Here is a 72,089-nt window from a genome sequence, read left to right as displayed (position 1 = left end):
CAAATCCACAAATCAGGGCCTGCACGGCTTCCCAGGCAGCCAATCATATATGTGGCCTCAGGCATTCAAATTTGCATATTGGGGGAATTCGTGGCTTCTAAGTCAACAAGTCATCCATGTCGTATATCTCTAAAAATTCACATTTTAATGATAAATTGTTAACACTGGAAGATTCCCCCATCTCTTCTGAACAAAACGGTGTAAGAATGACCGCTCTAGCCCCTACGGTTAGGAAATTATGGTCATTTGTTTGAGGGGAGTCCTCACTATGAGAAATAGGCTGCAATAATCCTGTGCCTCTCTGTGCTGCGTGTGTAAAAAGATGCACCTGTTTTGGCGGGAAAAAGTACACAGGCTCTCTGATTGGTGGATTCAAATTCAGCAGCTCCCAGGCTGACCTAGAAACTTACTTCTCTCTCCCTGTGCATTTTTTTTGCTGATTTTTTCATTTAACAAGTATATTTGAGGGACCCTCAGCATGTTCAGCATTTTTTCAGCTGTCCATTTTGCTTTTCCAATTTTTCTGTTTAACTTATTACTATTGTGCTAAATCATACTGTTTCTGCTATTTCATAAGATTTGTGCTTAATATAGTATTTCTGCTTTTAATAGGATTTGTGCTTAATATAGTATTTCTGCTTTTTATAGAATTTGTGCTTAATATAGTATTTCTGCTTTTTATATGATTTGTGCTTAATATAGTATTTCTGCTTTTTATAGAATTTGTGCCTAATATAGTATTTCTGCTAAATTACAATATTTCTGCTTTTTATACTATTTGTGCTAAAACATAGTATTTCTACTAAATGTAGTATTTATGCTTAATCATACTATTTCTGCTTTTTATGGGATTTGTGCCTAATATAGTATTTCTGCTTTTTATAGGATTTTTGCTCAAACATAGTATTTCTACTAAATGTAGTGTTTATGCTTAATCATCCTATTTCTGCTTTTTATAGGATTTGTGCTTAATATAGTATTTCTGCTAAATTATAGTATTTCTGCTTTTTATAGTATTTGTGCTAAAACATAGTATTTCTACTAAATGTAGTATTTATGCTTAATCATAGTATTTCTATATATTTCTGCCAGGTCCCCAGGCAGCCAATCCTCTGTGAGGACTGAGAAATTCAAATTTTCAAATCAGGGCCTGCACGTCTTCCCAGCCAATCATATATGTGTCCTGAGGCATTCAAATTTGCATATTGGGGCCTTCATGGCTTCTAAGCCAGCCAATCATATCTGAGGGCTGAGGAATTCAAATCCACAAATCAGGGCCTGCACAGCTTCCCAGCCAGCCAATCATGTATGTGGGCTCCAGGTATTCAAATTTGCATATTGGGGAATTCGTGGCTTCTAAGTCAACAAGTCATCCATGTCATATATCTCTAAAAATTCATATTTTAATGATAAATTGTTAACACTTGAAGATTCCCCCATCTCTTCTGAACAAAACGGTGTAAGAATGACCGCTCTAGCCCCTATGGTTAGGAAATTATGGTCATTTGTTTGAGGGGAATCCTCACTATGTGAAATAAACTGAAAGAAGCAGGTCTATGTCTCTGTGCTGCGTGTGTAAAAAGATGCACATGTTTTGGCGGGAAAACGTAAACAGCCTCTCTGATTGGTGGATTCAAATTCAGAAGCTCCCAGGCTGACCTAGAAACTTAGTCCTCTCTCCCTGTGTGTGTGTGTGTGTGTGTGTGTGTGTGTGTGTGTGTGTGTGTGTGTGTGTGTGTGTGTTTAGTGGGAGAGAGAGGACCCTGCCCTTATTTGGCAGCATGTCATTGTAGGATTTAAATTGAACATAGTTAGACTGGTTGACTGGATTAGAGCCTGTGTTTGTGTGTCCCTCTGTGCATTTGTGTTTCAATAAGTTATTACTATTCTGCTAAATCATAGTATTTCTGGTACTTTTCGGTACTTGTGCTAAACACAGTATTTCTGCTAAATTATAGTATTTCTGCTTTTTATAGGATTTGTGCCTAACATAGTATTTCTGCTAAATTATAGTATTTCTGCTTTTTATAGGATTTGTGCCTAACATAGTATTTCTGCTAAATTATAGTATTTCTGCTTTTTATACTATTTGTTCTAAATTATAGTATTTCTGCTTTTTATAGGATTTGTGCTTAATATAGTATTTCTGCTAAATTATAGTTTTTCTTCTTTTTATAATATGTGCTAAAACATAGTATTTCTACTAAATGTAGTATTTATGCTTAATCATAGTATTTCTATATATTTCTGCCAGGTCCCCAGGCAGCCAATGCTCTGTGAGGACTGAGACATTCAAATTTTCAAATCAGGGCCTGCACAGTTTCCCAGCCAATCAAATAAGTGTCCTGAGGCATTCAAATTTGCATATTGGGGCCTTCGTGGCTTCTAAGCCAGCCAATCATATCTGAGGGCTGAGGAATTCAAATCCACAAATCAGGGCCTGCACGGCTTCCCAGCCAGCCAATCACATATGTGGTCTCAGGCATTCAAATTTGCATATTGGGGAATTCGTGGCTTCTAAGTCAACAAGTCATCCATGTCATATATCTCTAAAAATTCATATTTTAATATTAAATTGTCAACACTTGAAGATTCCCCCATCTCTTCTGAACAAAACGGTGTAAGAATGACCGTTCTAGCCCCTACGGTTAGGAAATTACGGTCATTTGTTTGAGGGGAGTCGTCACTATGAGAAATAGACTGCAAAAATCCTGTGTCTCTCTGTGCTGCTGCGTGTGTAAACAGATGCACCTGTTTTGGTGGGGAAAAGTGCACAGCCTCTCTGATTGGTGGATTCAAATTCACCAGCTCCCAGGCTGACCTAGAAACTTACTTCTCTCTCCCTGTGTGTGTGTGTGTGTGTGTGTGTGTGTGTGTGTGTGTGTGTGTGTGTGTGTGTGTGTGTGTGACAGAGAGAGAGAGAGAGAGAGGGAGAGAGAGAGAGAGAGAAAGGCTTTTAATGGGATGATCTCATTCTAAGATTTAAATTCAATATATTTAGACTGGTTGACTGAATTGGATCTTGTGTGTGGGTCTCTCTGTGCATGTGTGTTTCCTCATGTGTACATATTTGTGATTGTGTGGCTGTAATAAATTTTTTTGCAGATTTTTGTTATTTAACAAGTATATTTGAGGGACCCTCAGCATGTTCAGCATTTTTTCAGCTGTCCATTTTTCTTTTCCAATTTTTCTGTTTAACTTATTACTATTGTGCTAAATCATACTATTTCTGCTATTTTATAAGATTTGTGCTTAATATACTATTTCTGCTTTTATAGGATTTGTGCTTAATATAGTATTTCTGCTAAATTTAGTATTTCTGATTAATTATAGTTTTTCTACTAAATCATAGTACAGTATTTCTGCTTTTTATGGGATTTGTGCTAAAACAAAGTATTTCTACTAAATGTAGTATTTGTGCTTAATCATACCATTTCTGCTTTTTATAGGATTTGTGCTTAATATAGTATTTCTGCTAAATTATAGTATTTCTGCCAAATTATAATATTTGTGCTAAAACATAGTCTCAATTTAAAATTACAATATTCATAGTTCATCACAGTGTCTCTGGTAAATCACAATATTTCTGCTCTGTTGTACTATTTTTCTAAATCATAGTGTTTTTGTAATGTTTAAGTATTTTTGGCTAAATATATTCTTTCTGTTATCTTATACTATTTCTCCTAAATTCTTGTATTTTTGAGAAGTTATCATGTTTCTGGTAAGTTACAATATTTCTGCTAAATTCTGCTATGCTATTGTATTTCTGCCAAGTATTATGTTTCCTCTAAGATATTGCAGTTCTGCTAAGTTATTCCATTTTAGCAAAGTTCTTTTGCTTCTGCAAAGTTTTTACAATTTCTGCAACTTTTCAGCTTTTTCAGCTACTTTTTGCATACAGCTTCAGCTTTAAGCATCCACACTGCATTTTCGCAGGAAATGCAAATTTTTCTAGTTGTGTGGATGCTTTAAGCATCCACACTATTGAGTTCCTGTTTCTCTTTATTCTTTATTGTGTGGATGCTTTAAGCATCCACACTATTGAGTTCCTGTTTCTCTTTATTCTTTATTATTATTCTAGTTGCTTCCGTACACTTTTCGCCGTTTAACTACTTCCACAATTTTTGTGCTATTTTCACCGTTCAAACTTTAAACTATTCAGCTATTTTTGCTAATTCCTGCTACGATTTTTGCTATTTTTAACTATTATACTTTTTAAAATATTAAGCTTTTTTCCTTTAATTTGTCCCATTGAAATGAATGGGAAACTTCTGCAATTCTGCTAAATTTTGCCTGTTTTTGAAACTTAACTACTTCCTCATATTTTCACCTAGAACAACCATTCAAATTTTAAAATGTTCACAAATTATTTGGCTATTCAGGTATGATTCAGCTTTTTCAAATCTTTTACTGTTTTACTTTTATGCCTCTTAAAGTTTTGAGTTGCAAAATTGTGATTTTTCACAAAATACATGTGTTGTTATGGTTGCTATGCTCTTGGCTTCCAGTGTGCCACTGAAGGTTTTGCAATTTTCACTTCATGTCCGAACAACTTCCTGCTACTTGCTCAATTTTCACTCAACTTCCACAAATTATACATCAAAACGTAGGTATTTTTGCTGGCTTTCAGAAAATGTCACCATCATTGTTGTGGGATTTATAGAATTTTTGCAAATCTCCTCAGACTAACACAAGGTCAGAAAACTCTCCATATAAAGTGAATGGAGAGCTTGTTCAAAATCACCGCTGGATTTCTGTAATGAGAGGCATATTCGAATCGTCATATCTCCTTAACGAAGCAAAGTTAAGACATGAGGCTTGTCCCCGAATATCTTCAGACACCCCTGACGCTCACAATTCAAGAATTTCTTTCTCACCTATTACCGTTCTGAAATGAGTTGGACTTGTTTGAGGGTAGGAAATTCGTCCTTCGCTCAGATTTCTTCAGATTTCAAACTGTGGAAATGAACCACTTTTTTCTCTCGTCATAACTTTTTGTTGGATTTCCACAGAGACCTGAAAATTTCCATGATTGTTCACCAAAGCCTGCTGTCTCTTACGGTGAAAGAATGATATCGATACTCCAAATAGATTTCGAGTTAGAAAGCGTTGTTTGAGGGCAAGTCAAGGCAGTTTTTGCTTCGCTCTACTCAGTTATGGTGCATTACAAGTCAAATATCTTTAATAATTCATATTTTAATGATAAATTGTAAACACTGGAAGATTCCCCCATCTCTTCTGAACAAAACGGTGTAAGAATGACCGCTCTAGCCCCTACGGTTTGGAAATTATGGTCATTTGTTTGAGGGGAGTCCTCACTATGAGAAATAGGCTGCAATAATCCTGTGCCTCTCTGTGCTGCGTGTGTAAAAAGAGGCACATGTTTTGGCGGGAAAAAGTACACAGGCTCTCTGATTGGTGGATTCAAATTCAGCAGCTCCCAGGCTGACCTAGAAACTTACTTCTCTCTCCCTGTGCATTTTTTTGCTGATTTTTTCATTTAACAAGTATATTTGAGGGACCCTCAGCATGTTCAGCATTTTTTCAGCTGTCCATTTTGCTTTTCCAATTTTTCTGTTTAACTTATTACTATTGTGCTAAATCATACTGTTTCTGCTATTTCATAAGATTTGTGCTTAATATAGTATTTCTGCTTTTATAGGATTTGTGCTTAATATAGTATTTCTGCTTTTTATGGAATTTGTGCTTAATATACTATTTCTGCTTTTTATACTATTTGTGCTAAAACATAGTATTTCTACTAAATGTAGTATTTATGCTTAATCATATTATTTCTGCTTTTTATGGGATTTGTGCCTAATATAGTATTTCTGCTTTTTATAGGATTTTTGCTCAAACATAGTATTTCTACTAAATGTAGTGTTTATGCTTAATCATCCTATTTCTGCTTTTTATAGGATTTGTGCTTAATATAGCATTTCTGCTAAATTATAGTATTTCTGCTTTTTATAGTATTTGTGCTAAAACATAGTATTTCTACTAAATGTAGTATTTATGCTTAATCATAGTATTTCTATATATTTCTGCCAGGTCCCCAGGCAGCCAATCCTCTGTGAGGACTTAGACATTCAAATTTTCAAATCAGGGCCTGCACGGTTTCCCAGCCAATCATATATGTGTCCTGAGGCATTCAAATTTGCATATTGGGGCCTTCATGGCTTCTAAGCCAGCCAATCATATCTGAGGGCTGAGGAATTCAAATCCACAAATCAGGGCCTGCACGGCTTCCCAGCCAGCCAATCATATATGTGGTCTCAGGCATTCATATTTGCATATTGGGGAATTCGTGGCTTCTAAGTCAACAAGTCATCCATGTCATATATCTCTAAAAATTCACATTTTAATGATAAATTGTTAACACTGGAAGATTCCCCCATCTCTTCTGAACAAAACAGTGTAAGAATGACCGCTCTAGCCCCTACGGTTAGGAAATTATGGTCATTTGTTTGAGGGGAGTCCTCACTATGAGAAATAGGCTGCAATAATCCTGTGCCTCTCTGTGCTGCTGCGTGTGTAAAAAGATGCACCTGTTTTGGCGGGAAAACGTAAACAGCCACTCTGATTGGTGGATTTAAATTCGGCAGCTCTCTCCCTCTGTGTGTGTGTGTGTGTGTGTGTGTGTGTGTGTGTGTGTGTGTGTGTGTGTGTTTAGTGGGAGAGAGAGGACCCTGCCCTTATTTGGCAGCATGTCATTGTAGGATTTAAATTGAATATAGTTAGACTGGTTGACTGGATTAGAGCCTGTGTTTGTGTGTCCCTCTGTGCATTTGTGTTTCAATATGCCTCCATATTTGTAATTTTGTAAGTTATTACTATTCTGCTAAATCATAGTATTTCTGGTACTTTTCGGTACTTGTGCTAAATACAGTATTTCTGCTAAATCATACTATTTCTGCTTTTCATAAGATTTGTGCCTAATATAGTATTTCTGCTAAATTATAGTATTTCTGCTTTTTATAGGATTTGTGCCAAACATAGTATTTCTGCTAAATTATAGTATTTCTGCTTTTTATACTATTTGTGCCTAATATAGTATTTCTGCTTTTTATAGGATTTGTGCCTAATATAGTATTTCTGCTTTTTATAGGATTTGTACCTAATATAGTATTTCTGCTTTTTATAGGATTTGTGCTTAATATAGCATTTCTGCTAAATTATAGTATTTCTGCTTTTTATAGTATTTGTGCTAAAACATAGTATTTCTACTAAATGTAGTATTTATGCTTAATCATAGTATTTCTATATATTTCTGCCAGGTCCCCAGGCAGCCAATCCTCTGTGAGGACTGAGAAATTCAAATTTTCAAATCAGGGCCTGCACAGCTTCCCAGCCAATCATATATGTGTCCTGAGGCATTCAAATTTGCATATTGGGGCCTTCATGGCTTCTAAGCCAGCCAATCATATCTGAGGGCTGAGGAATTCAAATCCACAAATCAGGGCCTGCACAGCTTCCCAGCCAGCCAATCATGTATGTGGGCTCCAGGTATTCAAATTTGCATATTGGGGAATTCGTGGCTTCTAAGTCAACAAGTCATCCATGTCATATATCTCTAAAAATTCACATTTTAATGATAAATTGTTAACACTGGAAGATTCCCCCATCTCTTCTGAACAAAACGGTGTAAGAATGACCGTTCTAGCCCCTACGGTTAGGAAATTACGGTCATTTGTTTGAGGGGAGTCGTCACTATGAGAAATAGACTGCAATAATCCTGTGCCTCTCTGTGCTGCGTGTGTAAAAAGAGGCACATGTTTTGGCGGGAAAAAGTACACAGGCTCTCTGATTGGTGGATTCAAATTCAGCAGCTCCCAGGCTGACCTAGAAACTTACTTCTCTCTCCCTGTGCATTTTTTTGCTGATTTTTTCATTTAACAAGTATATTTGAGGGACCCTCAGCATGTTCAGCATTTTTTCAGCTGTCCATTTTGCTTTTCCAATTTTTCTGTTTAACTTATTACTATTGTGCTAAATAATACTATTTCTGCTATTTTATAAGATTTGTGCCTAATATAGTATTTCTGCTAAATTACAATATTTCTGCTTTTTATACTATTTGTGCTAAAACATAGTATTTCTACTAAATGTAGTATTTATGCTTAATCATACTATTTCTGCTTTTTATGGGATTTGTGCCTAATATAGAATTTCTGCTTTTTATAGGATTTTTGCTCAAACATAGTATTTCTACTAAATGTAGTGTTTATGCTTAATCATCCTATTTCTGCTTTTTATAGGATTTGTGCTTAATATAGTATTTCTGCTAAATTACAGTATTTCTGCTTTTTATAGTATTTGTGCTAAAACATAGTATTTCTACTAAATGTAGTATTTGTGCTAAAACATAGTATTTCTACTAAATGTAGTATTTATGCTTAATCATAGTATTTCTATATATTTCTGCCAGGTCCCCAGGCAGCCAATCCTTTGTGAGGACTGAGAAATTCAAATTTTCAAATCAGGGCCTGCACGGCTTCCCAGCCAATCATATATGTGTCCTGAGGCATTCAAATTTGCATATTGGGGCCTTCATGGCTTCTAAGCCAGCCAATCATATCTGAGGGCTGAGGAATTCAAATCCACAAATCAGGGCCTGCACAGCTTCCCAGCCAGCCAATCATGTATGTGGGCTCCAGGTATTCAAATTTGCATATTGGGGAATTCGTGGCTTCTAAGTCAACAAGTCATCCATGTCATATATCTCTAAAAATTCATATTTTAATGATAAATTGTCAACACTTGAAGATTCCCCCATCTCTTCTGAACAAAACGGTGTAAGAATGACCGCTCTAGCCCCTATGGTTAGGAAATTATGGTCATTTGTTTGAGGGGAATCCTCACTATGTGAAATAAACTGAAAGAAGCAGGTCTATGTCTCTGTGCTGCGTGTGTAAAAAGATGCACCTGTTTTGGTGGGGAAAACGTAAACAGCCTCTCTGATTGGTGGATTCAAATTCAGCAGCTCCCAGGCTGACCTAGAAACTTACTTCTCTCTCCCTGTGTGTGTGTGTGTGTGTGTGTGTGTGTGTGTGTGTGTGTGTTTAGTGGGAGCGAGAGGACCCTGCCCTTATTTGACAGCATGTCATTGTAGGATTTAAATTGAACATAGTTAGACTGGTTGACTGGATTAGAGCCTGTGTTTGTGTGTCCCTCTGTGCATTTGTGTTTCAATAAGTTATTACTATTCTGCTAAATCATAGTATTTCTGGTACTTTTCGGTACTTGTGCTAAATACAGTATTTCTGCTAAATCATACTATTTCTGCTTTTCATAGGATTTATGCCTAATATAGTATTTCTGCTAAATTATAGTATTTCTGCTTTTTATAGGATTTGTGCCTAACATAGTATTTCTGCTAAATTATAGTATTTCTGCTTTTTATAGGATTTGTGCTTAACATAGTATTTCTGCTAAATTATAGTATTTCTGCTTTTTATACTATTTGTTCTAAATTATAGTATTTCTGCTTTTTATAGGATTTGTGCTTAATATAGTATTTCTGCTAAATTATAGTTTTTCTTCTTTTTATAATATTTGTGCTAAAACATAGTATTTCTACTAAATGTAGTATTTATGCTTAATAATAGTATTTCTATATATTTCTGCCAGGTCCCCAGGCAGCCAATCCTCTGTGAGGACTGAGACATTCAAATTTTCAAATCAGGGCCTGCACAGTTTCCCAGCCAATCAAATAAGTGTCCTGAGGCATTCAAATTTGCATATTGGGGCCTTCGTGGCTTCTAAGCCAGCCAATCATATCTGAGGGCTGAGGAATTCAAATCCACAAATCAGGGCCTGCACGGCTTCCCAGCCAGCCAATCACATATGTGGTCTCAGGCATTCAAATTTGCATATTGGGGAATTCGTGGCTTCTAAGTCAACAAGTCATCCATGTCATATATCTCTAAAAATTCATATTTTAATATTAAATTGTCAACACTTGAAGATTCCCCCATCTCTTCTGAACAAAACGGTGTAAGAATGACCGTTCTAGCCCCTACGGTTAGGAAATTACGGTCATTTGTTTGAGGGGAGTCGTCACTATGAGAAATAGACTGCAAAAATCCTGTGTCTCTCTGTGCTGCTGCGTGTGTAAACAGATGCACCTGTTTTGGTGGGGAAAAGTGCACAGCCTCTCTGATTGGTGGATTCAAATTCACCAGCTCCCAGGCTGACCTAGAAACTTACTTCTCTCTCCCTGTGTGTGTGTGTGTGTGTGTGTGTGTGTGTGTGTGTGTGTGTGACAGAGAGAGAGAGAGAGAGAGGCTTTTAATGGGATGATCTCATTCTAAGATTTAAATTCAATATATTTAGACTGGTTGACTGAATTGGATCTTGTGTGTGGGTCTCTCTGTGCATGTGTGTTTCCTCATGTGTACATATTTGTGATTGTGTGGCTGTAATAAATTTTTTTGCAGATTTTTGTCATTTAACAAGTATATTTGAGGGACCCTCAGCATGTTCAGCATTTTTTCAGCTGTCCATTTTGCTTTTCCAATTTTTCTGTTTAACTTATTACTATTGTGCTAAATCATACTATTTCTGCTATTTTATAAGATTTGTGCTTAATATACTATTTCTGCTTTTATAGGATTTGTGCTTAATATAGTATTTCTGCTAAATGTAGTATTTATGCTTAATCATACTATTTCTGCTTTTCATAGTATTTGTGCTTAATATAGTATTTCTGCTAAATTTAGTATTTCTGATTAATTATAGTTTTTCTACTAAATCATAGTACAGTATTTCTGCTTTTTATGGGATTTGTGCTAAAACAAAGTATTTCTACTAAATGTAGTATTTGTGCTTAATCATACCATTTCTGCTTTTTATAGGATTTGTGCTTAATATAGTATTTCTGCTAAATTATAGTATTTCTGCCAAATTATAATATTTGTGCTAAAACATAGTCTTAATTTAAAATTACAATATTCATAGTTCATCACAGTGTCTCTGGTAAATCACAATATTTCTGCTCTGTTGTACTATTTTTCTAAATCATAGTGTTTCTGTAATGTTTAAGTATTTTTGGCTAAATATATTCTTTCTGTTATCTTATACTATTTCTCCTAAATTCTTGTATTTTTGAGAAGTTATCATGTTTCTGGTAAGTTACAATATTTCTGCTAAATTCTGCTATGCTATTGTATTTCTGCCAAGTATTATGTTTCCTCTAAGATATTGCAGTTCTGCTAAGTTATTCCATTTTAGCAAACTTCTTTTGCTTCTGCAAAGTTTTTACAATTTCTGCAACTTTTCAGCTTTTTCAGCTACTTTTTGCATACAGCTTCAGCTTTAAGCATCCACACTGCATTTTCGCAGGAAATGCAAATTTTTCTAGTTATTATTATTATTCTAGTTGCTTCCGTACACTTTTCGCCGTTAAACTACTTCCACAATTTTCAGCCGATTTTCACCGTTCAAATTTTAAACTATTCAGCTATTTTTGCTAATTCCTGCTACGATTTTTGCTATTTTTAACTATTATACTTTTTAAAATATTAAGCTTTTTTCCTTTAATTTGTCCCATTGAAATGAATGGGAAACTTCAGCAATTCTGCTAAAATTTGCTTGTTTTTGAAACTTAACTACTTCCTCATATTTTCACCTAGAACAACCATTCAAACTTTAAAATGTTCACAAATTATTGGGCTATTCAGGTATGATTCAGCTTTTTCAAATCTTTTACTGTTTTACTTTTATGCCTCTTAAAGTTTTGAGTTGCAAAATTGTGATTTTTCACAAAATACATGTGTTGTTATGGTTGCTATGCTCTTGGCTTCCAGTGTGCCACTGAAGGTTTTGCAATTTTCACTTCATGTCCGAACAACTTCCTGCTACTTGCTCAATTTTCACTCAACTTCCACAAATTATACATCAAAACGTAGGTATTTTTGCTGGCTTTCAGAAAATGTCACCATCATTGTTGTGGGATTTATAGAATTTTTGCAAATCTCCTCAGACTAACACAAGGTCAGAAAACTCTCCATATAAAGTGAATGGAGAGCTTGTTCAAAATCACCGCTGGATTTCTGTAATGAGAGGCATATTCGAATCGTCATATCTCCTTAACGAAGCAAAGTTAAGACATGAGGCTTGTCCCCGAATATCTTCAGACACCCCTGACGCTCACAATTCAAGAATTTCTTTCTCACCTATTACCGTTCTGAAATGAGTTGGACTTGTTTGAGGGTAGGAAATTCGTCCTTCGCTCAGATTTCTTCAGATTTCAAACTGTGGAAATGAACCACTTTTTTCTCTCGTCATAACTTTTTGTTGGATTTCCACAGAGACCTGAAAATTTCCATGATTGTTCACCAAAGCCTGCTGTCTCTTACGGTGAAAGAATGATATCGATACTCCAAATAGATTTCAAGTCACAAAGCGTTGTTTGAGGGCAAGTCAAGGCAGTTTTTGCTTCGCTCTACTCAGTTATGGTGCATTAGAAGTCAAATATCTTTAATAATTCATATTTTAATGATAAATTGTAAACACTGGAAGATTCCCCCATCTCTTCTGAACAAAACGGTGTAAGAATGACCGCTCTAGCCCCTACGGTTTGGAAATTATGGTCATTTGTTTGAGGGGAGTCCTCACTATGAGAAATAGGCTGCAATAATCCTGTGCCTCTCTGTGCTGCGTGTGTAAAAAGAGGCACATGTTTTGGCGGGAAAAAGTACACAGGCTCTCTGATTGGTGGATTCAAATTCAGCAGCTCCCAGGCTGACCTAGAAACTTACTTCTCTCTCCCTGTGCATTTTTTTGCTGATTTTTTCATTTAACAAGTATATTTGAGGGACCCTCAGCATGTTCAGCATTTTTTCAGCTGTCCATTTTGCTTTTCCAATTTTTCTGTTTAACTTATTACTATTGTGCTAAATAATACTATTTCTGCTATTTTATAAGATTTGTGCCTAATATAGTATTTCTGCTTTTTATAGGATTTGTGCTTAATATAGTATTTCTACTAAATTATAGTATTTCTGCTTTTTATAGTATTTGTGCTAAAACATAGTATTTCTACTAAATGTAGTATTTCTGCTTTTTATACTATTTGTGCTAAATTATAATATTTCTGCTTTTTATACTATTTGTGCTAAAACATAGTATTTCTACTAAATGTAGTATTAATGCTTAATCATACTATTTCTGCTTTTTATAGGATTTGTGCCTAATATAGTATTTCTGCTTTTTATAGGATTTGTGCTTAATATAGTATTTCTGCTAAATTATAGTATTTCTGCTAAATTATAATATTTCTGCTTTTTATAGTATTTGTGCTAAAACATAGTATTTCTACTAAATGTAGTATTTATGCTTAATCATAGTATTTCTATATATTTCTGCCAGGTCCCCAGGCAGCCAATCCTCTGTGAGGACTTAGACATTCAAATTTTCAAATCAGGGCCTGCACGGTTTCCCAGCCAATCATATATGTGTCCTGAGGCATTCAAATTTGCATATTGGGGCCTTCATGGCTTCTAAGCCAGCCAATCATATATGTGGCCTCAGGCATTCAAATTTGCATATTGGGGGAATTCGTGGCTTCTAAGTCAACAAGTCATCCGTGTCGTATATCTCTAAAAATTCACATTTTAATGATAAATTGTTAACACTGGAAGATTCCCCCATCTCTTCTGAACAAAACGGTGTAAGAATGACCGCTCTAGCCCCTACGGTTTGGAAATTATGGTCATTTGTTTGAGGGGAGTCCTCACTATGAGAAATAGGCTGCAATAATCCTGTGCCTCTCTCTGCTGCGTGTGTAAAAAGATGCACCTGTTTTGGCGGGAAAAAGTACACAGGCTCTCTGATTGGTGGATTCAAATTCAGCAGCTCCCAGGCTGACCTAGAAACTTACTTCTCTCTCCCTGTGCATTTTTTTGCTGATTTTTTCATTTAACAAGTATATTTGAGGGACCCTCAGCATGTTCAGCATTTTTTCAGCTGTCCATTTTGCTTTTCCAATTTTTCTGTTTAACTTATTACTATTGTGCTAAATCATACTGTTTCTGCTATTTCATAAGATTTGTGCTTAATATAGTATTTCTGCTTTTAATAGGATTTGTGCTTAATATAGTATTTCTGCTTTTTATAGAATTTGTGCTTAATATAGTATTTCTGCTTTTTATAGGATTTGTGCTTAATATAGTATTTCTGCCAAATTATAATATTTGTGCTAAAACATAGTCTTAATTTAAAATTACAATATTCATAGTTCATCACAGTGTCTCTGGTAAATCACAATATTTCTGCTCTGTTGTACTATTTTTCTAAATCATAGTGTTTCTGTAATGTTTAAGTATTTTTGGCTAAATATATTCTTTCTGTTATCTTATACTATTTCTCCTAAATTCTTGTATTTTTGAGAAGTTATCATGTTTCTGGTAAGTTACAATATTTCTGCTAAATTCTGCTATGCTATTGTATTTCTGCCAAGTATTATGTTTCCTCTAAGATATTGCAGTTCTGCTAAGTTATTCCATTTTAGCAAACTTCTTTTGCTTCTGCAAAGTTTTTACAATTTCTGCAACTTTTCAGCTTTTTCAGCTACTTTTTGCATACAGCTTCAGCTTTAAGCATCCACACTGCATTTTCGCAGGAAATGCAAATTTTTCTAGTTATATTTTATTTTTCCGTACGTTTTTTGAAAGCCTACTCCTTCAAAACCGTTCAACTTAGAAAAACCATTCAAACATCGTTAGATTCCTATTCTTTTGGACATGACTGCTTCTATTTTTCTCATTTTTAACATTTATATTTTTAATTTTATTCAACTTTATTCAACAAAAATTTCCCATGTATTTCAATGGGGAGACCCTTCAAATTCTCATTCAACTTACTCATTTTTAAACTCTTACTACTTCCACATACATTGACATAGAGCCACCATTCAAACTTTAAAACGAAGACAAGACATTCAACTATTCAACTTGTATTTATCTTTTCAATATCTATTATACTTTTTCTTCAGTTCCAGTTTAAGTTTCATGATGTTTTTTCACCCGTTTCAGAGTTTATAATGGGTGTGTATGGGACGGAATGTTGGGGCTAGAGTGAGACAGCTCAACTGCTAGAGTGAGAGGAGCAAAAAAATTAATCTTAAAATCTTTTTTAAAACTGCTGCTGTGTCTGCAGCGTTTGCTCTACAGGTATGATTTTACCCTCAAAACGTAGCCATCGCTGTCCTCTTTCATCCAATGTGTTTACTATTGTAATAGGTGTTATGGTTCTTTCATAAATGTCACCAATGCACAGCCTCCTCCCTCCAACTCTTCCATAGACTCTAATGTTAAAATGGCTCAGAAGGTTCGTTTGAAAATCAGAAGAGCATGGTGTCTTTACACTGTCACCACGTCCATATAATAAACTCCACAGGCATGAAAACTGAGAATTTGGTAGACTAGACATTGCTGTCGCTCACGGTGAAAGAATTTTGTCAATACGACTTTTACTTTTCATTTAGGAACGATTTGTTTCGGCCTGACTTTTCTGTTCATTTTAAGCAGCAAAAGTGAGGTGCATGTCTGTGTCGTGTGTATGGAGCCATTGGGTGCAGTCACTATAGCAACCAGGCTCACACCTGCCAAAATTCATCTGAAACACTTCTCTTTCAACTGCTGCTGTGTCCACAGTGTTACAGCCATCATTTTACCCTCAAAACGTCACCATCGTTGTTCTCTTTCCAACACTGTCTTTCAAAGCTCAGACTTTTAAATTTTTTTCAACTGTGTGGATCCAAGCAGAGGGATCAGATTTTAGTCATTCAGTGATTCAAAGAATATGACCTTTTAATATTCTTTCAGATGTTTTCTGACTCTAAATGTTCTTTTCTCATTTCTTAGGTTTTTCTAATTTACAATTAAAACATTTTCAGCTTTTTTCCAACTTCTTCTTCTGTGTAACCTTCAGCTTTTAGCAGTTCAGCACTTTTGTTTTCAGGTGAAAATTTCTGTATTTTTCATCTCATTCAAAATTTTTAACTTAAATTCAGCAATTAATTCATTTCAGTGCATACATTCAGATTCAAGCATTCACACTGCAGTTTCTTCAGAAAATGCACTTTCTAGTTTTTCATATTTTTCAAACGGAGCCTCCCCAGAGAATCAAGTACGCCAGTATCACTGTCTGAGCTCATGTGTCTATCTGTAAGATAGAGAAGGCTCTTAAAAGTGTAAAGCACAATTTAGAATTTGGGTTAATGTATTTTGTAATATGGAGTGGGAGTGTTGAATAAGAGTTAAAAACAAATCCAAACAAATGCTTCTGAGCTCATTAGTCTACATCCAAACTATTGTTTTATTTTACAGGCTAAACTGAACACCAATGTCTGGTTGTGCAGAGTAAACAGACCACTGTGAACAATGTGTGATTTTCCTGTGTGGAACAACATGCTGTGTGGCACAGTACAGTATAATACTGTTTTAAAAATAGACTGACTTTGTGTAAATAAAGTGTAAATGCAGGAGTCAAAGGATGGCCATTTACCAGCAACTGAAGTCCTGCCATTATTAAGTCCGAAAGCTATTTATTTGAGATAGATTATTGCTCTTTTTGATCACGTTTTCTTATCGTTGAACACTTGGAACTAGAAATGGACTGAACCCTCCGGTCTGAATTTTATTAGAAGAAACAGTTAGCATGCTTTCAATGAACACAAATATCTCTGCTTTGAAGATTGAATAGCTTTTTTGTACACGTATAAAATCATGCATGTGTAAGAAATTACACTTGTATGATAAACTAGTTTGAGATGCTAAAACAACATTTCAACCACCATGAGGCAGGAAGTCACACAAGAGGCAGACCGAGGACCTTGTTTGAATGTTAACGCCTGTTGGATCAGCACAACTGCAAATACTCGAACAGCAGTTGTCAAAAGATACTTTTGTTATGTTTGTGAGGCATCAGTGCACTTTTATGAGCCTCTCGAGTGACTCCCAAGCAATTCCTCTGGGCAATATGTGAGAATCACTGATTATTCATTTCTAGATTGCACACATTTACGCAGTTTGAATAAGAACTGAGCAAAAGGACACAAACCCAGTAAACAGATTTGTGTGATGATAATTCCACATGGAACTGGTATTTCTCTTTCACATGCGTACGCATACACGATCTCTGCAGCCATCCTGAAACACAGAGGAGGTCAATTGAGAGGCAAATGATCATCATTGTGACCCCTGGCATCTGAGAGAATGCTGATTTACAGCTCACAATGGACTCAGCCCAACCAAAGACGTCAGCGTGCACAATAGAAAAATGTATATCTTTTAGTCAAGTGGGTACTTACTTTTACTTTTAAAGAGATGTAAAATTCCACAGCAGCACCTAATGTTAGCTGTGAACTTAAACTCTTAGCAAATACTTGCCAATTGTAACTACCTACCTGCAAAACTTTTGTCTTCAAATAGCTTTGAGTGTTAATTGGGTTATACTTCAGAGAAACTACATGTGGGAGAGGGGAAGGCATTGTATGCTGGCTCTGCTCAGTTTATTATTGTATTTTTTTGTGGCACTTGTTATGAAAACACTTTGAGCATAATGGATGTGCACTGTTTGGTCAGACCCGAGTTAGATACCACAGCCTCATTCACAGAAACTATTCAAAGCAGTACTATCTAGTCTGAAGTGTGTGTGTGTGTGTGTGTGTGTGTGTGTGTGTGTGTGTGTGTGCCTGTGAGAGACAGAGAGGGGGAGGGGGTATAGGTTGCATGCATTTCTCTTTACCTTTATGCCGTTCCCAAACACCTACTGATTCATCACACCAGGGGGGTTTTCCTGTTATCCTTGCCCTTGGTCCTAAATGTCTGTCACTCATCCAGCTAGAAACCAGGTGCTGTTAGGTCAGTTATGGTGCAAATGGTGGACACTCACAGACACAAACACACAGAATGACCTCCGTCTGTCTGGTTTAACGGATCACTTCACAGGACAGTCTCCCTATCCATCTTTGCAGGGTCATTGTGGCCCTGCCCTCAGCTAAGAAAGGAATTTCATTCAGATGGAAAAAGAAAACTCTCCTACTTCTCTGTGTGAGGCAAGCCTTCTCACACACAAACACACATTATTACTTCAAAGCTTTGATTCCTCGTCACAGACGGATAGATATTAACTTTGCTGTAAGTGAACCGACTGCACTACAAAAATGTTCAACATGCACCAGACCAAAGTTTCTGAGTATGCCACAGTTATGCAAAAATTGCACAGAATAGGAAAGATAATCAACCACACACGAGTAAAAGAAAATCTCAGAAAAACACACCACATCACAGACAAAAGTTTACCTCAATGTGGCACATCTAGGTGTGCAATAGTATGACTGTGTTATCTATGAGCATGCATATTAATGTGAAGGAATACGGCCTTATACAGTTCATCTCTAAAGGTTTCAGCATTATGCAAAAAGTGCCCCACATGACAGAAAGCTGAGAAGTACAAACGGCATGGGGGAGGGTGTGAGTTGGAGGACAGAAATGAGCACACACACGCAGATACACAGACACTCTGTAAATGCACCAACGTATTTCCATCACCTTCAGCGTCTGTATCATTGATTAATAAATATCTGCATACAGTTTCAATTACAGGGTTCGTTGTGAATTTGTATACTTCTGGGAAACTAATAAATGCCAGTTTACTGCATCATTAGCTAAAAGAATATCCACATCTCACATTGCAATGTTGAAGAACGTGATCAACACAAACATGTGATGGGGCCGTCATTTACCCATGCTTAACCTCTCCACTAATTATCATGAAAGGCCTGGTCATTGTGTTTAATCTTGCTGATAAACACCCCAACAGATGAGTTTGGTTATATGTGTCAACAGAGAGTTAAAGATGGATATCTTATGCCACACGTCCTGCCAAAGATGACGTTCAAGAGAATGGGTGGATGCCATTAATAGTTTATTGCTATATGTTTGAATCCACATTATCAAGCCGTGGCCTTGATATGGTAAATTGCATATAGCAATGGGCTATATGCCATGGGCTGTGCAGTAGTGGGATAGTCTGAATCAGTACGTATGCTGGTGTCATGTCACCCTCCACTGTCCCTTTAAACACCCCTCCCTGTTACCATAAAGCTGCTAGAAGAGCCTCACAGCAAAAGTCACATGCTCCAGCTCTCTTTGTTTCCCTGAGAAAACCCATATCTGACTGTGCACGAGGGGCTGAAGAGACACAAATGGCACAGAGGAAAGCTGTCAGTGAAGCAGACTACAATCATTCATCAGTTTTATTAGCATCTGTGTCTGCAGAGTATACATAATAACAACGTGGACTTGAATGACATCATGGTAAAAATACGATATAAAACAATGATAAAAGCTTTACAGGTGACATGCACACACTATAAATAAAACAGTAAAGCTCAAATTGGTAACCAGCAATTCACCACTGAAATGGATTACTAGCATGATTCAGTTACAAAGCAGCTACAATAAAATACAGAGTATAATATATATTAAAGTATACAGCAAAGGCCAGTGTGTTTTCTAAAGTGGAAGTAATACACAAATAAGTGTTTGAAAAAAAGAGCCAATCTGTGAAACATTTCTGAATAGATGGATACAGGTTTTACACAACAGAATCATTTATTTGTACATTTATACGCTCATTCGAAGCCACAGCAGAGTGCAGATACGCTCCTAATGTGACTTCTTGCTTTGTCCACGGAGGTGAAGCCTGCTTCAGGCATTACGGTACCCACTAGCTCAGACAGGAATTTCAGGAATGTGAAAAGCTCCAATGCATATTGAAAATAGATTAAAATGTGCACAGAGTGCCCATTTAATTTTTAACTTAAGCAGCTAAATACACTTTCATAGTTTTCATCAAGCTGCAAAAGTCAGAATATACATCTCTGCATGGCTCCATTAATAACTTGATCTAAATTGTTTCCTGGTGGTTCTGGTGAACAAAATACCGTCGGTAGTAAACGTCTGTATTGTTTATTTTAAAAGACTGTGTCAAAGGACTTTGATTGGATTATCAATAGCAATGTCAAGTTTTCCAGTGCACTGAACTTTTCCCTACATGAAAAGATACACCAACATCTGCCTAGTAACAGCAATTCCTCCCATTGGTTTAACGCCAGTCTCCTCCCGTTTGTGTGTGTGTGTGTGTGTGTGTGTGTGTGAGAGAGAGAGAGTCAGGAAAGTCTTTAATCTTGACTATTTTCCTAACATTTTATTATACTGAGGTACACACACACATATAAATATATGATTACACTGTTCAGTGCTAACAGAATTGTACTGAAGCTATTCAGTTAAATTCAGTTTGATTTAAGCAGCCCTAATTCTCAACAACAGTCGCCTCGGGGCGCTTTATATGGTAAAGTAAAGACCCTACAATAATACAATGTATGTTCTGCTAAAGAAAAAAGGAAACTGGCCTTTAAGTCAGCTGATAATAGAGCTATAATTATTATAGCCTGATCTGGGAAACTCTTTCCAGTGTTCTCCCATGCTAGATGGAGTCAGAGAAGTGAATGACTAAAGCAGCAACTCACTGTTGTCCCACGTGCTCACCTTATGTTTGCTCAGAGCTTCTGCTTTCATTCAGTCACAGACAGAGGAAGTACAATATGAAAAGAGAGGGCTGTGAGCCTCTATCGCCCCCTACTGATAACAAGCAACCACCCCCTGGCATATCCTTTCCAAAAGGGACAGACGTCTCCCTGACCCCGGACCTCCCACCTCCTCTTTAGAAGGTACCAGGCTATAGGAGGAGGGGGGAGAGACGCGAGGAGGGAGGTCTTCCCTTCTCTTTCTTATATATATGTATAGCGCTATAATAGAATCCCTTCCTCGCGCGCTCTTTTGCAGACTGCTTATCTCTTTGATCCGACCCCCTGCCGCCTCTGCCCACCCCCAACACTTAACAACAGCTGACGTCATCTCCTCCGCCGTGCGTGTTCGCTGATAAACTTTGTGTGTGTTCTCGTGCGTGTTTGGTGAGCGCGAGGCAGGGGTTTTTGTCTCGCAGTGCGAAGTGGTTTGTTCCAGAGGGCTGGCGCACACAGTCGGAGTAACAGCACGCAGCAGCGGCAGCCCAGTAAGAAGAAAGTGGCGAGAAAAGTAGCTGGCTGTGGGTTTCTGTGCTCCGGCGTCTTCTTACTGTTACACGGTGACGTCTTAACCCGGAGATAGGAAAGTTTTATCGGCAGTGATAAATATACTCAAAGCAGAATTAGCCTACTATGGAGGACCAGCTGCTGTGCTGTGAGGTGGACTCAATCAGGAGAGCTTACCAGGACGTCAACCTGCTCAATGACCGAGTTCTACACACCATGCTCAAGGCCGAAGAAAACTACTTGCCTTCGCCAAACTACTTCAAGTGTGTTCAGAAAGAAATTGTACCAAAAATGCGAAAAATAGTTGCCACCTGGATGTTGGAGGTTGGTTTATTTGACTTTAACTTTTTGCTTCCAACTCCCCGACGGCGTGTCGCTTGCTTAACCTCTGTGTACACCCGAAGGTGGCATATTGGTCGTTATATGAAAGTTGTGCGGCTCCGTCTGCTATTTTACTGTGCATGTTACATAAAGGCTCTGAAAAGTCCCGATGAGTGCTGGGTGGTCCTTCACCTATAAGCGGAGATCGGCCTCTCGCTTTCCACCACGAGTCGGCTGCCTTTCTTAGTTATTCCTTTGGATTCCGCATGTTTTTGCTTCTTGCATTAAATGTTGACGAGATCGGAAAAAATATTCCGAAATAACAGCAATGTACACGTATGCAGTCTGCTCTGTGCCAGTATTATGCGCCATCTTTGTTGTCGTACAGGAGGAAGATTTTAATATCTTTAAAAATCAATAATGTCAACAGAAATGACAATAACTTTGTAATATCGGAAAGAAATGCCTGTATAAGATGAGACTGCTGCACGGTGCCTGCTGGCGCTCGTTTAGCTGCTGTCCGCTGCTAAACTTTGTTGTGCTTGCCGACGGTCCGGGCTGCGTGTGAAGGTCGCCACGAAAAATGGATATTCTTAGAAAGCGTAAAATGAAGAAATGACATTTTGGAGTCGGCTTTAATACTTGAGATGTTTTTAAACATTTACGTGTAGTTTTGGAATGAATTCTGTGCTGTCTTGTATTTTTTATTAATTTTTGAAATTGTGCATCTGGGCGCCGGGGGAAGTGCTGCCTGCAACACGTGAAAGCCCGTCGCAAAAAACATTTTCTTTTGAATTCACTTGGACTGCAGTCGGGTACATTTGTGTCCCATCCGATTAGTCATTCGATAAGGATCATTTAAATCCTATTTTAACACGGCCAGATAATTTTTAAATATTTCTAAATATTTTTTGAAAAGATGACGAAGTTGAAATTGGAGTGTGGAACTTGCATGGACGCCACCTTTGTGTCTCAGTCAGAACTGACTGCAAACTAATTCTCGGCTGCTTTCTGTGCTGAACACTCCAAACTACGTAATAAATACATTGCGTGTGAACTTGCCATTATTCCGGTGTGGTCTGAAATTACGTTTTGTTTTTTTAAATAGAGTGGTGAGGAAATTGAAACAACTCAAACATATTTAATGTGCAGACTGTAATTTGTTCTAATGTCGTTTGTCGTCAGTGCGGCTCTTGAACGCAAACAGCTGTGCACGGATTAAGACGCAGAGACAAAGACTCCGCAATGCACATGAGTTGGAAGTTCCTGGAACCGAGCAAAAGCATACTCTAATAGCTTTGTCTACCCTCCCAGGTCTGCGAGGAACAGAAATGTGAGGAGGAGGTTTTTCCGCTCGCTATGAACTACTTGGACAGATTTCTATCAGTTGAGGCCACCAGGAAAACAAGACTACAGCTGCTCGGAGCCACATGCATGTTTCTAGCATCAAAAATGAAGGAGACTGTGCCCTTAACGGCGGAGAAACTCTGTATTTACACGGACAACTCGGTCCTGCCCGGGGAACTGCTGGTAATTGACTTCTGCACACTTGGATGTTGCATAACACATACAGCACAATATGCACTGAACAGTATACCTAATGTTTGCAGTTTATCTGGTTAGTGTCACCGTGGTGGGTGGGAGGGAGGAAACTGTATTGAAATGACGTTGAACTAAGAGCAGAAATGTGCAGCAGTGTCTGAATGGCTGCGGATGACTTTCCCATGGTGGCTGGAGGCCGCTCTGATTTCATGAATGGTTTCAGTGGCTGCCAAGAAAAATCTGGTTCACAGCAACACCTAGTGGTCATAGGACAGACCTGCACATGCTTGCCAATAACCAACATTGGCTCCAGTCAGTCTCACAGTCTTCTTCTATTGTGTGCTCCCCTTCAAAGGAGCATATCTCAATTATTCATGTTCCTACACTGCAGCATATGTTTTTGTGGATGACTGTGTTTGTATACATTTGGACGGGATGGGGACACAGAAACTTGATGTCAAATGTCATTTTAAGAAAAAGCAGATTAGATAAAACTTTTAAAACCTAAAATAACTTCTAGAATAAATACATGTCACCACAGACACTTGTACTGTATACGGATCAGTTTGAGTGACTCCCTCTGTTCTGCTCCGTCCACAGCAAATGGAGCTGCTGGTTCTCAACAAGCTCAAGTGGGATCTGGCTTCAGTAACTCCTCATGACTTCATCGAGCACTTCCTGTCCAAGCTGAAGATCTATCCCTCCACCAAGCAGATCCTCAGGAAACATGCCCAGACCTTTGTGGCACTGTGTGCTACAGGTGTGACATGAACTTTGTCCTTAGTGTGTGTGTGTGTGTGTGTGAGCAGAAAACAGAGTTCTGAGTTTCTCAGGTTAGCAATGAGCGTGCAGTTGTTTTCATCCCTGGAAAACTTTGTTGTGCTGTTTTAACAGATGTCAACTTCATTGCCAGCCCTCCCTCAATGGTGGCCGCAGGGAGTGTAGCAGCAGCTGTTCAAGGGCTCTACCTGAAGAGCCAAGATGCGTCCTTGTCTTCCCAGAACCTCACTAACTTCCTGTCGCAGGTCATTCGTAGCGACCCGGTATGGAAACGTTTTGTCACTTATTTGATGTTTGCAGTGCAATTGGTCTTGACTCAGTCTCAATTCTGTGCTTGCAGGACTGCTTGCGGTCATGTCAGGAGCAGATAGAGTCTCTGCTGGAGTCTAGCCTGCGACAGGCACAACAGCACAATGGCACAACAGAAACTAAACGAGTTGACGAGGACACGGACTTGTCCTGCACCCCAACAGACGTCAGAGACATCAACATCTGAGGCGACCCGGACCTACGTCGCACAATGAGCAGTGATGGAGGGAAAGTTGTCAGAGGGTGGTAACGGGCGGACCAGGGATGGGGCACCCCACTTGAACTCCCTCCCTCCCTTCCTCCTCCAGCGTGTCACTCACATGCCTGCTGTCCACTACGGCTGCCAAGATAGGATGCTCACCATGCTCACCCCTGTCACATGTCCTGCCAGCGTCCCCTCCCAGGCCAGGAAAAGAAATGAACTCTACAGAGATGTACCAGAGAGAACAGACACTGAATATCAATGAGCTCTGTGGAGCTGGAGCTGAAGCCACAGAGGCAAATGTTTTTCTTATTCCCTCACACGTTAATTAGGAATCTTTCAATTAAAGCAGACTGAGCATGCCTACTAAAACATCCCAAAGTGTACAGTAGGTTCTCATAGTCTGTCATCAGGGCTTCACGTGAAAGCAAGAGGCTCGTCTTTTACTTCGTTTTCTGTTATGTCGGAATGCTTTAGAGTTCCTGCCCAAGTTTCCATGTTTGTCTTGTAGTGCAGACACTCATATACCCTGCTTGCTTATATTTAGTCACTTTATTATGTATCATTTTAAACCTCTCAGTTAGTTAGTTTTATGCTTCTGTTCTTCAAAGCTTGTTTGTTTGTTTGTCTTAAAGCAAACGTAGGGTGAGATGCTCACATTCTATCACCCTTAAAGACTTTGGACTGCTATTGTAAGGTTTGGACTAGGGAAATTCTTTGGTCAATCTTTGATTTTTGCTTTACCCATTTACCTGTTATTTGATAAAATCAAATATAAACAGAGCAGTCCACAGTCTGTTCTTTCTCTGTGTAGTTAGACGTAATTCATTCCAACTTTGTTTTCTAAAGAAAAGCACTTTTGGTCAGTGATGCTGGCTCAGCTAAAAGTCACAGTGATAGTTTGTAAAACAATATGAAAACAGTCTTTTGATGATGGAGAGTGTGGGGAGTACTTGCTGACAGTTACACCCAGTTATGCCTGGATCTGATTCATGGTGTGGGACACAGAATTGAGCACTGTGGCAGAAACTGAAAGCTGCTCAGCACCGTGGCTCGCTGTAGCTGCCTTCCAGTTCAGTGTTTCATACAGGTAGAGCTGCTCTGACGTCATGATTTTATAGGTTTAAATGTGTGCAAAGCCAAATGTTAAAGGCCCAGAGCTAAACGTAAAAAGTACTATTTTAATAGTTCAAATCATTTTTGTATAGTAAAACATATTATTTATCTTTGTAGGTTCATGCTGACCATGGCTTCATGAGCTGACGTTAAATTCAAGCTTATTTCTTCCTCCAGAACAGGTCAAACTGCAACTAGTCTCTGTAATTCTTCTCCATTGCTGTAGCCCAGCTCACATACGTGTCATAGATTATGAGGGCAATGAAGCTTAAAAAAAGAGAGTGGTGAAAATATTAACTTGATTTTGCACAAACCTAAAAGACGTGGTGTGCGTTTTTTGGGACTTGCCTAGAGGAAAAAGGGAAGCGAAGCCAGCAAAAGAAGTGGCAAAAAGTTTGAGGGCTCACCAATGGGGTGCGTCTTACTGCTGTATATTTCATACAAGGGCTCCTACACAGCACGGGGATGTTGTCATGTTCAGGTTGATATATACTTTATACATACGGATGGACAGGTTACCATGAGCAAGGAGAGCTCTCTACTACATGGAGTCAAAGCGTGGGAAACGTGAGTTCTGTGAGCATGTCACACTGTGTAGGAACCTTGTAAAATAGGTTTCTGATTGTACATTAAGGATAGAGTAGGAGAGAAACACTCCTTGTATTCCGCTGCTATAGAAAATAAATTCCAGCTACATGTTTAAAAAATTGATTAAAAACCATGCTTTTCTCCTGTTTGCTGCTACATTTTGGTTGTTTTATACATATGTCGATATAATGCCATTTTAGGATTGAACTTTCTCATAGAAATTGTTATTGACATCCTCATTTGTTTATTTTTCTTGTGTATTCTATGTGATCTTTTTTTTTTGTTCATAACTACAGAAAAATTTTCCATAATATTCCAAAAACAAGGAAAAATGAGACAATGTACAGAAATGCTTTGATCCACAATACCTCATGTGACAGTCAACAACTATCTCTAATTTGTAGTCTTTTTTTTCCGTTTAGTTATATTCTATTCTACTTGTTGGTTCAGTGCCTACTAGCTGCATAAAACTATTTGAGGTGAAGCATCTGCAATGGAAACCAGCGAGTCCAGGGCATGCTTTGATACTGGTGCCATAACAGAAAATGGGATATGTATAACTCTGTTGAGTGCTAAGCTGTCTCGGTGAAAGAGACTTTATCTTTCCTTTTAGGCCCATAGTGGCCTTCCTTTCCCCTTTTTATATTTATATACAAGAAAAAGCTTTTTGCTCCAACTGTCAGTGAGTTGATTTGAATTTGTATGTAGATTCAGTGTCATGCTCAGTAAGCCATAGACTGTTTTAATGTTTTCACAAATCATTTCACACATTTGTGTCTGCTTCATGCCAGTTTTTTGCAACTGGAACGGTGTATTCATCCTTGTGTTGACAACACAATAAAAACATTAGATGGAATCTGGAAAACTGGTTGCCTGTTTTGGTCCAGAGGAGCTCAAACCTGCTCACTATAACTGAATGTGTTTTTGCAAGACTGAACAATATATTAAATGGAGTGGTTCTTCTATAGCACTTTTCTACTCTACCTGAGTACTTGGCGCTTTATTCAGCATGCCTCATTCATAAAAGCACTATGCTTTTTCTATGGCGTGCTTTCTAACATTTCTACTGTGATGGATGCATCAAAGAGCACCTTGGGGTTACCAGAGTCTGCCTTTTAAAGGATATTTAAAAGGCAGACTGGAGCAGCCAGGAATCAGACTACCAAACTTTCAATTAGTCGATGACCTACTCTACCTATACCAAACACATTAATACACGTCACAAGTGTGTAATATAGTTTTTAAGGGTTGCAGAGTAATTTCTTTCTTGTTCAGGGATTATTTTTCAGCAGTAGTTTACAGTCTGGCAGTAGGACTGTGTGTGGCATAACTTTCAGTGTTCATTAGCAGCACTCAAAAACAAGCTAGCTACTACTGAAGTTTTGCCTGCTAAAACCATTGATCAAACTCTGGCAGGGTTCATTTTATTTCCACCTCACTCTAAAGCAGAAAGGCATGAGAGATGGAGGCCAGAACTATGAAGACCAGAGCTAAGATTTGTGGCTTAGTAAGATAACTTCAGGGTTAAACTTGGGATTTAGATGTTGCAAAGATAGATCATTTCTTAATAGGCTATGTTGCCATGCTGCAGACCTAACCTGCTCTGTAAAACATTGTGTTTGAGATAAGAAAATAATAGGTCAAAAATCAGTTCCACTACCATTCCTGAAAGATCCCTTGGACTTTGGCGCGTAGACAGTAAGAGTCTAACCATGAACAATAAGTTGATTGATGGGAAGATGGAAGTTGAGATTTCAGTTCTGGAAAAGGTAATCAAAGTAGGTTCAACCGGGATTGAATGTATACACCCACAATTGACAAATGCGATTGCAATGAATATATTATTTCCAAGGCCTGACATGGCTCATGAGTGAGTGAGTCACCCAGGAAGCCCTGGGGACTTTCAATTCAATTCAGTTCAATTTTAGTTTTAAACTGCCAAACTACAACAACAGTTGTCTTAAGGGGCTTTATATTGTAAGGTAAAGACCCCACAATAATCATCATGATATGATCCTTAAGAGGGAAAGCAATCTGAAATCTGTATAATTGTGTTGTTTACAAACTCGGCCATCTCCAAACGTAGGACCAACAGGATCCTACGATTGGAGGAGAATTCTGAAGTTGGATGAAGTGGTACAGAGTGTTCCCAGTGGGGAGAGGGTAGTGATTGACATAGACCTAAAAAGAACATAAAGGTGAAGGTAACAGGTGAAACATCACACCTGTTCAAACTGAGGTGTTGAGCAGACATGATGTTAAGGGGAGAACTATAGAAAGTCAGATAGTGATGGGATAGAAATGGCTGTGGTGAACATGTACTTCAAGAAGAGGGAGGAAAATAGTGTGACTTGTAAAAGTGGAGGATGATGCACACAGGTGAACTACATCTTGTACAGAAGGTGCAATCGGAAAGGGATGGGAGACTGCATGGGGTGGGGTGATGTCAGGGGAGACTGTAGCTAGGCAGCATGAGATAGTAGCTGTAGGATGACTTTGGAAATAAAGAAGAGGAAGTGAGTGGAGGTAAAGATTAAATGGTGGACCAAGAGGCTGATGGCAAAGATGGAGAAACTCTGAAAGCCAACGACAGAGGAGACACGGCCAGTGACGGAGACTCTGGGCAATGGGACACCTCAGGCAGTCTTGCAAGTGGCCAGCGGCAGCGAAAGAGACGGAACTCCTCAGGCGGTTTGCCGTGACGGAAGGGATGACCTTCTGGCACAGACAGAGCAGAACGAGATGAAGCAGGACCAAACTGAATACATCCCTCGGGCTCTGGCAGCACAGATGGTGCTGGCTCAGAAACCCACAGCTCCGGTGGCATGGGCGAGCTCAGGACCCTTGGGCTCTGGCCCAAATGGCGATGGGGTTTGGACCCTCTGGCTCTGCAATAGGTCTAGGCTGCTGGGGGATTCCTACGATGCTCTGAGTGTTTCTTCTTCAGTCACCTTTTTAACTCACTGTGTTTATATACTTCTCTGCATGCAAGAATCGGGGTTCAAGAGTGGTATGTTGGTCACATATCCGTCCACCAGGCAACGTAGTGCCATACGAAGTAGGGCGAAAAACAAACTTCAAAGTAGCGCTACGCGTTCAGCGGGAGGCGTGGATGACGAGTGGCGATAAACTTGCGAAAAGCAAGTTATGCTCAACTCCACCGGTGGATTCTGACAGCGTGGAAAAGTGTGAAAACATCCACGATCACCAACGGATTTGAAGGGCTGGACTGCTGCATGATGGAGAGGAGGACACCGCCACGGCCCTTCTGAGGGTGTTCGACTCTGACACTGACAACGAGGATTTGTTTGGTTTTGAAAGTGACAACGAAGGAAAGAAGCGGAGAGTGGATGACGAAGCCATCCTGAGCCTGTTTGTATCCGACACTGGAGGAGAGGACTTTGGTGGTTTTAGTGCGCAGGAAGAAGAGAAAGATGGTGAATGACTGACTTTTCTTCTTGTTAAAGCCGTGTCACTGCACCTGAGCCTAAAAGGTAGCCCGGATCTATTTTTCTGGTGTGCTGTAGGTTATTGTTATGTACTACATTTGTTACTCATTTATGAAGCACAGTACATGTTTCGTACTTGTAATTACCAGTACTTGTACATATACCTAAAAAGTTATGCAAATATGTACCCATAACTTGTTTTTCAAAATATTAATAAAAGTGATGTCTCCAAACAGCCATCTCTTTGCTGACCATTCCCTTTGTGCATATTCTCTTACATATGAGAAGTCAACATTGAAACACCTGCGGCTTTTGGTCAGGTGCGGCTAATGTATGTGCAAAACAGGATTTTCCCCTGATTTTAGCTTGTGCGGCTAATATTCAGGTGCGCTTTGTAGTCCGGGAAATACGGTACTTATATTTTGTATTTTAAATACGTATGTATTCCATTACTCCCCAACACTGGATATCGTGCTTCCCATAAAAGCAGCAAAGTGAGGTAAATGTATGTCTTTTGTTTGTCGTTGTTCTTTGTTGGTTGAGTAAAAGTGAAGAAGAACTAGTAACCACGGGTCTATTCAACAGAGTGCAACACTATGTGTGCAAAAGACGGTATTACAGCTAAAAAAAATTATAAAATATATAAATTAGTGCCAACTAGTGGTAGGATTAAGAATAAGTGATATCTGGCTAGGCATCCACTTGGATGAGTTCGTGCCCCAAGTGGAGGAGTTCAAGTATCTTGGGGTCTTGTTCACGAGTGATGGGAGAAGGGAGCCGGAGATCGAAAGACTGACTGGTGCTGCGGTCGCAGTGATGCGGACGCTGCACCGGTCCGTCATGGTGAAGAGGGAGTTGAGTGTAAAAGCGAAGCTCTCAATTTAACGGTCGATCTACGTCCCTACCCTCACCTATGGCCACGAGCTGTGGGTAGTGACCGAAAGAACGAGATTGTGAATACAAGCGGCGGAAATGAGCTTCCTCCGAAGGGTGGCTGGCCTCTCCCTTAGAGATAGGGTGAGAAGTTCAACCATCCCTCCACATCGAAAGGAGCCAGCTGAGGTGGTTCGGGCATCTGACAAGGATGCCCCCTGGGCGCCTCCTGGGTGAGGTGTTCCAGGCATGTCCCACCGGGAGGAGGCCCCGGGGCAGACCCAGGACACGTTGGAGAGATTATATCTCTCGGCTGGCCTGGGAACGCCTTGGTATTCCCCCGGATAAGCTGGAGGAGGTGGCTGGGGAGAGGGAGGTCTGGGCTTCTCTGCTTAGGGTGCTGTCCCCGCGACCCGGCCCCGGATAAAGCAGAAGAAGATGGATGGATGGATGATATCTGGCTCCACCTGGTGGAAGGAGGGTGACACTGCAGATCACTCCCCAGCCCGTGGTGGACGCAGATGGAACTGATAATAGATGGAATAAATCAAATAATGTAAGAATAATTAATTAATAGATTAAAATAAATAAGAAATATAGTTTGAGGATTTAAAAGAATACAAAGAAAATCAATTGACTGATTAACATAAAGACCAGAGTAATAATAAATCATAGATAAAAACAAACAATTTTTAAAAAAGAATATTTTTTTGAGTAATAAAAGAAATTGAAAATAAGAACAATAAAATAACTGAAGCTGAAATAAGTAACTAAGTAACTAATTACAAACAAAATAAATACATAAACACCAAAATATATAGGGTATATTTAGATTGATTGTAACATCAAGACAAAACTAATTGAAAGTAAGCTGGGAATTTGAACCACAATAGTCAGACTTAAATAAGAAAGTAAAATGGCATTTATGGTCCCAGAAATATGAGACCGCTCGAAGAGTTTTTCAAGTACCAGATGTTGAAAGAAGCGGAGATGCAGAATCATCCAACACAGAGTGTAAAAGAAACTTAGACTGGACCAGCAGCTGCAGAGGCCGCACCTCAGCTAAAGAGGAAAGATGAAGAAACTACATTAAAGCAACTCCAGGAGTTTTTAGCAGTTACAGAGGGAAACTGACCAATTGAAACAACTGTTGGTAGAAGCAATCCAAAGACTGTAGATGTGTCAAAGACAGGATCAACATTGCAAGGAAATCGAAAAATTGACAGAAGAGATGCTGAAACGTCAGGTTGCAGAGAAGAACATGGAAGCCGCCAACACAAAGGCAAGGTCTGGATAAATATTGGTAGCATCTAGGGATCTGAAGGCTGAAATACAGCAGGCAGTACCAGCAGCCTTAGCACAGCAGCAACAGCAGCCAAACCCACCAGTTCCAGCAATGTGGGGGCTGCCTCCAAACGAGCGCATCATGCATCAACAGCAAATATCATGACAAGGAATATGGACCCGAAAGAAATCAGGGAGCTCTCTAGCCTTAACGAAGATGTTTACTATCTATAATAATTGTGAAGAAGTAGGATATTGGTGGAGAGAGTGTCCAAAAGCATGAAGAGACACCCAGCACTGGATAGGACAACCTCAAGTGGGATCACAGTGGGAGGAAGAAATTCCCTGCAAGGAAGAAGATCTTTTCACAAGCTCCAACTGAAGTTGCAATTCTTTCCCCTTGTGATTTAGCTGAAATATATTAGTTGGATGTTTCTGAAAAAGGTGGCATTTTTATGGTGGCCCCTAGAGACAAAGCACGTACAAACTCCAAAACACATGCAAACTCCAAAACAAAACGGAAGTGCTCCAGGATGCTAGGGGCAGTGTTGAGCTTTTGTTACCTAGTAACTACTACACAAGCCAGGAAGTACCAATGACCGGATTTGGGCTGTATCCCAATTCAGGGTTTGCAGCCTTAAAGGCCGCATTTTAAGGCCGATTACGTCACAGCGACACGACGAAGGCTGTCCCAATTCAAAGGCTGCTCGAAATGCAGCCCTCAAATGCGTCCTTAATTTCCCTGAATTTTAAGGATGGGTTGGTGTAGCCTTCATGGCCCAACATATCCCAGACTTCATAGTGCGGTGGTGGTGTGGATAATTTTGCCGGAAAAAAAAAACGGCGGAAGCGGAGCGGCCGAAGAGTAAACTTTCAGAAGTAAGTACTGAATATTATGTCACTTATGTGCAAATGTTTAATAATGAAGAACATTAAAACATTACTGTTGGCCACATGTCGGGAAAGTTATGTGACATTAGCCATGTTTGTACTAACTTGGTTTTAAAGCCTTTACTTCAAAATATGCGCCGTTCAATAGCTGAGCTTAATCTTACAGAGAATGTGATGATTTTATGACTGTTCAGTACAAAAATGAAGCCCAACAATCATGTTTTACTGTCCTGTGGTCTCAGCCTCAGATACTTATCAAATCACACAAAGCTCTTGTAGAAACAAACAAACAAACAAATTAACAAAATATGTTCTCCTTCATTTCTGTCAAACAAAGTTGTATGACATGTTTCCAGCGGTTAGTATCATGGTTGCTAGGCAACCTGGGAAGCGCGACGGAGACTAGACCGTCCCATACAGACAAACTTGCCGGTTATTTTGCAAATCGAGCTCAACACTGCCCCTAGCGTCCTGGAGCACTTCCATTGTGTTTTGGAATTTGCAAGTGTACATGCAGTGCTGCCATCTTCTGTTTCAGTCCGTTATTACACTCTTAAATCCTACTACTCATTCCTGCGTCTTTTGTGATCTTACAAAGCTTCAAACGACGCGTCGACTATTAAATCAGTCGTCGACGATTTTGATAGTCGACGTAATCGTGACTAGTTGACTAATCGTGGCAGCCCTAATCCTCATCTACCAGAGACGCCATTCCAGCCAGTCACATACCAGTTTATGCCAACTGCCACTATCCGTGATCCTAATCCGTAGTCCAAAGTCCAAAAACGAATCGATTCACTCAGTCCGTAACGTCCACCTTCAAATTTCCCACCACACTCGTCCGTGCGATTCAACTGCGACGTCAGCCGAGTCGCGTCACTGCAGCCGTACTCCCTGACACTAGTCTTCTGTCAGGTAGCTCCTAAAGAACACTTCTGAAGAATGCATCTGATGAGTAACAGGTGTGCCAGGTTCAGTGACTCGCTGCCCCGCCTACCTATACAAAAAGGGAGGCACCAAAAAAACACATACAGACAAAAACACCACATAACCAGAACCCAGCTCCTAACAACTATGCATACTCTCTCTCTCTTTATATGTGTGTGTGTGTGTGTTTCTCTGGTGAAATTCAATATGGTTCCGACAACAGTTTTATGTTTTATGTTTAATGTACAATCCTTAATATTATACACACATTTATACACACACACAACGTTTTATGTGGGGGGGGGGGCGCGCCAGAGGGAATGTTCGCCCAGGGCACCAAACAGGCTAGGACCGCTACTGCCGACGATGTTTGCTACTCTACAATCCATCCTGCTCTGTAGTAAAATCAGTAACATTTCACTGTCCTGTTACTCCCATTGAAATGTATACAGCCTATTTAAAATCTAAAACTTAAGATTGTCCGTAGCCTGCTGTTGTTACCACTGTCCTGTTTGAAATGGAGTGAGAGAAGCTGCTTATTTTGTCATGTGTGCCCATATTAAACCCAGGGGCAACATTCAGGTAAAAGTGTAAGATCAAATGATCCATCAATAAAGGATAATGTTGGATCAGTGTTTCAATATTTATATCTTTTATTAGATGTACATGTGGTTTGGTTATTTGCCTTTTGGTTGAAAGTACACTGAGAGGACTTTTTGTATTAGTGATCTTAATAGTTTTTTTTTTTTTTTCAAATTAATGTAATTTTTTCATCTAATTGAATACAATCTATTTGTGTATGATTGTCAGTCCAAAGAGGGAGAGAGGAAAGAGGGAACATGAGGAGAAAGTACAAGGTCAGGAAGAACCAGGTAAGAAAACAGACAGGGAGCAGTGACAGGCACAACAGAAACTGTTAAACTGCTTGAGAGAGTTGACCACCAAAAGTGATTTGCCAACCTCAAGGTGAGGCGACATAGGTTAAAATAAAAGAAAAAAATCGGTAGAGCCATAGAAGTATCTGCAGTAAAGATCTTTTCATACATTGTACCACAGGCAAAGTTGCCTCCATTTTTATATATTTTTTTATTAATATTTTGTACATTTGTACATTTCAAGGACTCTTCTAATTTTGGAGTGTATTTTTTATGTATCTATGTTATATTATACACACACATTAAAAGTGAATCTCTATCCAAAAAATGCAGTCAGTTTACTTCTTACTCACTGTGAGCATCATTCATCATTTCCCCCAGTAATTAAGGTTAGGATTTGTATTTTTTTATTCCAATCCATTCTTCTTTTGCAGCATTTAAATAACCTTTATCAGATTTGACGGTTTTGTTACAGACTTTTAAAAAGTGTTTTGTTTTTCTTTCACGAATGTGGGATTAAATAGTGTTAAAATGTACAGTGGTGTCATGTTTTGTGACGAGGACCCAGCCAGAGACTTGATGAATTTAAGAATCTTATGATTTAATAAAGAAATCTGCAGACTTGCACAGAGATGGTAAAATTATGATGACTGATAATGGAGACAAAGAAAACAGACCACAAGGACAGGGAGGAACAGGGGTTTAAATGCACCAAGGAGACAGTCAGAGAGAACTGGAGACAACTGAAGACATTTAAGGATGCAGGGACTGACAGAGACGGGGAAGCCGTCTCATCGTGACGAGTCAAGTTTATCTTGCTTGGCTGGGCAGCTCTCTGGGTGCTCAGGACCCCCAAAAGCGCTGATCTTAGAATCGCCCCAGGTCCATATCAACGCTGCAGACTGTGCCACTATTTTCCTCCTCACAAAATCAGCTGATCGCGGGTGAGAGTACAAGAACCGATAGATAGGCAGGCAGACTAACAATTCCAAGGAATTAGACTACTGGAAGCCAGTTCCATAGTCATATGGAATTGATCGCATTGAATTTGACCTGACTTGTCCTTTAACTTATCAGGAATTTTGTAGCATATTGAGACAAAACTCAGCACAGAGTGTGGATGCAGGTCACACTTAAGATTTGAATGAATCATGAATGAAGAAGCAATTCCCAGCAAACCTGAGAAGAATAAAAGCGTTATTTCTCTTAGTTTCCTAGGCCCCAGCATACACCTGGGACATGCTGGAGAGATTACATCTATTGGCTAGGCTGGAAAAGGCTAGATACTTCTCCAGATAAGCTGAAGGAGGTGGTGAGAGGGCTTTATTTTCCAGGACTGACTCTTTAGATCTCTGTATATAGTTTTAGTGAGTTTGTTTCAAATATTTTATTTCAAAATGAATCTGAATTATTCTTAATGAGATATTCTTCACACATTTACATGTGCAGTACTCTGTACAGCTTACTTCATTTGAAAGAAATAATGCCAAGCATTAATATATGTTGTCCAGAGCTCAGGCAGCAGCTCAAACACTGACAATATCGCCATGTTTGTCTCTGTTTGCCTGCAGGTAACCATGATGCAGCAACACGACTGAACCAGGAAACCTGCTCCATCTCATCTTTGCAGATCTCCATTTAAAAAGCACCAATGTCCCAAAGATAAAATGTTGTACAGATCCTAAAGTGTGTGAAGACAAGCAAGGATCAGACTTTCTTTGTGCTTTGAGGGATAAACTTCACATCTGATTCTTCTGTCTTTTTGATTACAGGAGCTGCCCTCAGATTCAGCCCTCAGCATCACCCAGTGACAGCAGAAAAGTCCTCTATGTTCACTCTGCTGAATACATTTTAAAATATTGGAATAAATTTGCAGTAACTCCAAAATTAGCTGATGAAAAAAGTACAAAGGCTAAACTACTATATGGTGTGCTTCTAGCTGTTTTACTGAAAAGGTTCAAGTCAAAAAGTCAAAGCGATTATACATCCATATAACGGTGTCGGCTGCGTGAATATGACATGATACGTAGATTTTTAAGATAGCATTAAATAAAACTAGATCGAAGAACTTGTGGAAGAACTTTCCACAAGACTGAATATAACATCATTAGGTAAAGGTTCAGAGACTCTGTGCTTTATCTGAGAACGACGTGAGTCCTCCTAATGTCACAGTGTTCATAAAGTGCTGGGTTTGTCCAGCTTCTGCAGTGGGCCTGTGGTGATCTGAAGAAGAGCTCCCTCTGAGGGAGCTGCTGGTGAAGATCGGGATTCCTTCTGGATTCCTGTGATGAGATACAGTTTCCTGATGTTTCTAAAATAATGTCTCTCTCAGGGGGTCAGCAGGACATCTGGTACAGGACAGGGGTGATGAAAGAAAGTTTCTCAGAAACCCAGCTTGGTCCTGACGGTCTCCTTCACTTGTTTTCCCCCAGAGTGAATATATCTGCTGATAATAATGTGGACTCTGGGTCCTGTTGTTACATGAAAATAACCAATTACACTTCTATGAAACCGTCTGCTGCTGTTTTCTTAAATGTAACAATTTATTTAAAGTTTCCACGTTACCAGGCTGTAGAGTGCGCTGAGTGTATAAAGGATGTAAAACTGTAAAAATCAGTTTGTTTAGGTAACCTTCAGTCTTATTTTCCCAAAGAAAAACACGTCATTTCCAGATATTTTTGACATCTATAGGAACTCTGGGCCTCTGTGGAGTGTGCAGCTGATGTAATGAGGATCATGCCAAATCATTCAAACATACAGACTGCAAGAGTAACTAGAGTAGGTGTGCAGGTGGGAGTTCAATGCAGTGACTCTACCTGCACAGACTGACTCATGGCAGCCCGTTTAGTGGAGATTGTGGCACTCTTCCCTGTTGTCACTATTTAATGCGCACCAGCAGAAACGGGGTTTCACTCATTTAGAAGATCATCAATTAGCCAGGAGCTAAGTAGCTTACTGCTTTGTATTTTTTTAAAAAGCCCTCCGTAAAGCTAGAAAATCCTAATATTCATCATTGATTGAAGAAAATAAGAACAACACCAGGTTTCTCTTCTGAACTGTAGCTTTGTTGAGCCAATCTTCCTTTAATGTTAACTAGTAATGACTTCATTAACTTCTTACTTTAATTACAAAGGTTATTAATTTAGACTCTCTAATTGATGTTTCTGAGTTAACTTCAGTAATTTCAGTAAAATGTACCTTTTTGACCTCATTCCTACAAAACTGTTCAAAGAACTTCTGCCATTAATTAATGCTTCAAGCTTAAATATGATCAACCTGTCTCTCTTAGTGTGCTACACAACGCAGGCCTTCGAGCTGGCAGCAGTTAAACAATTACTTAAAAAGCCATCACTTTAGACCATTAGAGCAAACTATATGTATTAAGGCTACTGCACTGCATTGGTTTAAATCACACCTCCCAATAATAGACTCCAAGTTGTTCATGTAAAGGGAGAGTCATCTTCACATAGGAAGGTTAATCCATGCTAGGACCAGTTCTGTTTACATTATACATGCTTCCTTAGGCAGTATCATCAGAAGGCATAGCATTTCACTGCTATGCAGATGAACCCAACTTCTATCAACGAAGACAGGTAACACTTAGCAATTAGTTAAACTGCAGGAATGTCTTAAAGACATGAATGACCTCTAAATTCCTGCTTTAGAGGTCATCTAGGTTTGAGGTTATTGTACTCGGCCCTGAAAATCTTAGAAATATGGTATCTAACCAGATTCTTCCTCTGGATGGCATTACCTTGGCCTCCAGTACCACTGTGGAACCACGGAAATGAGAACAGTGGGTTTTAGTGCATGAGGCACAGATAGACAGAGGACCGACGGGGGGAGAGTATGAGGTGTGGTATTGCTCCTGAAATTCAGAATAATTATCACCACTTAAACAAGGCTTACCACAAACAAATAGAAAGACATATAGATATAGTGATTCTGTGCATTTATTTCAGTTACTGTTTTCGTGCATTTTGATGGAGGAGCAGCCTCCTTCCACTTTGATAGAAATGACACTTGCACAGCACTAATGCTCACACACATCACACACAGTTTTAACACCCCCACACGCCTGTCCGTAGGTTTTTAACCTAATTGTCATATTTCTGTAAATGTCATGTCTAATCTGTTGCTTGCTGCTTTAACAAACACATATCAGATTACTATTACATTATAAGACAACGAAACACTAAATGTATAAAGGCTAATTTATACTATTGAGCCCGGCGGCGTCCTCTGTCAATACAGAATGTTCCATACGAACAGAAAAAAGGCGCTAAACATGTTTTTAAAACTTGAAGCACTTATTTCTTAAATCCAGACGCAGAGACAGCGCTACATGTGTCAGTTTCTGAGAGCCATGATGCAAGTTAGGCTTCATACATTAGTGTTTCATTTCCACTTTTAGTGATGGTAAAAAGGCAAATCAACTCACCTCAAGATTAATTTCAGTTCAAAAGTCCATTCAGTCATAACCCACAGTACAGCAGAACCCTGACGTACGAAATGAATTCGTTCCCGAGGGTCTTTCGTAATCGAAGATTTTCGTAGGTCGAAGCACCCATCGCGCCTTTTGAGTGAACGACAGGCTATAGGCTAATTGCTAACTGCAACAACAATACGTCGTAGAAAAGTAGTAAAGATATTGACCGTATGCTCTTTAATTTTATATGGAAAAACCGTACGCATTATATTAGAAAAACTGTTGTGATGAATAAGTACGAATCAGGTGGGCTTAACGTCTTAGACTTTTCTACTTTAAACAACACTTTCAAAATTAATCGGGCTAAACATTTTCTTAAAACCCTACCTCTATCTGGAACTTTATACCATATCATATTTTCTCTCGTTTTGGTGGCTTTACTTTTATTTTAAATTGTAATTACAATGTTGAGAAACTCCCTGTAAAGCTTTCATCCTTCCATAAGCAGGTCCTCTTAGCGTGGACCCTCATTTATAAACACAACTTCTCACCTCACAAATACCTTATCTGGAACAACAGAGATATTTTATAGAAAAATAAATCACTTTTCCTGGAAACTTGGCTCCAAAATGGGATCCTATTGATGGCTCAGCTGGTTAGTAAAGAGGGACAACTACTTACTTACAACGACTTTATTGCACTATATAATTTTCCAATCAATGTTCAGGAATTCTCAATGGTGCTTGGTGCCATACCCTCAGGGACTTTAATGTTATATAAAAACACTGACAGCTCGATCTCTACCTCAGTCACTCTCCCTGATCCAGCTGAGTCACCAATAGGAAAAATCTGCTTTTCACAGGAACTTGGTAACAGCAATAAGAGAATACGTAGTTTATTCCAAGAAGATATCGTCTCTCTCCCATATATAATATCTTATTGGAACCGATTTGTTCCAGATATCAAGCGGAAGACAGTCTGGATGGTCCCCCATAAATATTTGATTGTAAATAAGGTGAAAGAAGTCTCATTTAAAATTCTACATAAATGTTATCCAGCCAGTCACTACATGGTCAAATTTAAAAGGGACATAAATACTAATTGTACTTTCTGTGGGGATCATCCAGAAACGGTGACACATCTTTTTTGGTGCTGTTCTTCTACACAGAGATTCTGGAAGGAATTTAGCAGCTTTGTTATTGTCCATATTTTAAGGGAGTTTTCTTTACGATGGGAAAATGTTTTATTCTGTTTCTTTAAGTTCCCCAAGAAGTATGAGAAATGTTTTTTTATGATAAATTTCTTAATACTTTTAGCTGAATTTTTTATCCATAAATGTAAGTTTACTAACAAAACACCATATTTCTGTCATTATTTTAAGGATGTGAAAATGTACATACAATCAATATCAGACTCCACCAACAAAAAGCCTCTCAAAACAATGTATGTATGTGAATTTTTGCGTGTATTCTTATAATTGTTACCTTTTTCTTTTCCCCTGGCTTTGTGTGTACATGTTCTGTTGTTTTGTATACTTCATCTGTTCATATGTTGTATACTCATTGTTTGTTAAATAAAGTTTATTAAAAAACAAAAACAAAAAAACAACAACAATACGTGGTTCAAGTGGAACAGCGAAGCGCAAGTACGAAAGCCAAGAGGTTGTCACATGATTCGGAAGGCATTGTAGGCATTCTGGGCTCAGCCAATCAGAGCCAGCGGATTTCGTTACGCGGGTATTTTGCTGTAACACGGGCAGAAATATTGCCGTTCAGTGCCTTCGTAACGTGAATTTTTCGTTAAATGGGGTATTTGTAAGTCGGGGTTCCACTGTATTTACTTCAGTAACATACCCTCTATGCTCCTCCTTTCTAAACAACTGTAGCGTGCTGACACCGACACGCTGCAGCGGGCACTTTCATTCAGTGAAGGCCGTGGTCCAAAAACTGTAAGAACAGTTATTAAAAAACACATACTGAAGGCCAAGCTGATCTTAACACTGATGTACAATTTATCTGTGAATTCATCCGATTTCCTCAACAGAATGTTCCACCCTCAAAACCTCACCTTAATGTACTTTATCACCTTCATCAACCGCGCACACGCACACCCTCCAACCACACGCGCCCATATTTTGCTCCATTGCTGTTTATTTCACACCTCAAACATTTAGTAAACAGTTAAGCAAATACAAGTAAACAGCAATAAATTACAGGTAGTAATAAAATAAACTACTAACTCGTTTACGCTGCGTCCGCACCTACACGGGTGATTTTGAACACGCAGCTGTTTCGTCCACGTAAACGGCGTTTCGACTCAAAACTGAGATTTTTTAAAACTCCTTTTTTGCGTTTCCGTGTGGACGAGGAATACAGAGTTGGTCACGCAGCGTCAAAGGTATGCGCCTTTTTCACGTCACGCTGTGGCCACGTTATTGTTTACATGAGATGAATTGCAGAATGATAGAGACGAAATACTGTTAATCTGACTGTCTGCAGGTTTTACACGCAGTTACTGTCCCTCTGTTTACAAAGGCAGAGGCGTCACGGTGTCATTATTTTACATGTAGTTGTTTTTCCTGTGTAATAATGTTCAACATTGTTATCAATACATTTTTCAAAAAATGCCTCTCTGTGCAAAATGGGTTCAAAAACATTAAACAGCTGTTGGATCCTGTTTGTCTGTGATTTAAACAGCGGAAACCAACCCTGCAGGGAGACCTACCTCTGCACCTGTGCAGGTGAAGCCAAAGGGCAGATTTGCTTCACCATATTTTCTAGTCTTTGTCTTAGAATGAAGTTGGTTTGGAAACATATTCAGCGACGCTTCATCTCCTGCTTTGCGTTTGTGTGGGCGCCCCGTGCTGGCAGTGTCCAAGCGTTGTTTTCCCCCCTTTTCATACCGCGCCCCCCCTGCAATGGCTCTGGCCCCGCCTAGGGGGCGGGCGCCACACTTTGGGAAGGTCGGGCTTGGAGCAACCATCTAGTTAAAAGAATCTTATTTATTTCATCAAATCTAATGTTACATGTTTAAGGACACAACTTTCACCGCCTTACTGTCCTGATGTTTAGTTCTGTAGTCAACTAAAAAACTGCAATAAATCAATTTGTAGGAAATCAATCAATCAAATTCCTGTTTCTGGGTCTGTAGTGACAGTACATTTTCTACATCATCAAAGATCACACAATTCTTGTCTGATTGTCACTGTCTCACACTCCCAGCATTCAGATGAATCCACTGCAGACCATATCTGCTGGGGCATTCAAGGCTGACATCAAATCAGCTTCCACCTTGTGTCTGGGCGCTGGGTCGGCTCTGGTTCACCATCAAGACAGACTTAGAATGAAGTGCCTTCAGCCACGCTGATGTAATCCTTGAAGTCAGCTGGGACACTGAGCATAGAGCAGACCTGCACAGCAGCAACAAAAAAGCAGTGAAGAAAATATGGAAAACACTGAATCAGGTGACACTGTAGCCTCATCTGCTATACACACAGAGGGAAACGAGGAGACAGCTGAGAAACTACACCAGAGGTATCTTTAATTAACCAAGAACTGTGCTGCACAGTAGGGCTGCTCAATTTATCGAATTTTAATCACGATTACGATCTGGGCTTTCAACGATCATTAAAAATGACGGAGCCGATTATTAGCCCCTCCCTCATTTATCCGTGACACTTTAAAGGCCGGTCCGTGAAAATATTGTCGGGCATAAACCGTCCGTGGCGCAAAAAAGGTTGGAGACTGCTGATTAAGAGGACCCGAGGGAAGCTCGGAAAGCTAAGCAGAAGTTATTTGGAGAGGAGAGTGACTGCTGTTGGTTGAAAAGAGAGGTAAAAAAACTTCAGTGGTGTTGCACACTATTTTATATTATTTTTTAAAGTCATTGTTAACCCTTTAAAGCCGGTCAGAGCAGCACGCTCCGTTTTGTGTAACTACACTCAGCAAAAATATAAACGCAACACCTTTGTTACTGCTCCCATTCCCCATGGGATGGACGTAGAGACCTAAAATTCATTCCAGATACACAATATAACCATCCCTCCCAAACAGTGGTCACAAATCAGTCCAAATGTGTGGTAGTGGGCACATCTGCTATATTGAGATAATCCATCCCACCTCACAGGTGTGCCACATCAGGATGCTGATCTGACATCATGAGTAGTGCACAGGTGTACCTCAGACTGCCCACAACAAAAGGCCACCCTGGAATGTGCAGTTTTTTGCACTATTGGGGGTCTGGGGACCCAGAACCGGTCAGTATCTGGTGTGACCACCATTTGCCTCATGCAGTGCAACACATCGTCGCATGGAGTCTATCAGATTGTCAATTGTGGCCTGTGGAATGTTGGTCCACTCCACTTCAGTGGCTGTGCGAGGTTGTTGGATATTCGTGGGAACTGGTACACGCTGTCGTATACGCCGGTCAAGCACATCCCGAACATGCTCAATGGGTGACATGTCCGGTGAGTATGCTGGCCATGCAAGAACTGGGACATTCTCAGCTGCCATCTGCCCTGAACAATGTGAACCATGATTCATCCGTGAAGCGCACACCTCTCCAACGTGCCAGACGCCATCGAATGTGAGCATTTGCCCACAGAAGTCTGTTACGGCGACGAGCTGGAGTCAGGTCAAGACCCCGATGAGGACGACGGTAGGACTGAACGATATATCGCATTTGCGATAATATCGCGACATGATCAAGTGCAATTTTCTAACCACAAAGGCTGCGATTATACTCTGGACATGTCCAAATTCATGGGCTGCATCCTCCTGAGGCCGCATTTGTAGACCGATTACGTCACAGCAACGCGCCGAAGGCTGTCCAAATTCGTAGACTCCTCCGAATGTAGCCGACAAATGCGTCCTCCTTTTCCCCGAATTTGAAGGATGGGTCGGGTGTGTCCTTCGTGGCCCACCATATCCCAGAAGTCATAGCGCGGCCCAGCCAAACTCCAGTTTCCAACAATGGCGGCCGCTACTAAGTTTTAAAATTACTCATACTAATCTTTCTGGGTCACAAAATAAACTTTTAACATATTTTCAGGCGAGAAAGTAGTTGTGTAAACATCAAATATCTGCTGGGTTTATCAAGATATCCCATATTTGCAAAAGTGCTTCGACGTTTTCAGAGGCGTCTGCTACCCACCAGCTCGACAGCTAGCCGGGAGCTCGAGGGTTACTGATGCGGCCGAGAACGGCACAACTCCCGGCACATCATTTTCAGATCACCGCGGAGTTTCGCTGCTCGGGTTAAACGTAATATATAAGTCACTTAGACAACCTAAAAATGTTATTGTTGGGCTTTTTTCAGTGTTTTGTTTGTTCGTGAGTAAATCGGTTTGGCTGAGATTAAAGTTATTAGATTAGATAAAATAAAACTTTATTAATCCCCCGGGTGGGTTCCTCCTTGGTTTTCACACAGCTGACTAAACGTCAAACAGAAAACTGATTAAACAGAAGTATGAGACAGTCGAGAATTTACGCCAGTGTCTGGTTATATTTTAGATAGCAAGAAGCAGACGGCCGAGTTTATTAAACTCCACCGAGACAGCGGTGACGCTAATCAGAACTAGACCGTCCAATTTCACGCCTTTAAACTTTAAAGGCGTGTTTGTGTGTTGTTTATACAATTGCTATTATGTTTGCACTTTATGTGTAATGTTACTGACTGCAGAGATCAGTAAGATGTGTGTATTTTTTATTTATTAGTTTTATTTATTTAATATTATTTTTTAATTGAATGACTGTCTAGTAGTTCACAGATGTCGAAAAACTGAGTGTGGTAAAGCCACTGATTTTGTTTATGTATATTTCTGCAATCTGCACATTGCACTGACTTTCATTTTAATGTTTACACCAGGGTTCCTTGTCAGCACTTTATGCTCAGATGTTTGTAAGCTAAAAATAAACTATTGTGTATGTTCAAATATACTGTTGTGATTGAAGAAGTTAAATAAAAATGTCAGTCATCAATTCATGCATCACCTCATGTCATCATAACAGAGGTCTGTCTTCCAGGAAAGAACAGTTTAAAATTAATGTAATATAGTATTGGCCATACTATATGATGTATTGCTTGTCTTTGTTTAATAATACAGAAGACAAAGACCTTAAAAAATAATCGCATATCGCATCGCAATCGCAATATTGGGGCAAAAAAAAATCGCAATTAGATTATTTTCCATAATCGTTCAGCCCTAGACGACGGGCATGCAGTTGAGCATCCCTGAGACGGTTTCTGACAGTTTGTGCAGAAATTGTTTGGTTGTGCAAACCAATTGTTCCAGCAGCTGTCTGGGTGGCTGGTCTCAGACGATCTTGGAGGTGAACCTGCTGGATGTGGAGGTCCTGGGCTGGTGTGGTTACACGAGGTCTGCGGTTGTGAGGCCGGTTGGATGTGCTGCCATATTCTCTGAAACGCCTGTGGAGACGGCTTATGGTTGAGAAATGAACATTCAATGCACGGGCAACAGATCTGGTTGACATTCCTGCTGTCAGCATGCCAATTGCACGCTCCCTCATTGCTTGTGGCATCTGTGGCATTTTGCTATGAGACAAAACTGCACATTCCAGGGTGGCCTTTTGTTGTGGGCAGTCTGAGGTACACCTGTGCACTACTCATGGTGTCAGATCAGCATCCTGATGTGGCACACCTGTGAGGTGGGATGGATTATCTCAATATAGCAGATGTGCCCACTACCACACATTTGGACTGATTTGTGACCACTGTTTGGGAGGGATGGTTATATTGTGTATCTGGAATGAATTTTAGGTCTCTACGTCCATCCCATGGGGAATGGGAGCAGTAACAAAGGTGTTGCGTTTATATTTTTGTTGAGTGTATTTTTAAATCCCTGTAGAACCGGAACCGTGTAAGCTAGCGCAATAATTTGTTTTGCATAAGAAACCGGAGGAGTTGTACTTACATCTGATGCCATCAGCTTGTCCTCGGTCACGGTTTCCTTCCACATATAGCTTTGCAAAAACTGCATAAAAAGCTCTTGCAGGAACAAAAACATAATATTCCAGAAACACGCTTTGCCGATCCGATCAGCTGTTCGTAACACTTCCCACAGTGAAACAGACGTCAGCGCGAACGATCGCATGTCCGCCATTTCCTGCCCTAAACCGGAAGTGACGTCACTTTCGCAGAAAATGTAGTTTTTTTACTTGTAGGCCTTAAGAGCCTATACTGGTGTTTTTATAAGTCATGTCTGACTTTATGCTTTTCTGAATAGTTGCTGGGATGCTGAGAAGTCGAATTGCACTGCTGGAAATACCGTATTTTCACAACCATAAGGCGCACTTAAAAGTCTTAGATTTTCTTCAAAAAGTGCGGCGCGCCCTATAGCGCAGTGCGCCCTATGTGTTGTAAGGAGGACGTAGTAGAGAACACCATGAGAACGTTAAAGGGTGAAGTGTATGCGTTGACTTTATCACACATACCTGTATAAAAGAACAGGTATGTGCATTATGCAGGACATCGTTGTTTTAACAACCATGAAAATGGCAAAGAGACACGCTTACGAAGCACAGTTTAAACTGAAGGCCATCAGCTACGCGGAGGAACATGGAAATCGAGCAGCGGCGAGAGAATTTAAGATTAACGAATCGATGGTTCGCAAATGGAGGAAGCTGGAAAACAAGCTCCGGCAGGTCAAGAAAACGCAGTTGAGTTTCCGCGGACATAAGGCGAGGTGGCTCGAGTTGGAGGAAAGACTCGAGCGGTGGATCATCGAGCAAAGAGCGAGCGGGAGAAGCGTTTCGACGGTCACCATTCGGCTAAAAGCAGTTTCACTAGCTGAAGAGATGAACATTGAACATTTCCAAGGAGGTCCGTCTTGGTGCTTTCGTTTTATGAAACGGTGCCATTTTTCCATCCGGACCAGGACTACGGTAGCGCAGCAACTTCCAGCGGATTATAAGGAAAAGCTGGCCATCTTCCGCTCCTACTGCAGCAAACACATCGGCGACAAAAACATCCAGCCCAGCCACATCACTAACATGGACGAGGTCCCGCTCACTTTTGACATCCCGGTGAGTCACACTGTGGAGAAGAAGGGGACCAGCACGGTAGCGATACGCACAACGGGGTATGAAAAGTCTTCTTTTACTGTTGTGCTTGGCTGCCATGCTAATGGACAGAAACTGCCGCCTATGGTGATTTTTAAGAGAAAGACTTTGCCTAAAGAGAAGTTTCCAGCAGGAATCATCATTAAGGCAAATGAAAAGGGCTGGATGGATGAGGAAATGATGAAAGAGTGGCTGAGGGAGGTGTATGTAAGGAGACCAGGTGGTTTTTTCCACGCATCACCATCGCTGTTGATCTGTGACTCTATGCATCTCACAGCCGATGTGAAAAAACTTGTGAAGCAAATGAACTGTGAGCTTGCTGTCATTCCGGGAGGCCTGACAAAGGAACTCCAACCGCTGGACATCGGTGTGAACCGGCCATTCAAAGTAAGGCTGCGAGCGGCCTGGGAGCGATGGATGACCGGTGGAGACCACAGTTTCACTAAGAGTGGATGGCAACGCCGGGCGAGTTACGCCACAATTTGCGAATGGATTGTAGATGCTTGGGCTAACATGTCTGCTGGCACTGTTGTTCGAGCTTTCGCAAAAGTCGGCATCATTTCCAAGGCACGGCACGGAAAGTGACTCTGACGGTGAAGACAGTGAACCTGGCATGTTTGATGGAGATTTAGCGCAGCTGTTCAATTCAGACACAGAGGATGAGGACTTCGATGGGTTTGATTGATGATAAAAATGTGAGTACCAAACTTCGTTTTGCTCCTGCTTTATTTTTAAATACGCACACTTGTATGCTTGTGTGTTGTTGATGATGACGATTACTGGTAATAAAAATGTGAGTAAGGTACCGAACTCAGGTTTGCTCCCGCTTTATTTTTAAATACGCATACGGTACTTGTATGCGCCCTATGATCCAGTGCGCCTTATGTGTGTGTTAAATACAGTAATGGCACACATAACTGAGACTGCGCCTTTTAGCACAATGCGCCTTATGGTCGTGAAAATACGGTAGTTTATTTTGATGCTGTTTTCTTTGCAAATTTGCATCATAGGATTGTTTTTTGTTTTTCCTGCAGTATATAAAAATAAATAAAACTATGAAGGCACTCAAAATAAATTTCCTGTTGTTGTAAACTATTTTTTGCAACTTTTTTGTATTTAAAGTTTTGAGGGATAAACCTCTTAAATTTCTCCAAGTAGAAATATATGTAAACAAAACAAAAGCAATTTTCAATTTTTTTGTAATTTATTGCACTTTTTTTGCAATTAATAATAATAATAATAATAATAATAATGGATTGGATTTATATAGCGCTTTTCAAGGCACCCAAAGCGCTTTACAATACCACTATTCATTCACTCTCACATTCACACACTGGTGGAGGCAGCTACAGTTGTAGCCACAGCTGCCCTGGGGCAGACTGACAGAAGCGAGGCTGCCATGTCGCGCCATCGACCCCTCTGGCCAACACCAGTAGGCGGTAGGTGAAGTGTCTTGCCCAAGGACACAACGACCAGGACAGAGAGCCCGGGGATCGAACCGGCGACCTTCCGGTTACAGATACGCGTCCCAACCCCCTGAGCCACGGTCGCCCCAATGTATGTAGTTACTATGGACTTAATGCATACATATTATTAAAATATGGGCTATATCAGTTGTATAGCAACTTGAAATGCTCCCACAAATGGCACTACAGCATGTAAAAAAGTAATATAAGCTCTGGCGGACTTGGTTCTATAGTAGGTCGTAAGGGTTAAATAAATATCGTCAAATAATCGAGATCTCAATTTCAGTGAAAATAATCGTGATTATCATTTTTGCCATAATCGAGCAGCCCTACTGCACAGTGCAACTGCTCAGCAAACTGCAGCTAGCCAGGCTAGCTAGCAAGCCCAATAGCTAGCTGATTCAAAAAAAAAAGAAGAAAAAAACCCTCTTTTTTTGTCCAAATAGAGAAAAACCAAAATCTCAGACTCAAGGCTTTAAAACGATCATCCACAAACCAGTGAGTGACAGTAGCAAAGTCTGATTTCATATCATGTCACTGGCTCCACAAAAACCTTCATTCCGCTCCGATTAAAACAAGAAATCAAGTACCTGTCTGAACTTAGCTCGAAGCTTGTCCATGTCATCCTGTAGCTTCTGAGACTGCGGATCGTCAAGAGGAGAGCTTTGGATCATTCCAAGGAGGGCGTCCAGTGCTTTCACACGCTTTCTGATGGCACACAAGTTGGATTGACATAGCTGTAACAATTCCACACACTGCAGCTAAGAGTGATGACCAGGTGAAACAAATAACTTCTTTCCTAAGGAGTGGAGCAGTAAATGCTTAAAATAAATACAAAACGCAGTTTGTAAATGATGATTTCATTTCATAAAAAGAACATGAGTCAAACATGGTGTTGGTAGTGTGGCAGGCTGGGGCTGCTTTAGGACCTGGATAAAAATCGAGGCCTGAACTCTGTTCTCTACCAGAAACTCCTAAAGGACAATGCCAAATAATGCCAAACACAGCAGCAAGTCCACCACTGAACGGTTTTGGAGTGGCCTAGTCAAAATGTGACTTAAATCAGATTAAGATGCTTTGTCACGACTTTAAACAGGCTGTTCATTCTACAGTTCTACAAAGATTAGGCTGAAACTCCTTCACAGCAACGTGCCAGACTCACTGCCAGTTATACTGCAAACGATTCATTGCAAACTGGCAAAACCTACTTTTAAGCTTAGGAGGAATCGTTTTGTCACATCGGGCCATGTAGGTTTGGATTTGTCCTGTAAAAAATGCATTTTGTATTTTCTAGGGATATTTGAGTCTAGCGTTGACATTTGCCACACTGCCTCCGGAGCATTAAAAAGAGCACTAACACTCACAGCAGCATCAGAGAGAAACAATGCGAACTATCTCCTGTAACTACACCTGCTCAACAGAGCCCGATACACGGATCCTGAACAGGTTTCAGTCCACTCTGTAACTAGCACTTCATCACGGTGCTGTGTTATTCGGGATTAACATGGCGATCACAGAGTTTCACAGACGCAGAGCGCCTGTACTAGCTGAGCTGTGGCGATGAACAGCAGCACGGGAACGGCTGGAGGATCGTGTTTAAGGCGGTCCTACCTTGATTTGCCATCTATGTTGTTTTGGAGGACACATTTCCACGTGATTGCAAAGCCGTAATAGAAGGACATCTGTCAGAGACAACAGACAGTAAACCTCTCTGAGCACCCGGAGGTTCACGTTGAATCACGCAGTTAAGGGTCCTGTCCTCACCTCGCAGGACAGCCGGGCCCCGTGATTAGCTCCGTGTCTGCGGCCGTCCTGAAGCCCTCGGCGGGTCCCCCTCTTAAAACCTTCCCGGTAGCCTTCATCTCGGAACCTGTGAAACAACGAAACTGAGCTTCAGACTGCTACAGGAAGCAGCATCTATTCACTAAACCCACCTTTCTTCTGCAAACACAATGCTATCAAACAGGTCATCGTCCATTCTCACGTCGGCCATTGCTCCAACTTCCGGCTAACTCGCCGGAAATTGTTATCTGACTGAACTCTGAACCCGGCGGCAGTGCCACCCCCAGGGTAGGAGGGAAAGTGTTCTCAGACGGTATGAGTTTCTTTGATTTTATTTTTTGCTTTGACAAACGCATAGAAACCAATGAAGCAGTTTCTCAGCAGCCTGTTTGAGCTCTTTTCAAAGTTTCAGCTCCCACAAAAGAGCCAAATCTTAAAGCTCCCAAACGGCTGTTTTAGTATAATTCGGTGCTTGTAATTTAGCCTAATGTAGCAAAGATGAATGTTTTGTGTGTTGGTGAGTAACTTTAAGTGTTTTCATAAAAGTTGTTCATTTACTACTGCTGGGGAGAACTTACATGGAGTTCAAGTCCTGTAATAAAGTTTGAATTCTTTTGTCTTTCACAATAGAAAATGACTAACAGTCCTCTCACCCAGCTCCTAATCAGCATGAATCTGTAGCATCCCCGGTATAAAAGATGGTCTCTAAAGCCGATGGTTCACAATCCTTTTATGAAACAGCTTTGTACGTGAACACACCGTGAGAGCTACAACATATACAGAATAAAAAATACCATTAGTAAATAGAAAAGAGCATGTTACCTTTAACCTTTTGCCTTATTTATTAATCATAAATGAATAATTTGTACGTTAAATTAATGCACCTTTACATTGAGTGCTATTACCATGTATATTTATTAAACCCTTCTAACACTAAGCCAGTACCGACCTTTTCTATACCATGAAATCAGAATCAGAATCAGAATACTTTATTGATCCCTGGGGGAAATAATTTTTTGTTACAGTGCTCCATTTTAAACCAACATTAAGACAAGACAGACAATACACTAACTAAGAATAGTACAATATATACATATATATACATACATACATACATACATAAGTCACTCATAAATAAATAGTTGGAAAAGAAACATGTGTAGTTGTAGCAGCAAACAGTGTGTTAAGTAAGGATTAAGTGTGTTAAGTGTGTTAAGGATCATTTATTCAGTATTTAGCCTCCATTTTTAGAATTATTTCTTAGTCATTTTTATCAGTGTGGTTTTAATCCTGTCCATTTCCAATGCTGCAGGTTCTGTCGGTCAAGTGCACAGTTTGCATAATGGGTGTACACTCTTGCAAGTAATGTAAGCAATATAATTTTTCTTTACATCTTTCTTTATTTAGTATTGTGTTTTAGTTTGCCGTGTACTTTGTTGTGCCCACTAATGGAATACTTGAGGTTTTAAACTAGGTTTTAATAAATTGGCAGTTAGGGAACCTCACCAACGGCTTTGGCCTGTTAACTAAGCTTCTGTGCTATTTCCTGTTTTACTCCTGTTACAGAAACAAAGACACTCTTAATTAGACCACGTGAATCTCATCTCTGTTGGACTGGCCATTAACAGCAGGAATAAAGCAGGAGGCTTGAGACATAGATGAGGTGCAGATCAACCAGGTGTTTATTCCTCAACATTACAGATTACAGAAAACACAGCAAACCTAAATGGCATGTCTAGCCTGCCAAACGTTTAAAAGAAAGCAAACTGTAAATAAGCCAGACCACCCTGACTTTACATTGCAAGACACCTATGTAATTATAGAGCTTTGGATGAAAAAGGTCTGTTTTCTTTTATTTGAAATGTGGCCTTCTAACAGCAGGGGGCACTGCAAACCAAGTGGAATAATGAAGGAAGGTTTCTGTGAGTGAGTATGAGTATGCTGACCTGGCCATTTAATAATTCTTCTAAAAGAAAGCTAAGTGCCAACATGGGCAGCATTGGTCAGCGGGGTAATGGCTTTAACCTTTGAAAACAAGTTATCTTAAACAGTTCAGAAGTCCAGAAGTGTTTGACTGCCAAGAACGTGTTTCTGTGCTTTCTATCTGCCAGCTGTGAAAACACAGCTGGAGGTTTTGGATAAGGGACCATCAGCAACACTATCACAGATTAATGATTGAGTTCAGCAAACTTTTCTATGAGGCCATAGCCCACTGGCTCTTCTGTGGGTGAAAATTCATGTCAAGTGTTTTCACTTTCATGTCACAAGTTGTAATGGAAGGTCTATATTTTTAAATCTAATTTTTAACAAATGGAAAAATCTGCTGTGAAAATCACTCAGTCCCTCCACCTCCTCCACATTATGTGTATGCTGACACACAGAATCTACATGTGTCACTGTACAGTGTGTTTCTTATTCACACAAGACCAGACAGCAGTGGTAGCAGAGCTACCACGAGACATGCTGACCTGCCGTTTGCCTGTCATTGTGGAGGGGCCACAGGGGATCCAAGATTTTTTTTGTCCCTACTAAATGTTATTCATAGGCGATCTGTGCTCTATGTAAATAAAACTGAGCTGAACTGAAACCTCACAAAAAACAGACAACACCTTTGAAATGATTTAGGCCCAATGCCCACTTTAAAAGCTCTAACCTCCAAACCCTCATAGACTTAAATTATATATCGGGTATAAATCGAAATCAGAATCAGAATCCTTTATTAATCCCGAAGGAAATAATTTTGACAATCCCATGTTTTCTCAATTTTGTAGTTTGAGAATATTTTTTCCAATTTTCTAAAGGTATGATGAAAGTTTCCAAGCCAAATGTAAAGTTACAAGAGGCCAGGTCCAGTTGATCTGTGTGAAGTATTGCTTTGTTCCATAAGTTGGCTGTGCATTGTACACATTATTTGATGGTGAGGGTGATTTGAGGGTAAGAAGACCTTTCAAGCTGACAACATTGACTTGGCATTCCAAACCTATTACAAAATGTTATACACACAACCTGCACAAGCCAATACAGAAGATATAAAAATGTTTCTTAACTCATTAGATTTGCCATCAATTGGTGAGTGTCAAAATGAATGCCTAACCAAACAGATTCAGAAGAAGAATTGGAAATGGCCTTAAAGAAACGAAAAAATAACAAAACACCAGGTACAGATGGCCTGCCGGCTGAGTGGTATAAAGCATTTGAGGTGGAGGTGCTTCCAGTTTTGCTAAGGTCAATGAACTGGACATTAGAGAATATGTCCACCCCCCCGCCCCACCCCCATCATGGTTTGAGGCAATCATAACAATTATAGCTAAAGACGGTAAGAACAAAATGCTGTGCAGCTCATATGCCGATATCAGTCCTAAACCAACATTATAAGCTTTACGCCTCAATTATATCTAATAGGCTAAACTCGTTCATCCCAGATTTGATTGATGAAGATCAAACTGGATTTGTTGGGGGCCGGCAAACCCAAGACAACATAAGACCCTCTCTCCACATAATCAATAATGTAAGAGGAAGTAATCATAAAGCGGTACTAAAAAGTCTGGATGCCGAAAAGGCCTTTGATTGCGTTAGCTGGACGTATTTGATTTTGGTCCTAGAAAGATTTGGTTTTGCTGAAAACTCCATTAACAGTATTAAGACATTATATTCAATGTCTACCGCGAGAGTCAAGATAAATGGACGAGTCACGGACCGTATAAAGTTGGAAAGATCTACTCGCCAAGGTTGTCCCTTGTCTCCGACTCTTTTCGCTCTTTACATTGAACCTTTAGCACAGGCAATAAGAGAAAATAATAGTATTCATGGGGTTAGGGCTGCTCGATTATGGCAAAAATGATAATCACGATTATTTTCACTGAAATTGAGATCACAATTATTTGACGATATTTATTTAACCCTTTAAGACCTACTATAGAACCAAGTCCACCAGAGCTTATATTATTTTTTTACATGCTGTAGTGCCATTTGTGGGAGCATTTCAAGTTGCTATACATCAATACAAATGTTATGGCCCATATTTTAATAATATGTATGCATTAAGTCCATAGTAATTACATAAATTGCAAAAAAGTGCAATAAACTACAAAAAAAATTGAAAATCGCTTTTGTTTTGTTTACATATATTTCTACTTGGAGAAATTTAAGAGGTTTATCCCTCAAAACTTTAAATACAATAAAGTTGCAAAAAAATAGTTTCCCACCACAGGAAATTTATTTTGAGTGTCTTCATAGTTTTATTTTGGAGATACAGCAATTTTTATATACTGCAGGAAAAACAAAAAACAATCCTATGATGCAAATTTGCAAAGAAAACAGCAGGTGCATCATTTCACTGTGGGAAGTGTTACGAACAGCTGATAGGAACGGCAAAACGTGTTTCTGGAATATTATGTTTTTGTTCCTGCAAGCGCTTTTTATGCAATTTTTGCAAAGCTATATGTGGAACGAAACCGTGACCGAGGACAAGCTGATGGCATCAGATGTAAGTACAACTCCTCCGGTTTCATATGCAAAACAAATTATTGCGCTAGCTTACACGGTTCAGGTTCTACAGGGATTTAAAAATAGTTACGCAAAACGGAGCGTGCTGCTCTGACCGGATTTAAAGGGTTAACAATGACTTTAAAAAAATAATATAAAATAGTGTGCAACACCACTGAAGTTTTTTTTTTAAACTCTCTTTTCAACCAACAGCAGTCACTCTCCAAATAACTTCTGCTTAGCTTTCCGAGCTTCCCTCAGGTCCTCTTAATCAGCGGTCTCCAACCTTTTTTGCGCCACGGACCGGTTTATGCCCGACAATATTTTCACGGACCGGCCTTTAAGGTGTCGCAGATAAATGAGGGAGGGGCTAATAATCGGCTCAGTCATTTTTAATGATTGTTGAAAGCCCAGATCGTAATCGTGATTAAAATTCGATTAATTGAGCAGCCCTACATGGGGTCGTGGTTAATTCAAGAGAACATAAAATAGCACTATATGCTGATGATGTCCTCTTGTACTTGTCGAATCCAGACCAGTCCATCCGGACCCTTTTAGATTTGCTGGGAAGGTTTGGGATGTATTCTGGTTACAAACTCAACATAGGAAAAACACAAATTTGAAGTTTTAACTATAGCCCGTTGAGTGAGGTCAAAAAAAAAATTCTGTTGATTGGTCTCTGAAAGCAATTAGATATTTAGCAGTATGGCTGACTAAATCGTTAGATGGCTTGTATAAAAAAAACTTTGAGCCCGTGAACCAAAAGATTAAAGAGGACCTCACTCAATGGTCAACACTTGTTTTTGATTTTAGTGCAAGAATGGAGGTCATTAAAATGTCAGTCCTACCCAGACTACTGTATCTGTTTATGTCTCTGCCTATCAAAATCCCCAAATCTCAGTTCCATGACTGGGACAAACAAATATCTCGATTTATTTGGAGGGGGCGGAAACCTAGAATTAAATATAGCACATTATTATTCCATAAAGATAAAGGCGGCTTCTCCCTCCCAAGTCTCAGAGATTACTACCTTGCCGCTCAACTCAAAATAATTATACAATGGTGTGATGACACTTATGGGGCCCGACGGAACGACATTGAGAATATGTGTGGGGTCATTCCAATACAAGCCTTGATAGGTGATCAGAAGCTGGCAACAGCCCACCAGAAAGAACTGAACCCTTTCGCATCTTTTACATTGCTTATCTGGTTTGAGTTAGTGAAAGAACTAAATCTAAGGAACCACATTCAAGTACTTAAGTGGGTGGCTTAAGACTCTGAGTTTAAACCAAACCAATTGGATTTACAATTTAAGAACTGGTCACATAAAGGCATTAATGTATACTGTAAAATACTGGATAAGAAAGGCCTGCAAAGTTTTCAAACATTACAAGAAAAATATGAGCTAGGAAAAAATGATTTTTTCAGATACCTACAATTACGTGACTATAGAAATTAATACACAACCCAATGAAATAATTAATCTGATTTCACAAACATACTTTAAGGGATGTAAGTCAGTTATCTCTAAACTCTACCAGGGCATATTAAAAAGAAGGGGAACTTCAACAGATTATATAAAGGGAAGATGGGAGAGAGAGTTGTCCTCAGTTATAACTTCTGAGCGATGGGACAATATGTGTGAGACTGCTATTTCAAACTCATCCTCTGCATACTGGCGAGAATTTAGTTGGAAAAACGTGGTACGATTTTTCATAACACCAAAACAACAAACACGGGGAAATTCTTCATGCTGGGGAAACTGTTGCAAACCATACCCACATATTCTGGTCGTGTCGAAAACGTTCTAAATTTTGGGAAGATGTTATATCAAAGATAGAACAAACTATAGGCTTTAAATCAAAACAACGGCCTGTCATAACATTTTATTTAGAAATTACTCGTAAGTGGCTCTGTACTGACCCCCCTGTTCTGGACTGGTTGAGCGTTGTTGAGGAGATTCATAAAATGGAAAAACTTACCTTTTTGTTAAGGTTGCAAGCTAATATTTATACCACAAGATGGGACAAGTGGTTGAAATCTATCCGAAATTTTTTTAAATTAATAAATTTTTTCTTTCTCCTGTTTGTGCCTACTCACATCTATATAAACTTCTGCATGCCTCTCCTAGGCTGCTCTTACATCTGTAGATGTGCTGTCAGTTCATGAATACAAAGTCATGTTCTCACTGCCAGAACTGCTTTGTGGGAAAAAGCTGTGCTTTTCAGTCGACTGCTTGTTTTGTTATTGTTGTTTTTGGTTGTTTGTTGTTTTCCTTTTCTGTTGTAAAAAATATGTAAAACCTTTATTAAAAACTAAGTAATAAAAAAAAATTGGATGTATTGTTACATGGCAACCTTCCCAGGACTTAAAAATTGGTCAAATTGTTTCATACACAGCAAATTCAAAAGTGTTAAATGTTTTGGTGTTAATAGTCTTCTTGCAAAAGTAGAGTTAATTTTACTCTAAGCAGAGTCACATTATTTTAATGTAACTCTGAGGTGTAAAATGATAGTAGTTAAATCGAGTGTTAAAAATGAGTGTTTCTCTGTCAAATCTGGAGGTGTTACAATGGAAACATTAACTCTTGACCTCTTAACTCTGAACTCCTAGAGGGGCTATGACACCACTAGAGTAAATTCACAGACTCCGCCCCCAGCACAGCTCCAATCGAAGCTGAAGTGAAGCCGTTTCAGAACATTTTGCTCTACATACAGTGGGGCAAAAAAGTATTTAGTCAGCCACCGATTGTGCAAGTTCCCCCACTTAAAATGATGACAGAGGTCAGTAATTTGCACCAGAGGTACACTTCAACTGTGAGAGACAGAATGTGAAAAAAAATCCATGAATCCACATGGTAGGATTTGTAAAGAATTTATTTGTAAATCAGGGTGGAAAATAAGTATTTGGTCACCTCGAACAAGGAAAATCTCTGGCTCTCACAGACCTGTAACGTCTTCTGTAAGAAGCTTTTCTGTCCCCCACTCTTTACCTGTATGAATGGCACCTGTTTGAACTCATCATCTGTATAAAAGACACCTGTCCACAGCCTCAAACAGTCAGACTCCAAACGCCGCCATGGCCAAGACCAAAGAGCTTTCGAAGGACACCAGGAAAAGTATTGTAGACCTGCACCAGACTGGGAAGAGTGAATCTACAATAGGCAAGCAGCTTGGTGTGAAAAAATCAACTGTGGGAGCAATCATCAGAAAATGGAAGACATACAAGACCACTGATAATCTCTTGAAAGTCCGTGTTGCTCGGCGACAGCCCCAAAACATCACTGCTCTCGAGAAGATCTGCATGGAGGAATGGGCCAAAATACCAGCTACTGTGTGTGCAAACCTGGTAAAGACCTATAGTAAACGTTTGACCTCTGTTATTGCCGACAAAGGTTATGTTACAAAGTATTGAGTTGTATTTTTGTTATTGACCAAATACTTATTTTCCACCCTGATTTACCAATAAATTCTTTACAAATCCTACCATGTGGATTCATGGATTTTTTTTTTCACATTCTGTCTCTCACAGTTGAAGTGTACCTCTGGTGCAAATTACTGACCTCTGTCATCATTTTAGGTGGGGGAACTTGCACAATCGGTGGCTGACTAAATACTAAATACTAAATACTGTATTTGAGTTGTTTGCCATGCTTGGTAAGTCATTTTTTTCAAAGATTGTTTCAATTGTTATTATCAGCTTTTACTTCTGTGGCTCTTTGGAGTTGAGACAAAGCTGTGTGAAAGGCATTAGCCATGTTGCTCGCTGATAGCATAATATTCTGTTTTAGCTAGCTGAAAGGTATTGTTTGCGGGCAAATACCACAGCCATGAAAAAAAGCTTGCATGTGAATTTTCAGTCAAACTTTTGGTCAAATACACCTAAAACAATGTGTAGAATGTGAAATGTTGGTATAATGGTGCTACTTGAAGCCTGAAAACGATCGCCCATAAAAAAGCGAGCAAACAGCAGTAGCAGGCGTCCTGACTGGGTTCTACGTTAGCATTTAGATCCCTCCAGAGTTTTGTGCACACGGTTTAGGTAAAAATTAAAAGGGTTGAGGTTTTACATTTAGTTCAGTATTACCTGTTGCCTGTGTCTTTGTCTTTTGGGAAAATACTTTACACAAGTAATGGCTCAAAGAGGATTCCTTTTTTTTTTTTTTTTTTTTTTTACTGTGCTGCAATTGTTTACTGGATTATTTGTACCATTAATTAGTGTCAACTAATTTTTATTCAATCTCCGCACAGGATATGCTTGTGAAGATGGAATATGGGGGAGAGCAGAAGTGCGTTGAAGTTCCACAAAGGGATGAATGAAGGACATGCATATTGTATTGAAGAAAAAAGTGATGAGATGCTGTTATTTGCATTTACCATGTCAGACCTTTTGATAAACAAAGTTCTAATGAAAGTGAGAACATGTACACTGTTACATCTTTCAGAAAATGTTTTGAAATTGTGGTGCACAGTTCAGAATAAATGTTTTTCAAAAACCATTGCATCTTTTTAGTAAATGTTTATTTCCAAAAGAAATTTCTAGAAGTTCAGAACAGTAAAATTCCTGCTTTTTAGAATGAATTAGAAGATAACTCTTACGTAGTTAAACTAAAATACTCTTTGAGAGTTAATATATAAACTCTTAACACCAAGTGTTAAATTATCAACTCCAGACAGATTTGGTGTTTAACACTAAATCAGAGTTAACGTACCAACTCTCCAAAAAGAGTTAAATTAACACTCTCTGGTGTGGACCCATATAGACACTTTAATAGTGTTGAAATCAAATCCGACAGTGTTAATTTGGACATGCTGGATTTGCTGTGTACATATTCGGATAATGGGGACATTCACACTTGTGGCATCGGGCCTTAAATCAGGGCAGGATCTGCAACCTGAACTACTGGCTCACAGGGTTACTCATTAGGAAAGGCTTTACTACATAGACTGTAACTGAAAGATCAGGTTTTAGGTATTGTGATGTGACTGATTGGATTATTAATCCCTAATAGGAAGCTTCAGCATTAGCATTTTGCTCACTGTCTTTAGCCAGATGCCATTGTATTATATGACTAGTAAAAATTGTACATTTTTAACACATAGTGATGTAAGGACCGTACATTATTATAGGGACATTGTCAGCAATTATACAAGAAGCACTTGGAAATACTGGGCATGAAGAACTCCCTTATAACAGGAAGAGAGTACAGAACCAGGCTCAGAGAGGGGCAGCCATCTGATGTGACTGGTTGGAGGCTGAGTGGATAGCGAAGACAGAGAAAGGACAGAATAGAGAGACCACAAACAGGACAAAAACAAAGTATGGGAGAGAACAAAGTTTTGATCATAGTCTTAACCCATCAAAAAGATAGCCAGAAAATTCTGTTTTTTGGAACGGAGATGTTTATTAACCCTTTGAACAAAATCCACATTTTCTTGCTATATCATGTTGTGTATGATATATTTTTATTATATACTTATTATACAGGGTGGGCCATTTATATGGATACACCGTAACAACATGGGAATGGTTGGTGATATTAAAGTCCTGTTTGTGGCACATTAGTATATGTGAGGGGGCAAACTCCTCAAGATGGGTGGTGACCATGGTGGCCATTTAGAAGTCGGCCATCTTGGATACAACTTTTGTTTTTTCAATAGGAAGAGGGTCATGTGACACATCAGACTTATTGGTAATGTCACAAGAAAAACAATGGTGTGCTTGGTTTCAACGTAACTTTATTCTTTCATTGTAGCTGAAGTCCGGGACGAATCGCGTTCCTTTTCCCCTCAATACGGATGTATTGTAATTGGTCCAGCCCAGAGTTGATCATGACCAATTGGCTAATCCACCACCTTTCATTGTTTATATTGTTACAAAAACTAACAAACAAACAAACATAAAAATGAAAAATCATCATCGGCCCACCGGGCAAATGTCCGGTATGCCCAATGGCCAGTCCAGCTATGCGGTCAGCTGGTGGGTAACAGGCATCTCCGAAAACGTCAGAGCACTTATGCAAATATGTGATGTCTTGATGAATCGAGCAGATATTTGAAGTTTACACAGAAACATTCTCACATGAAAATATCTTAAAAGTTTATTTTGTGACCCAGAAAGAGTAATATTTCAAACTCCGCCCCTCTGTGTTCCTCCGCCACTGCCTCGTTTGAGTTTTGGACAACATGCATTCTGGGATATTGCATTTCGTCATTTCGAGCTGATTGGAGACCAGAGCAGCCGATCAGATTTTTTTGCATCCAAGTCTGTGATTGGCTGGTTCTGGGGCGATCGTGGCTCAAAGAGTTGTAACCGGAAGGTTGCCGGTTCGAGCCCCGGCTCCGACGGTCTCGGTCGTTGTGTCCTTGGGCGACACACTTCACCTGCCGCCTACTGGTGTTGGCCAGAGGGGCCGATGGCGCGATATGGCAGCCTCGCTTCTGTCAGTCTGCCCCAGGGCAGCTGTGGCTACAACTGTAGCTGCCTCCACCAGTGTGTGAATGTGAGAGTGAATGAATAGTGGAATTGTAAAGCGCTTTGAGGGCCCGAAAAGCGCTATATAAATCCAATCCATTATTATTAAGAAACTCCAGGAACCACAAGTCTGTACTCTGAGAGTGAAATTAGTTTGCCATTGATCAACTGAGCACTAAGGATATTTGATATCTTCCCATAGACTATACAGTCTGATTAACAATGTTATTAATATGCATATGCCCTATACCACATATGCATTATACTTTTTAAATCCCATCTTAATGCTTTAATTGAATCTAATGTGTCCATGTTATTGCTTTAACTGAATGTGCTTATCTTTCTTTGTTTGTCATGTCAAGTGTCCCCCTTTTTTAAATACTATATTTTTACAAGTATAGTCAGGTAAAAATACATATATTAAGTCCGTTCTTCCAAAGATGAAATGAACCTGAACTAGAGTAACCTTCTGCCTGTGTTACGGAGGTTTAGAGGTTATCCAAAAGGCCAAAGACAAAGTAAACTGAGAACTTCAAAAGAAGCAACTCATCAGAAGGGGTTGTGTGTGTGTTTGTGTGTGTGTTTGTGTGTGTGTGTGTGTTTTGTGATATGCTAAAGATTTACACTGACATACCATGCAGCATCTCCACCCCCTACTGCAGGTGAAGGGCAGGTATGTGATAGGCTGAGCAAACACAGACACGATTCATGTTTTTGCTTCTCTAAGATGGGGCATAATAAACATGGATGTACAGTATGTCACCTTGTGACTACAACGTTTTATCTTACACAGTAACAGCAGATTTACTTTCCATTAAAAACAAAGATTATGTAAATGTCATAAAACCTCAGGCTTTCTTCTAAACAGTACGTCACAAACACCTGGCCATACACATACAGATTGGTCATCATTGAATCATTTTCACTTGGCAATAAAAAGGTAAGTCTACATCATCAAGTCGGTATAAAGCAAATGTAACTAAATATATGATTTAGCATAATTTCGTCAAACAGCCACTGACAGGTCTGGATCCATGCGGTAAAAGAAATTTACATATCATGTTTCGCTACTACTATTTATTGCACCTGTGCAGATTTATAACGGCACAGGCTGCTTACTTTGTACCACTCTTTATACAGCCAAACATGTCAGGACGTGCAGATAACATGCCCACACAGCCTGGCCTGGAAGACAGCTGCAGGGGCACGTGTGCATATGTGAGCAGCTGTGTTTGTAAATGAGGAATATTGCAAAATGCATGCAACTATCAAACGTGACCATGTTTACTCATCATGTGCCAATGAAGGTAGAAGGATAATGATACATCTTTGAAAAAAAAGAACTCAGTGGACTAATGAACTGTTTGGGGCTAAGTACAGGATGCAGGTCTTTCTGATGTAGCTTTGTTTCCTGGTAGTTCGTCTTTCACCAGATGTCACCACCATGTTGCAGACTTGGAGTTTGCTCAGAAGTGATCCATCAGTCTTTGTATTTTCATCAGGGAAACCACATCTATGTTTATGGTTGCTCAAGAAGCAAATGCTTAGAGCAGAGTGTTTTTGGTCACACTTTAAGCACAAACTCAGTCCATGTTTCTAACACCCCTGAAAAGTTTGAACAACACATTTATTATTATATTGTCTTTTGGCTTACAAAGAACGGGATTCCCAACATGAAATGATACTGTGCTGTGAAAAGGTATTTTTCACTCCCTGATTTCATATTTCTTTGCATATTTGTCACATTTGTCAAACAAATTTTAATTCTAGAAATAAATAACCCTGGTAAATACAAAATGCAGTTTTTACATGATGATTGCATTTATTGGGGGAAAACTCCAAACTTACCTGGCCCTATGTGAAAAAGTAATTGCCCAATAAATGTAATAGTTGGATTTGCCACCTTTGCCAATACAAACTGCAATCAGTCATTTGCAATAACTGGCATTAGTCTGTCACATTGGAGGAATTTCAGCCTGCTCTTCTTTGTAGAATCGATGTAATTCAGCCACATCAGAGGGTCTTCCAGCACAAACAGCCTGTTTTAAGGTGCCACAGCATCTTAATCTGATTAAGTCCAAACTGGGCCACTCCAAAACCCTCATTTTCTTTCGTTCTTTCTTTCTTTCTTTCTTTCTTTCTTTCTTTCTTGGAGTTGCTGTTGTGTTTGGGATTATGTCCTTTAGGATCTTCTGGAAGAGAGCAGAATTCAGGGCTCCATTTTTATCCAGGTCCTTGAGCAGCAAAGCAGCACCAGCCCACAACACCACCGAAACCATGTTTCACTGTTGTGGTGATGTTCTTTTTATGAAATGCTATTATTTTTATGCCTTATGTAATATTACTCAAACCTTCCAAAATGTTCAGTTTTTGTCTCATCATAAGTTCTTTGGCAACTTCTTAGATGAGTTGTTGACGTGTTCTTGGAGTGATTTTGGTAGTCTGGTCACTCTGGCAAAGTTCTGGACTGTTCCAAGTTTCCCCATAATGGTTAGAAATGGTTTTGTAACCCTCTAGACTGACAGAGGCTCAGTGCAGTTCTGTTTTTGAGTTTCTTTGAATCATGGCACCGATGGTTTGCCACAGGATCTTTTAGCCTGCTTCATTTTGTTGGACCTGTTTTGTTTGTGGTATTTTGATTCAGCAGTAATCAGGCCTCACCTTTACAAAAAAATGTCATTAATCAGTTAATTAATGATTTAACAAGGAAGCAATGGGATTTTTTTTCTTTTACACAGGGCAGGAAGGTTTAGATCGTTGTTTTCCTATAATAAAGTAAATCATTCTTTAAACCAAAACTCAAAAACTTGTAAATCTGACAAATATGCAATAAAAATTTAAGAAATCAGGAAGGGGGAGCAGGTTTTTCACAGCACTGTGTTGGTGTTCCTGCAGAATGTTTGACTCTTGCCATTAGATGGCAGTGCTTCATTTAAAGTGACACTGAAAGTGAGCACCATCAGTGACATTCAGCAGTGGGAAAGAAAATCATTTTATTGGGAGCAATAGAGCAACATCCTCATGTGTCCTCTCTGACACCACCTTCACCATTCACTTCAAACAGCATCTCCATATCCTGCACTCATGAAACTGAGACGATGTGGAAAAATCTTCTGGTTTATTTATTGCAGTTTATTGTATAAATATATGCTAGTTATATCGATTTGGAAAAATGAACACTAACATTCATTTGCCTGTCCTGTAGTAAACCAGTGATTCCAGTTCACACTATTAACATGTATTTGTCACATGTAACCAGTACTGCTAGTGTTGCAGGGTGAGAGTTTTGTGGTTTGGTAGTTGTGTTACGTTTGCCTCATAATATGTGTAAATCTGGAGTCAGCTGGAAATCTTCACTTGGTTTACCTCCCTCCACTGCTGAGGTTTGTGAAGCACTGGAGCTGCAGGATCTCACCACTGATGGCTACTGGGAGGTCTCTTCAGATTCTTGTCTGACAGCAAGGGTCCTCCACTCTCTGGAGAGCCCCTTCACCTCCAACAACCATGGACCAAGACCTGAGCTCTAGTCTCTCACGCACACACACACACACACACACACACACACACACACACACACACACACACACACACACACACACACACACACACACACACTTGACTTTTATATCTTAGTGAGGACATCTAACTGACATAATGCTTTCCCTAGCCGCTTACCATAACCCTAACCATCAAAAACAAATGCCTGACCCCAGTCCTCATGCTAAACCTAACCATGCCCTAATTGTAACCCTGACACTAAAACTACATTTTGAGTCTCAAAAATGCCTTTAAACTTGTGGGGCCTGGAATTTGGGCCCCATAAGGGACTGTTCGTCCCTACAAGTGTAGTAACAGTCACATTTTTGGTCCTCACAAAGTGTGTGTGTGTGTACGTGCGCGCGCACACACACACACACACATAGACATTCAGACAAATTATGCTTGGGGGATGCATTGGCCTCCATGTGCTCTACAATGGGAATATTTAACTCATTGTTGCCCCTTAATCCTCACCTCCACCCTTCCTGTGACCCCATGCTGTCACCCCCCCCCCCCCCCCCCCCACTCTTAACTACTAGTTACATTCAAAGGTAGCTGAAGTTCTACCATATTAAAATCATAATCATAATTTAAATCTACTACCCCCCTGCCTCAGTTTTTCTTAACTCTCTTGGTTCAGTATATTATTCTGTCACAAATTATGGATAAAATGTATCCAGATTTTCAGATGACATGAAATGACACAACAGTTTTATCAACTTGCCTATGGAAACCTTTCCTTAAAATTCAGAGTTGCGTTTGACCACAGGCTAAAAGAAGAATAGGTAAGAAAGTAAAAAAACAAACAAGCAAACCCCAAAAACAAAAAACAAAACCCCAACCTATTGGCTGTAGGAAGATCGAGGTCATAGGTCAAGCTGGAGTGAGCAAGATGGGCAGTAATGAGAGACTGGCCCTCATTAGATCCAGCTCCTGATGAGATGGCAATGAGAGCTGATGAGGACAGTCAGGAGTAACAAGCAACAGAACACTGGTCAGCACACTGAACAGCAGTTTGGACATTTATCTGGAAATATGCTCGTGTGCATGTGTTGTAACTAATAACAGATACGTTCTTAAGTTCTTAGAAATGAAATGTACTTAAATGGAAGCTGGAACTCATCCAGGTAAGGAAATCTTAAAAAGTTGATTCTGTTCATCTGGACGCACTTTTATTAGTGGGAGAAACATTTCGTCACACATCCAAGTGACTTGGTCACTAAAACAGTTATGTCCAGATGAACAGAATCAACTTTTTGGGGTTTGGGGTCTGCCCTCTGCAAAAGCCCTCTGCAGCTCTTATTTTAATCACCCTGTCTCGGTTCTTTTAACTCTAAGTATCAGAAAGAAGAAAATGTGGTAACATCTGGACTGATGTGCTAGCAGCTCTCCATTCCTTCATATATCCGTGTTGGGCAGAGTGTAAATCCCGAGGCTGAATGGCCGTTGTGCAAGCACACACACTTCTTAGAAGGCAAAGCTATGAGCACACTCAGCAGTGTATAAAACCTTTTTATTGAGAAATGAATTCTTTTTTTGTGAAGTATTTATGGAGGGATTAATAATTCATTTAAAAAATTGATTTAAAAATAGCGTTTTTATTTTAAATTCAATTATTAAATAATACATGACTTTAGTAATGTCTGAATACATAAAATAATAAAAATGAATTTACAAATGCATAATTTATTATACAATTCATTATTTAAGCACAGAATTCTTCATTTGGATGTGCGTGGCTTTTGTGATCCTCCATACTGGACACAGGCAGGAGTGTCATTCACTGACTGAGGCCTGCAGTGAAAACGGTTTCAGCAGTCATCTGAAGCGCCATTGCTTCACATACCCCATAGATCATGTACCAAACAGACCCTCCAGTTTTGGTGGTCTGTTAAACTCTGTGTGAACGGTCAGGACACACAGTCAAAACAGGACCGAAACCAGAAGAGGAAGTAAAAGCAACCAGATGAATATTTGGGATGCCATACTTTGAAAGATGCATGAAGTGATATTATAACATCAAAACTGAAGAACAGAAAGGCAAAGCATGACAATAATATCTTTGTCACTTCTTCAGGGCCCAGACCTTCATTTATATATCAGCACCTGCAGCAGGCGGCAAAATGAGCCAAAGATCTATGAGGAACTAGGGATAAACATTAGCTAGCTTCCTTATGCAAAGGAGTAAAGATCAGTGATGGGAATGACGGCGTTACAAGTAACAGCGTTACTTTTTTCAGTAACGAGTAATCTAACTAATTACTATTTCTATCGTTACAACGCTTTTACTAACAAGAAAATGCGGTTACGTTACTTTTTTTCAATAAACAGATGATTGAAGCTGTATTCAGCTTACTGCATCTTATATCAGTTGCACGGAAGTAGCTGTAAGTAATCTTACAGCTACTTCGCTACAGCTTTAAGCAGCTGCGCGCTCCCGTGGACGGCAATCACGTTCTGGCAAACTATGACTTTTTGACACAACGCCTGGAGCTCAGGGGGCAAAACAATTGCATGAGTGCTTTTGGCTGAGGAAGAATAAAGTAGTCGTGGTAAGCCAATCACATGACCACTTCAAGATGACAAAGCAACAAGGTGATATATACCAGTTTTTAAATTGTGCTAAGAGGGCAACTAAAACCAGAGTCATGATAAACAATATATATGAATACTTTCATCACGTTTACTGTCTAAGGACAGCGCAGCGAGCACTCTCTGCTTATGACAAACAAAAACAAAAATAAAAAAACAACAGCCTCTTGGTGGAAAAATGCACCATGTCGACCAATCAAAAGATGATATGGCAGCATGACATTTGGTTGTTTAGGAAGAGGGGACGTTTTAGGAGTGACGGCGAGAGAGAGAGAGAGTTTTGAGATGTGAGAGATTTGTGACGTTTAGCGTGTTTGGAGTGTGTAGTTAGTGTGTAGTGTTGTGGATAGTTTTGTGTTGTGTGTCAGAACAATGAGGCGACTGCTGTCTCCAGGTAGAAACAGGAGTGACACACCTGCTGCTGTCAGAGCTGCAGGTTGTGCAGGTCAGGCTGTGATGTTTCCGTTATAGTGGACAGAAATTTTTGCAGTGGCACAAATTATTTGTGGCATCTTACTGAAGAACAGCTGATTGTTCTGTAAATAGTTTGAAATGGTTATTTTAAAAAGGCGTAAAAGGTAAATGGCTGCAAATAACTTTGTTGTTTGCAAAACTTCTGCGTATGATTTTAAAATTGTCAATTTATATTTGCATTTAAAGTTCTGAAATATGATTCATTAAACATGTTTGTGGTTGTTACAGTAAAACAACTTTTTCTACTCTGATTTTATGTTTTAGATCAATTGTGTTGATACAGTCTGTAAAAATGAAAACATAACTGTAAATTCAGACACGTGAGGTTGTGCTGAAAAGAATGAGACCAAACAAGGCAAATAAACAGTTTTTAAAGGCCAATTCTACCCTGGACCCCAGAGGGTTCAACTTTTTTTTTTTAAGTAATGCAATAGTTACTTTTCAAGTAACTAATTACTTTTAGAATCTTGTAACTCAGTTACTAACTCAGTTACTTTTTTGAAGAAGTAACTAGTAACTATAATTAATTACTTTTTCAAAGTAACTTGGCCAACACTGGTAAAGATGCTAGAACATTCATTGTGTGAGCCTCCAAAAACAGTTGGTGCTCTAACCCTGTGGTTTACAGCAAGTCCCCCGTGACCAACAGGAAGCAGGGTCACGGGGGACTTGCTTACCTGTGAGTGACAGCGCTGCATGCTTGGCTGATACTGTCTTGAGCCATGATCGATGGATGAGTTGACGTCCAAGAGTTCTGTTTGCCTTGCTGCTATCAAATGCCTAGTGTGACCTACTGGCATGGATCAAGATGTGAGCCTCACTCCAGTCCCACTGGAACAGCAACAGGTTGTGACCTCTGACAACATGATCCAACATCATGTGGAGACTGCACATAAATAAACACTTGGCTTAAAGAAACAGTGATAAGACAACTGGAAAACAGAAATGCATGAGCAGTGAAAATGCAAAGGTTGTGTGTGTGTGTGTGTGTGTGTGTGTGTGTGCGCGCGCGCACTGGGGTAATTAATAAAATAATTTTCTGCACAAGCTGAGCATCGGTCATTCCACTGCTTGGAGAACTATGTGGCTTTTTAGGCCCTGTTTGTTCTAAAGTGATGCAGGTTTTGAAAAGACCCTCTGAAGTGACAGCTTTTTCTCTTTTCCTGTCATTGTGGGACCCATCCAGGGTGCTGAGACACTTATATCACTGGGCCGTGACAGCTATACACATACATGAACACACAAACACACAGAGCGGTGCCTAAAAGCCTTTTGTTGCTGGGTCCTGGTCCACTGATCTTCCTGGTTGCTGAAGGACAATGAGGGTCAGTCAGTCAAACAGGCAGGCAGGCAGCTACTGTCTGCTTCCCAGTAACATAGCAGGCAGTTGTGTGGGCAGAACTAATCTGGGAATGTCTCTTCAAGTCTTCTTAAAAAACTCATCTTTGATGAACATCAAAACAAAGAAACTGTGGATGCACCAAGTCCTGCTGATACAATTACTATTTTTATATACGGGGGCAATTAAGTTAAACCTATCATGAAAGCAAATGCAAAGCTTTGCATAAATTAGATTAACGTTATTTAACATGCTACGAAATAGTGAATTCTTTAAAATCACTGCATCAGAATTCATTAGAAGTTCAATACCAAGTCTGATTAAAAGTATTTTGGTGTCATTAGCTTAGTAGTAGGAGTCGGTAGGTAGCAGGAGGTTGTTCAGAGCTTTTTACTAAAAACAGCTGTCAGTTATGATTAGATGCAGGTTTAATGAAGGCACTGTGACTGAAACAAAACAGGAAGATTTCAGGCCAAACTAAAGCAAATGACCGTCTGCAGAGCTGCAGGAAATTTGGACTGTTGTAACTGTAAATTGATTCAGTGCTACGGACTCAAACGGAGCTCACACCACCTCTCATCCAATATTTTAAACTGAATTCATCTGCATAGACTGTCATTCAGTATTCTTGGGTGAAACAATGTGTGTAAACCAAATGTAGTTGCTCTGGGTTTGACTTCTGAGGGACAGTGTTGCATGCATGTCACAAATGAAAGCCAATGAAAAAGAATCCGCTTAATAAAATCCCAAAGAATAAAGTTCCAAGTAACCAGACTTCACCAGTCATTATGATTAGATGGCATATCTTAAACAATGGTGTTCTAATAATTGCTACCTAATCAATAACGTGCATTAAACCAATATTTTTTTTTTCATGTGACTGGCCAGTTCATATGACATCACATCACAGGAAGATGGACTGGTTCCTCTACAGTGCTTTTCTATTGTTTTTGAGTGTTGAGCGTGCTTTATGCAACACCCCTTTATTACTCATGAAAAAACATTTTTTCCACGTCTAAGTGCTCATCGGGCTGTGAATCTAACATTCACAGCAGCTCTGGGTTCAATACCTCACCCAAGCATATGTTTTCATAAAAAGTGGAGCAACCAGAAAACCTTAACTAGAAACCTTACAGTCAGTAGATAACCTGTGCCTCCTCCCGAGCCACAGATTTAGTTCTCGTTCACTCTGGTGGTATTTCACAGTCCAAAAGGAAAGAGTAAATACAATAACAGAAGTCAAAAGTAGGCTTAAGCTATGTACCAGTTTGACATCAAATCAACAAGTACAAATAGGATCATACATTAATGCTTATAGAACAATACATTTGTTTGCAGTTAATGAGAAAAAACAAAAAACAAAGAGCAAAGTTATGTATAAGAATCTATATGCAATACTCACACTCATCAGGGAAACAGAAAAACAGAAAAACACCTGAAATGCCTGTTTTTTAATGCACCTCTTTAACAGGGCATTTTAATATGGGACTCTCTGGGACTGACTCGTGTTTGGAAACAGTCTCAAGCGGTCATTAGGGTTAATGATTTTTAGCACATTTTTAGCACATACAGCACAAATACATTAGAAGCCCACAGAACATCAGGCAGCTTCATCATGTAATTTCAGGATCTGAAAATGGTTATCTGTAGATAAAGTACGTTTTCTCACTATCCAGAAACTTTACACTCTGTGTAATATACTTACACAGACTAAAATGGTATCATTTGCATAAATCAGTGCTGAATTTAAAACCATTTTCTACATTTTTTAAATAAATCTTTTTTAAATACCCTTCAACCTCGGCATAATTCCTGATTAGGCAAATGGACTTTTTGTATCAACCAAAGCAGATGCTACTTATTTACTGTAGAAGTTTCAAAGGTATGAATCAGTTACTTGATTCATGCATTTTAAACCAGCTCATTCTTTCTAAAGTGGGTTTTGCTCCTGGTCATATATCAATCTGTTACCCGATGAAGACAGAGAAAAGGAATTCTTCAAACAGCTGGAGGGAAATAGCAAGTCAGTGAAAACCACTGCTGTCTCATCAATAAACGGTCGGGGCATTGCTGTCTTACAGTTGACAGGAGACTGGGGACAGCCCTAAAGGAAACACTGTGTGTGTCCTCTGTGTGTGTCAGCAGGGGTGCTCTCCATCAAACCTTAAGACATTAATTTGCCTCCTCATTGCTATCATTCAGCCTGCAGGTAGAGTGGAAGAGAGGGGGGTGGTCTGGAGAGAGTGTCTAAAAGTAATGGCATCCAGTCCTCCACAGAGTGCTGAATTCAGTTGTGCCAGTGGAGGGTTTCCTGTTTTAAAGGTGAGAAACTCAGCTGTTCTTTTTGTTTTAAATATTTTTTTCACCAAAATTAGAAAATCTACTTCTGCTTGTCTGTCTGATGGTTCAAAAGCTAATCAGTCTATAGCATTCAGCCTCATTGAGTCAGATAGTTTAATTAGGATCCCATTAAGTCAACATGCAAGCTGACATACTGACAAGACACGTTAGTTGGTTTAAAAACAATTTCTAGAGTAGGCTCAATAAAGTCTTCAGGAGTAACTTGGATTCAGCGAAACACTTCAGCCAGCCGGTCGTTTACACCAGAGTAGAGATGGCACGATACCACTTTTTTATGTCCGATACCGATACCGATATCATAAATTTGGATATCTGCCGATACCGATATGAATCCGATATAGTGTGTTTTAATCAACAAAACTGTTTTTTAAATATCTTGCTGCATTTTGTATAAGTTCATACTCAAGTTTAAAACAACAACTACACTAAAGCTATTCTGTTATACCTGTATGCAAAAAAAATGTTTCATAGTTCAGCAATACTGATCAATCTAATAAACTTAGACCTACACCATCCTCCCTATTCTGGTATTTTAAAGAGTACTTAGCATAAATATTAAGCAACCTAACTAATAGGGTTCCAACTCCCAGCAACAACAAAAATAAATAAATAAAAAATAGGGAACCACCCCTCACGCTCCACCTCATGATGCTTAATCGACGTAATCAACCTTAATTTGATGCAGTGTGAAAAAAATACACAGAAATCAATTATTTTTCAAGAAATATTAAATAGATTCAACATCTTTCTTCAACAAAATTGCAGACTGCACAGATGGTACCTTCCCAAAGGAAAAAGTACTATAG

General features: G+C 39.6%; 2 protein-coding genes across 2 annotated transcripts; one reads left to right on the top strand and one right to left on the bottom strand.

Annotated features, from left to right (window-relative positions):
• Positions 1-20,880: 20,880 nt before the first annotated feature.
• ccnd1 (cyclin D1) lies at positions 20,881-26,829 on the top strand. The gene is made up of 5 exons (XM_085278913.1): positions 20,881-21,430; positions 22,742-22,957; positions 23,570-23,729; positions 23,864-24,012; positions 24,090-26,829. Exons 1-5 carry the CDS (start codon positions 21,233-21,235, stop codon positions 24,243-24,245), a joined length of 879 nt encoding a protein of 292 aa, XP_085135039.1. The 5' UTR covers positions 20,881-21,232; the 3' UTR covers positions 24,246-26,829.
• Positions 26,830-40,822: 13,993 nt separating this feature from the next.
• On the bottom strand, positions 40,823-50,321 carry lto1 (LTO1 maturation factor of ABCE1). Its single transcript, XM_085278997.1, has 5 exons — positions 50,171-50,321; positions 50,001-50,106; positions 49,848-49,918; positions 48,827-48,944; positions 40,823-42,101 (listed from the first exon to the last, which is right to left on the bottom strand). Exons 1-5 carry the CDS (start codon positions 50,227-50,229, stop codon positions 42,030-42,032), a joined length of 426 nt encoding a protein of 141 aa, XP_085135123.1. The 5' UTR covers positions 50,230-50,321; the 3' UTR covers positions 40,823-42,029.
• Positions 50,322-72,089: the final 21,768 nt, after the last annotated feature.

The sequence above is a fragment of the Mchenga conophoros genome, linkage group LG1, assembly GCF_057382185.1.
Source record: "Mchenga conophoros isolate Kocher_MC1m ecotype Shallow Benthic linkage group LG1, M_conophoros_male_GT1.1, whole genome shotgun sequence".
Taxonomy (NCBI): Eukaryota; Metazoa; Chordata; class Actinopteri; order Cichliformes; family Cichlidae; genus Mchenga; species Mchenga conophoros.
The sequence above is the reverse complement of the archived record's forward strand: the minus strand, read 5'-3'. Positions and strand labels throughout refer to the sequence as shown.

What these genes read in the sequence shown, in the direction of transcription:
- ccnd1 (XM_085278913.1), top strand. Translation starts at nt 21,233, where the DNA reads ATGGAGGACCAGCTGCTGTGCTGTGAGGTGGACTCAATCAGGAGAGCT. An exon ending in TTGCCACCTGGATGTTGGAG is followed by an intron (nt 21,431 to 22,741) that starts GTTGGTTTATTT and finishes CTACCCTCCCAG; the next exon opens with GTCTGCGAGGAACAGAAATG. An exon ending in TGTGGCACTGTGTGCTACAG is followed by an intron (nt 23,730 to 23,863) that starts GTGTGACATGAA and finishes CTGTTTTAACAG; the next exon opens with ATGTCAACTTCATTGCCAGC.
- lto1 (XM_085278997.1), bottom strand. Translation starts at nt 50,229, where the DNA reads ATGGCCGACGTGAGAATGGACGATGACCTGTTTGATAGCATTGTGTTT. An exon ending in GGGCCCGGCTGTCCTGCGAG is followed by an intron (nt 49,919 to 50,000) that starts GTGAGGACAGGA and finishes TGTCTCTGACAG; the next exon opens with ATGTCCTTCTATTACGGCTT. An exon ending in TTCGAGCTAAGTTCAGACAG is followed by an intron (nt 42,102 to 48,826) that starts GTACTTGATTTC and finishes GCTGCTGTGCAG; the next exon opens with GTCTGCTCTATGCTCAGTGT.